Genomic DNA, 72089 nt, shown 5'->3' on the forward strand with positions numbered 1-72089 from the left:
AGACCTGTTCATGTACCCTTAAATCAGGGGTGTCCAAACTTGGGAACTTTTAAGACTTGTGGACTTCAACTCCCAGAATTCCACAGCCAGCAGAGCAGAGCTGGCTGGGGGATTCTGGGAGTTAAAGTCCCAGAATAAAGTCCCTTGTGGAATTAAAGTCCACAAGTCTTAAAGTTCCCAAGTTTGGACACCCCTGCCTTAAATCATTTTACAGGTGAACATTTTCTTTACCTATATATGAAATGGTAGACAAAGGTATCTCTGACTAACATGTAAGTTTGGGGAAAGAAATTGGCAATTATGGCCAGGGCTTTTGATCAGCTGTGGCAAACCTGTTTTAAACCTGCAATACTGGCTCAGATTGAGGCCCTCTGGTTTTAAAAGTTGAACTGACATAGGAATTTCTACAGTACCTTTTTCCTAAACAAATTGAAGCGGCCGTGTGATTAAAGGAACGGGCCAAACTCATATTGATTTAATGGATTGAACTTGGTTAAGTTGGCATATGAATTAAACTTTTCCCCCCTTGAACACAGTGTACTTTGTGTGTGTGTACACAGAGGAAATTATGTAGCTTATTATTGCAAGCATTTCCTCTGTGGTGGTGAAGAGGAAGAAGTTGTTTGATAGGGATTTTTATACAAATAATTAAGATTAAAACCAATCTTGTTACCAAAATTAATCGGGGCATTTAAAAAAATGATTAAAGTGCTGCACTCAAAGGTACTAAATGGTTCGTTAGGGGCCCACATATTTATGGGTTCAACAACACACAAACAACCAGGTGGAAGATATCATGTGTATCTAAACCTCAGACTTTTAATTTCTACTTTTACTGATTGGGCTAAAAAAAGAAGTAGTTAGTAGCTTCCCTTTCCCTCACCCAACAGCCCACCTGCTTCCTCTCCAATTATACTGTTCTCCTCACTTCCCCATTCTGGATGCATGTGTAATTATGGGGGAGAACAGAAGTGGGTTTAAAACCTGTAAAAGTTAAGTCAACATTATCGGAAAGACCCTTGTTCATTGTCTCCGTACAATTTATTCCTTGGATCCTCACCAAGGACTCATCTGCATTTCATGATTTCTCAGTGATATAGCATTTGGTGGGAAAAAGAAAAGGAAAAAATTAAGGCATTTTTTTTTTATCTAGATGATTTTTGAGACTGGAATGATGCAGGAAGGTACCATGTACAATGTTAATGAATACCAATCAACATCTGGATTTAATTATCCATAGTGTAGGAGGTTGTTTATTGGTATTTAGGCAAGAAAGGATTTGTTTGAGAGCCAATTACTCTTAACGATGAATCAATTACATTAATTTGAACATTTCTGCCTAGCTCTGGAGGAAAACATCCAATTTCTTCTCTGCTATGGATATATGTGGTAGTATTGACCAGTCATTTCCAAGATTCACATGTTGCACTAAACCATGATGTATAGACTGAACCTGTGAACTAGTTCCTGCTTATTCCTAAACCATAAACTATGTTTTCTATATCACTGTGGCTGGATTTGCACATGAGTTAAGTGGAACCTAACAGAATTAATTAGAGTTAAGTATCCGATGTCAATATAGCCTCTGAAACTTTAAGTAGCATAGTTAAAAAAAAAATCCCTAGCTGTTTAGCTTAAAACAAACAAACTTTATAAATGTCTGCTAGATTTAATGTGCTACTTTCCCTTTAAAAAAAAGCAGTGCCCTATGAATTATAGCATTTAAAATCAATACACATTTAATTTTAAAAGACCGGTCTGCTTTCAATTATCTTTTTAAAAATAAAATAAAATATTTTATTTCTGATTTTTAATGCTTTTTTAAAGGGTGGATTTGAGTGAAATATCAGTACTTGTTTCATCTGAGAAGTGGAATTTCTGAAAGCCAGACACAGTGAATGAAAATAGCCAGTGAAACATTCTTTGGCCACCACTGAGATATAAGGAGTCTCTCCTTCAGAACTTAGGAAATACAGTAGATGTGCTTGCATAGGAAGAAATAGTCCTATGCACTGCATCCTTGTAGTAAAAGGTAAAGGTTCCCTCTTGCACATATGTGCTAGTTGTTCCCAATTCTAGGGGGTGATGCTCATCTCCATTTCAAAGATGAAGAGCCAACGCTGTCCAAACATGTCTCTGGGGTCATGTGGCCAGCATGACTAAACGCCAAAGGTGCACGGAACTCTTGTTACCTTCCCACCAAAGGTGATTCCTATTTTTCTACTTGCATTTTTACATGCTTTCGAACTGCTAGGTTGGCAGAAGCTGGGACAAGTAACGGGAGCCCACTCCTTTATGTGGTGCTAGGGATTCGAACCGCTGAACCGCCTGATCAAGAAGCTCAGCGTCTTACCGAGTTCCTTATTCATATCCTTGTAGAACTTGCTGCGAACGTCAATCCATGTTGTCATCTGTGAAGCCTCTTTAATAGTAACCCCTATCAGATATACAGTTCAGTATCCAATCTACATGTCACCCAGGCATGTGTTACTGTAGTCAGGTCTGATCTCATCAGAAGTGAATGTAGTTGGCAACCTGGCCGTACTCTTTGCTGTAGTCACCACCTAAGCTGAAATCTGAGCCACCAATAGACTGTTAATGTGACTCTTCAGTGAGGTTATCATGAGACTCAGAACAAGCTTAATTCCTATTCCTGAATCTGTCTAATTTCTAACCACAGGGTCCTGGTCTTGGTTGAAAGATTATCTTTCAATTCATTCATCCTACCAGCTTGTTGTTGCCATCAGACATCAATTCTAAGCATCAATAAGTACCCTGGTACTAAATGAAAATGAGAAATATAGTGCATATCTCACACATGTTGATAAGACCCTGCAAATCTCTTGATAATATTTCCAGTAATTTCACATAAACACACAATAATGCAGAGGACAAAATAAAACATGGGGTATTTGTGCCCAAAGGGCTGTCCATGAACCATCTAACATCTATGTATAATGGTAACTCCTAAGCCCATGCTGGAAGGCCAGTAGAGATATACCCTCTGCCTTGCCTGGCATAAGATAATCTATAAAGATAACTAATGTTATGTTGCTATTTAACCCAGGCCTTTATTCAAATGGAGCTAGATGTTATTTTTCATCAACGAATGAGTAGAACCGGGATGCTACAAGGCCTTTAAACACCTCATGCAGGAATATTATGTTGGAGTTTGGAGTGAATTATCCAACTTGGTGTACCCGAGTGGACTTCTTCAGTAGAGGCTTCCCAAAGTCACCTTAAAGAGTAGCTTGTCCCAGTGAAGCATTGACCAGTCTGAGTATCTGATCAATCAAACATCTGGTTATCTTAATCAGCCAGGAAGAGTCAAGGATCAAACATGCATGTAGCTGACCTTGTACCAAGAGTTTTACCTACTTGCATTGCTATCTGGGGGAGGGGTTAAAAAAATCCCATTTCTAACATAGTGCAGGATGTGAACCCCTTTAGCTTTCAGCTTTAGTTTCTTCCATTTGTAAAATGGGCTTAATTATGAAGCTAGTGAGGCTATTAAAAGTAACTCCACAAAAAAACCCCTGGATATTCCCAAATAATTAGTTACGACCTGGCCTATCAAGTTTCAAAAGAAAAGCCCAATGAAGTATTGTTGCTTTATGGTAATTTGAGCCTTTAGACCAGGGGTCTCCAACCTTGGCAATTTTAAGACTTGTGGACTTCAGCTTTGCTGGCTGAGGAATTCTGGGAGTTGAAGTCCACAAGTCTTAAAGTTGCCAAGGTTGGAGACCCCTGCTTTAGACAATGCTTTCTGTTCTTGTACTAAATGAAATGTGAATGTACTAAGTGAGAACCTCATGCTAGATATGGAACAGGAAGGACCCCTCCTCTGTGTATGATGGAACCAGTGTTTCTGACACAATGAAGGACAGAAGGCAGGCAGGAGAGTCAGGTTTTCATAAGAGCATCCATCTGCATGTAAAGGCAACAGACCTCGTGTCATTCACTTCCACCCAGTCCTTCTGTCACCATTTACAGATGTTTCTCCTTCTGGCTCTTGTACATAACCTCCAACACATCTAGTTCCTTCTTCTCTACACCCTATTACTCTGCCCAGAGAACCTTGCTTCTCATGTCCTGACTTCTATCCCTCTCCAACCCCATGGTTGTTCTCTACCCCCCCCCCCCTTCCCCCATGATGGCGAAGCTTCAAGCCCTGGTTTCCAGATCCCTTCCCTGTTCCTCATTGCAACTTGCTAGATGCTTCCTCTCCTCCCTTCGCTTGCTTACCCAGATTGGTGTATATGTGACTGGGACTTCCTGCTTGGGTGCTGCACTTAGGCTTCATGCGATTGGATGAGCAGTGAGCTATAGCGCGCATCGCCGATTGCCTTATATGGGCAGAAACTGCAGAGAAGAACCAGGCAAGGCTTTTGCCACCATTTTATGAGACAGGATGTGGTTGGCTTGCGGTTTCTGCTAGCAGAAAGACGTTTGCTTGTGTGCTTGGTGAGGGGGAAGGGGAATTGTCACCTGCGAATTCTGTAGGCTCAGTGACCTGTTCCGAAACCTTCTTGGCAAGTTTCCTGCTGTACATTTCCATTGCCCTCCTCCCTCCTGCGGCCTAATTATCAGCACCAAAATTACTCTCAAGAAAATTTGCAACCAGAATGCATATTTTTGTGACCATAAAAAATTGTTGATCGGTCGCTCAAAAAGACATGTAGTATATGGTCATGAGTCCTGATCATGTTATATGAGAAATTGGCCCCAAGGAAACTGATGGCACGCAGCTGTGTTCTTGGAGCAGTCTCACCCAGAATATTAACTGAAGAGCTATAAAACTACAACTTGGAAGAACACCTTGAAGTTTGTACTGGTTTTCATAGAAGTGTAATCATTTGCAACTAGTTCAGTATGTCTTGTCATGGGGGATAAATAGTTGTAAGTCTTCAATACCCTTGAAGTTTGGTTTAAAATAATGATTTTTCATAGCTTGGCTTGTCGCTAATATTGCTTTGGTTTTCCTGATCAATGATCTCTTATCAGGAAAGAGGGAAGATGACCTTGTGGATCCTTGATCAGTTAAGAACCTTCAATATTGCTGACAGTGATTTCTTAATAGACTTAGCCCTGTGGGTAAGAGGCAAAATGATACAGTGGTACTGTTCCTATCTGTGCAAAGCTTTGGGTGATGTTTATTCACCCTTTGGCAGTTGTGGCCCAGCTTATCTCCCGTGCTTTTTGTATATCTATGAAGCTGCAGGGTAGAAGCCAATGGAAACTTTAAGTACTTCTGATGATCTTTGTTCTGCTTCTCCACATTATTCAAATGGATTGAAAGTGTACAAATGCCCAATTTGTATCTGGGTCTAGTGATGGCTGTGATGAGTTACATTGAATTGAGTTTGAATGAGAGATAGATGGAAGCTTTGTAGACATGGTCCCTGCATCAAGCGATTGAATACAGTTGTCTAAAGCAGCTGCGGAAAGAACATTTTAAACCTGTATTTTTCTGATAGCAAAAAGCTAAGCAGGGCTGGGCCGCATGAGAGATGACCAGGAAATAACAGGACTGTAGGTGAGACTGAAGAGATAGAAAAAAAAAATCAAAATAGACAGTGATAAACAACTTCTGTAATGTTGCTGAGAAAACTAGAGGTATCCGTGAAATCATCAGGAGTTGAGTTTTACCTTACTTCAATCTCCTTAATGGATTATTCTTAACACATTGGAGGTGAAGATGGCTCAGAAGTTTCCATTGTGGAATGGATTAGACTATGGGAGAAGGAAAAATTGCATTAATAAAAATAGTACTATAGCTATGGCACATGAAGAACAATTGCAGGAACTGTGCATACTTGGCTTATTTACCAAAGCACCTGAAGGTAAGAAACTGGAGGTTTTTAATAAGGGACTGGACAGCAATTTGTCAAAAATAGTATAGTTCTCCTGCATCAGCAGGGGGAGGGGGTTGGACTAGATGACCTCTAAGGTCCCTTCCACCTCTGTTACTACTATAGCACTGATTGTTGAGTGGTGTCATTCTATCATCCTAAAAATGTAACTGGCAGCTTCCATCAGTGAGAATGGCAGTTTACACTCAAAGATTCCCAGTGTGGTGAAACTGGAGCCACTAAAAAAAAAGTATCAATTTTTTGGGCAGGGAGCTACAACATTGTGTGATCTTGTCCTTAAAGAACTTATAAATGATCTACCCACATTCTCCAGATGCCATCATCTTCTGTTATCATTTTGCACTGAATGCTGCCCTAATGTAAAGTGAGACCTTGCGCTTATTAAAATAGATAGGACAGCTGTCAAGATAAAGGACAATCGGAATGAATGTTTGTGTCCTAAAAGGTGAGGCTATATACATTTGCTTTTCAACTCCCTTTGTTAGGCCTATGAATACATGGATATTTGTGTTATAGGATACATTGAACAAACACCCCAGTCTGTCTGGATAGCATACATTTATATTTATGAATCTATGAAAAAGCATATGCTTTTCAAGCCTTATCGGTACAGTAACCAGCATTTTATGAACCTCAACAGGTAAATAGATGATAAATAATTTCTTCTGAAATGCAGAAACACTGGAATATTTGCTCGTCCTCATTATGCTTCCTTTCTATCTCACTTCAGTGGTTAAATGAAACAATACGGTATCAAAAAAATACAACTTGAGCTGTTTACAAAGATTCTGTGTTTTTTTTTTAAACCATGTAATACTTAGCTGGACATGACCCTGTATACAATGCAGCATTGGATGTTCTCGAGTTTGTGTGCTGGTTGGCAAAACACGTCTGTATTTTTCCATGCTATATGGTAATCTGCACAAAAATACATAAATAGACAATTCTAGGCAAGGTTGTGGGGAATGGCAGATGCTAGTCGCACATGGCAGAGGATGTAATGTAACCTCATTATTTTGGGAGCTGTAATATGATGGGTGGCTACATAAATGTTTTAAACAAATAAATAAAATTAAAAAAAAAACTTCTTATAACTGATGGAAATTTTTATGGCTCAGACTTTAGATAGTATCATAACCATTACAATGGATCTTCACCATTACATAAAATGGTTTCTTAAAAAAAACAATTGCAGACTGAACTGAAAACAAAGTCAAGCTTTCCAAATACAATTCTGCCGTCAGAGAATGATCTACATTGAAGAAACTGCCTGACTCAGTTCTACACATGCTAGACTAAATGTGAGAGAATGAAGTTTTCCGCTAAGGAAATAGGCATAGGCTGAGTTCACACAGCATGCTTAAGCCACTGGTTTGCTGGTTTTGAGTTAATAGCTGGCTTTTGTACTAAGCAAATTGTGGTGCACTTAGTAAACCATGGTTTAAAGTAATGTGTGAACCGAGTCATAAGTCCTAAAAACTAATTACATAACAATTTCAATTACTATCTGAACAAAATTTTACACAAACTATGGCAACATAGCTTAGATTCTTAAGCATGGGTCTTATTACATAGACATAATTCATGGTAATAAATTTTAACTATCCAATCAGATTTAGCTTTCCTATTTTAGGGGATGCCCCCCCCCCCCCCATTGGATGGTATGCTGTAAAAGACTGTCAGCTCCAATATAGAAAATGTTGGGAGATATCAGCAGTCAACATTATAAAAATAAAATTGCAGGTAAAACTATATGAAAAATTGCCTTTATAGGTAGATATAGAATCAATTTCCCGAAGAGAAATAGAAAGTAAAACATATTTAAGGAAAAGAGTTCTGAGTCCTCTTTCGCTTTTATAGTTCTCATCACTTTTATATGCTGAATACACATAAAAGAGAGTCAAGTCTTGTAAGCTGCCCAAGAGAAAACTGTATCCCCATTATAATTCTCACAAAATATCAGATTGTCTTTGTTGCCTATGGACAACAGCAGAGTTGCTGAAATGTTCACCGTGCAGTCCTGGTTCCTGCACTGATATTGGGCTAGTTTTTTAGGTAGATCAAGGGATTCAGGAATTGTAGTCCAACATACTGGATGAATATCAGTTTGGGAAATTGGTTTATCGGTTATAAGAAATTCGAATACTCCACGCTGGAGATCACAGAGATGACACAAATAGCCTTCAGCGTAGTTTTAATTAAAATGCCATGGCAAAGATTTTATGAAGGGAGAGGAAACATGTGCTACTCTTTATAAAAATGGTAATCAGATTAAAAAAAAAAAAACCACCTAAAGGTGGCAGATTTAACAAGCGTGACTTTTTCTGAGCTATGCTTTTAATATTCCCCAATTTTGAAAGGGGCATTCCTCTTTCCTCAGGAAAAGGAAACACGAGGCCTTTACAGGGTTAAGTAGTATTTTTTTTAAAAAAAGGTACGTTTCAACCTCCATATTCCAGATTACATTTTGTCTTTTCCTATCGGTCCTTGGCCCTTAATTTAAATGTGATAAACAGCATGCCTGAGATTATCCTGCTTAATCTTTAACAAATCGGTGGAATGGTCTGAAATTAGTGGCTTTCTTGATCAGAGAGCTAGCATAAGATTACAGAGTAAGCAAGTGGGGACTTCCATTTCTCTTCCACACTTAAGCCTTCCCAACTATACAGTACCTTGTTTTAAAAAAAATATTTAGTGCCCCCTGGTGGCCAGCTGCTTACATTTATAGATTCCGTCCTCCTGCTTATGAAAATAAAGTGGACGCCTGAAATTTAAGAGAGCATAAACCAGCCCATTGTGTCTTCATCTTTTCATTTTTGGCACTGCTTTTTATGCAGGACTCCTAGTAGCACATGGTATATGGATATTTTAAGCAACAGAATTTCTTTCCTGTGTCAAATCTGATACCTATTTATTTTGCATTGTCTCATGGATGTGGATACTTTTGTTTAAAAGCTAATCAGCATTTATAATTATTTCACAAAAGCCTTTTTTTAAAAAAAACCTAGATATCACAGCCAAAGGAAACTTGGATTCCTCCAAGCAATTTTAGGTGATGGTTTCTAAGTTTAAGAATGACAAAGACATGGCCATATAAAAAGTTAAGGCTTTTGCTTTAATCATCCAGAAGAAATAGCTAGCTCCTACCTCACATCTAGGCAGTGACACTACAGGTAATTGCTGCTGTTGCCATCTTTTGGTAGAGTCATCAGCTTTGATGTCACAGACTAAGCTCTCAACTTGCAATTTAGATCCGACAATTAGTTAAAAAAAAAAGGTGGGCCAGCCAGCCAGCAATACTACAGTGATAAAGTAGGTGATAAATTGGATACCCCCTATAGGTATTTTAATGTCAACTCCATCAGCTCCAACCACCACATCTGATGGGAAGGGATTGTGAGACTTACAGCCCAAGACACGTGGAGGGCACCAGGTTGCCTATCAAGAAGCAGAGGATTAATTGCATGGGCGTTGCAGTGACATGTGATTACATATAGCAATTTCAAGGGGGCCAAGGTTACCTAAGATACGAGGAGTCTGTCTTAGCCTTGGTGGGCAATAAAAAAAATTCACATTTCCTAGTGAATTTTCTCATGGCTACAAAATTTAGATGATGGAATCCCAACACAATGGAAAGTTACAGGTCGACGAAAGCTGCCTTAGAAGACTGATTCTCAGTCATCCAGGTCATCGTTGTTCCAAAGGTGCTCCCCCCCCCCATTTTCTTTCAAGGGGCAACTAAACTTTCTTTGTTTTTCCTTGAAGATGTTTCACTTCTTGGATGAGAAGCAAAACATCTTCAAGAAAAAACAAAGGAAGTCCAGTTGCTTCTTGAAAAAGCACCTCTGGGTCTGGCTTAGAAGATGTCAATAGCGTATTTAACCACAGATTAGCTTTCTTCATCTTTAAGACAGCAGGAAAGAGAGTTTGACATAAAGAACATGAGCAGATTAATAGTTGCAGTAATGTTTATAGAATAATTGTCATGTTATCATCTCCTCTTTGTCCTAAGGCCCTCTTTCCATTTCACTGAACAGGCATACAACGCACGACAAAAAGGGGGAAAAAAACAGCTGACCTTTTTATTTCAAAAACAAAGTGAAAACAGCTCTGTCAGATGAGTGAGGTTGGACTTAGAAGGCGACACGTAGCCTTGCTTAGAGGAGGAAGGCTAAAAGGGAAACCGAAATCGGAGACAAGGGATGACGCCATATCTTTCTCCGTGTCAGATGAGGCTGGGGGAAGGAGGATACCATGGGTTGTACAGCAAACTACACAAGCCTCCATTTTCTTCACTGCACTGCTTGTTCATTAGCGCTGCTGCCAGAGTCCTGGGGCTTCATCACGTCGGGGAGCTCTGGCGGGCTGGAGAAGGGATCGATACGGAGGTTCTCAAAGGCATCTTCTGAAGGGGGAGAAAGACGTGTGACACCGTCATCTTGGAACGGTTCCGTTTTATGCTACATCATTGGCTACTATAAATCTCAAACCAAAGAGAAATCCAAAGCAGTGGCAAACTAGTTAAGCCCATAAACAGCTCAAACCTATTTCCCCCCCCAAATAGTGACTGTTTAATCCTGATTAATCCTTAACCAGCAGCAGCATATAAGCATTTTATTTCTATACCATTCACACCAATAAAGCCACATTTGGAATACTGTATCCAGTTCTGGTGACCAAGATCCTGAGGCCCTAGAAAAGGTGCAGAGAAGAGCAACAAAGGTGATAAGGGGTCTGGAGGCTAAATTCTATGAAAAATGGCTAAAGGAACTCGATATGTTAGGTGTCCTTTTTCAACTGGACTTCGTTTTTCTTTGAAGACATTTTGCTTCTCATCCAACTGACAGCTATGATCTGGGTGACTGAGAATCTCCATAGACATTTAGATATGCTAAGCTTAACACAGAGAAGTATTCCAATATTTGAAGGGCTGCTATAGGGAAGATATGCTTTCTCCACAGCACCTGAGAGTAGGAAAAGCAGCAACAATGGATAGAAGCTCATCAGAGGGAGATCGAACCTGGAAATAAGGAGGAATTTCCTGGCCGTGAGATTTGTTAAGCAGTGGGATAAGCTTGCCTCCTGTATTTGTGGCTGATCCGTCACTAGAGCTTTTCAAGAGAAGATTGGACAACTATTTGCACAAGATTGTTTGAGGACTCAAGCCTTGGGCAGTAGGTTGGACCAGAAGACCTCCAAGGTCACTACCAGCTCTGATGATTCTATAATACTTGGGTGTAATAAGGTTATTAATATATCTTTCTTTTGGTTTCCTGCAAACATAGGGAAAAGTACCATGTTTCCCCAAAAATAAGACCTCCCCTGACAATAAACCCAATCGGGCTTTTGAGCACATGCGCTACAATAAGCCCAAAATATTGCAACACAGCAGCAGCCATGAGGTGACCACACTCGCCGCCTCCTGCACCTCAAAAATAATAAGACCTCACCAAAAATAAGGCCAAGTGTTTATTTCGGAAGTCAAAAGAAAATAAGACCCTGTCTTATTTTAGGGAAAACATGGTAGTTGTTATTCCAACCCTATTTGCTTTCGTTCTCTATAACTCCATGATGTTTAAAATCTCAGACTGTTTCCCATCTGAAATAAAATTCATTCCATCATTATATTTAAGCACATCTTTCTGCCAAAATCGACAGCTACACAGCTAAAAGTATGGATAAAACCAAATAAATGATCCAGGCCTTTGGTGTGTTAAGTGGGTTTGGCTGTTCAGTTGATTCATTTCATGCTCAACAGGGGATGATCCAGCCATTCAGAAATGTTCTGTGGCCAACAATAACCAATTTTGAACTCAAAATGGTGAGTTAAATAGAGTTAATAGGCAATAAAATAGAAGGAGAATATGTTGGATCTATTCACTGCCTTGAGTTATTTGTAAAAATAATGAAAGGCAGGATATAAATAATACATTTTCAAAATGATCCCAACAATAGATTTCAAACTCTTTAGAAACTGTTGAATTCAAAACATGAGTTATTCATTCATTTTTGCCTATCAAAATGAAATTAGCAATATGGGGGGGGGGGGGCATCATGATTCGACTTACTATTGTTTTATTGGTTACAACCATTCCTTCCAATTGATTTGGGGGGTGGGGAGACACACAGAATGTTTTATAAAAATCTATCATCAATTGTGACTACAGTTAGCAGCTGGATTGTGGACCATGTTTTTTACAAGAGCACAAGGCATTTTATAATTATTCATATTATTATAGTTGAGCAGCTTATAATCCAGTGAGAGACTGAAGAAGCTTCTTGGATGAGAAATGAAAAATCTTCAAAGAAAAACCAGAAAGTCCAGATGCCTCCTGAAAAAAAGCACCTTTGGGACAACCATGACCTGGATCATTGAGAAACTTCACAGGCAGTGAGAGACACAGGTTAAAATTTATCAAGTTGTTGTTTTGATGAAATCTCACTTTTGTGCTTAAGGGATTCTGGGTGTCTGGTCTGTTTTTGAGAATTTAAGCTTCAGAAACAGGACTAAACCACTGGGAGCTGCTCTTTTTAATGAGGGGTAAAAGGGGTGCAGCTAATGAAGCAATTATGTAACAATGGGCGGGATGAATCTTCTCTCTCACCCACCCACCCCTTTCTGGAAAGTACAGAGATTTTATAGGTAGTTGTCAACTTACAGTACAATGATTCATTTAACAACTGTATGCAGTTACAACAGCACATAAAATGATTTAGGGTAGGTTTTTGCACTCATGACCATTGTAGGGTCCATGAAATCACATGATGAAAAAATCTGGGTACTTGGCAACTAGCTATGATGGGGTCATGTGACCGCCATCTGCAACCTTTGTAGAAGGGATGAGCAAAGTCAATGGAGGAAGCCAGGTTCGCTTAACTACAATTCACTTAAAGGTCATAAATTCAGGTATGACTCACTTAATGACCATATCATTTAGTGATAGAAACCCTGTCCCAACTGTGACCATAAATTGAGGACTACCTGTATTTTAAAAAGTACCTTAAGCCTGTTTCAAGGCTTTGTACTGCAGTTTGTGTATATTTCTTGCCTCAAAGCAAAATGGAAGATTTCTGTGCCGCCAATTTTCAGCATGATTACTGCGTTCCCCTGAAAATAAGCCCTAGCTTGATTTTACATGTGCGCCTAATATAAATCCTACCTCAAAAATAAGCCATAGTTAAGACCCTGCCCAGACATGGGGAAGAAGAAGTCGGGCAGCGGCATGACAGGGGCTGGGGCGTGAGAGGCTTGGCTGTGGTAGTCCTAAGGTAAGCTGGTAAGACTTCCCCTGAAAGTAAGACCTTATTTTGGGGCCCAAAAGAAAATTTAAGATCGGGCCTTATTTTTGGGGAACCATGGTAGTAGTCAGTGATCAGGAACTCCTGGACCAGATGGGCTCTAAGATGGCAGGTGCTAAAAGCTCTACATGGCTTGTGCTGCAGATACCCGATATATCTAGCTACACATTGACACCACCTCTGGAAGCCATCTCTTGGCTGCCTGCCATGTTAGGTGTGGCATTACACCATTACAAGTGTGTCTTTTCAAAAGGGAGCATGCCAGGCACAGAATATTCTTCTAAGGCAAATTTGGCCAACGCCCTTAGGTTATCAGTAAAAACCACTTCCTTAGGCTCTTAGTCTGAATCTTCAATGATAATGTTGTGTTTCTTTGGTTTCAAGAAGCATGCAACAACTTCACTCACCACTGGCTCTGAAGGCCAAACCGACTGTTGCTGGAGCCTGGGGCCGTGCTGTCTGACTGGTGAACCCGCAGTCTCCAAGAGTTTTGCTATCATCCAGCAGCTGATCATCCTGGAAAATGGGGTAATTTGCACCAGGATGCAAGAGAAGTCTCTTTAAAAAAAAGTCTGGTAATCATGAACCACTACTACTTAGATGTATAATTAAAATCAAGAAATTGGGCAACGAGAATGCAAACTCTGTTTAGGATATGGTTTAACTGTCCTCTGCACATCAAATTGCCATAGAGTTGGGGGCAAATGATAGACTACAGTTAGTCCTCGACTTACAATAGTTCATTTAGCAACCATTCAAAATTACAGCAGCACTGAGAAAAGTAACTTATGACTATTCTTCAGTTACGACTTTTGCAGCATCTCCATGGTCACATGATCAAAATTCAGATGCTTGAAAACGAGTTCATGTTTATGACCGTTGCTGTGTCCCAACATCATATGACCACCTTTTGAGACCTTCTCACAAATCAAGTCAATGGGGAAGCCAGATTCACTTAACAACCAGGTTCACTTAACAACTGCAGTGATTCACTTAACAATTGTGGTGAGATAGGTCATAAAATGGGGCAATGCTCACTTAACAAATGCCTCACTTAACAACATAAATTTTGGGGTTAATTGTAGCCTTAAGTTGTGGAATCCTTGTAGTAAGAAGTCTGTATTTTTTTTTCTTCACTAAAACTGTTCTACTTGCAAACCAGTATACACTGGAAACAATTTGCTACCTTCCTCCTTACTTCTGATCTTACTAAAAAAAAGAAGAAGTATGAGGTCAGAGTTCTAATTCTAAGGATTCCTTAATCCCCAATTATCTAGAGCACACAGAAAAATAAGTTTCTTAGATGGGCAAAGGATCTCTGCTGGCTGGGGGATTCTGAGAGTTGAAGTCCACGAATCTGCAGGTGGCCAAGGTTGAGAAACACTGTCTTAGGGGAAAAGCCAGGTGTTCATAACCCTCTGAAAGGCTAACAAGGTAGGATCTCAGAGAGAAATATCTCCTAAGAGCAGCAATTCGGTTAAATTAAAAAAAATTAATATAACCTCTGAACTGATCAAGGAGAGCACTGATATACCATCTTAGTAAACAGCAGGTCCCAGTGTAATGCCATAATTTATTAAGAGTCCCAAATGCATAGCTCTATAATAAGATCTCCATACCTTGTATAATCTCTGTTCTTCTGGAGGCCTCTTGAGAATTCCCTCCACAATTCTTTTCAGCTCATATACTGTACTGGACTCCTTGGCGTCTGTGAAGATAGTTGCCTTGTGACGTCGGATCATTAGAAAAACATCCTGTTGGACAATAGACCGGTTCGTAATATTAGGCAATCGTTAGCATTCGTAATTTTATCCAAACAAGCCATCACTATCAATAACGACGACGACATTGTTTTATACAGTGGGAAAACCTCAACTTTGTATGTAGGATAATTATTCTCCAAAATACAAAATACTTAAAACCTCGGTTTTATAGAACAATTGAGAATTATTCCCATGTGCTTGCTACATCCACATTTATGTAACATACATAAAATGCATCTATACTGTTCAGATTGATTTGCCAAGCAACAGACAAGTCCACTGTTTGAAAAAGCAGCCTAAATTCAGACTTTGTTGTTGCTTCTGAGGTCTTCAAAGGGTCAGCCAATTGAGATTTGCTATGAACAGAACAGCAGTAGTTAACAATTGTATACTAAAATTAGCACTGCTATTAACAACCAGATTAACACCTCAGAATCTCGAAGTTGTAGTAGATGTAATCCTCCTTCAGGTATTCCCAAGGATGAAGCCATCAAAGACCCTACTTTCACAATATACTACAATTCTATTTCTCGTATTTGCCAACTAATAACCATGTGACTAGTTCTTATGGCATACTTTAAGGCTCAAGTTTTTACAAGTGTAGGTAGACTCTTTATTAAACTGCATACAGAATATTGCAACTGTTTTCTCCAGAGTGAACCCAGGACCACAAATGACTTTGCCAAGGTTGCTCCTCTCTACATAGATATGCAGCTGGGCATATTAGCTAAAACCACAGAAGGCACTCCAGATAGCCAATGCTACCAGACCCTCCATAGATACCAGACAGAATATATAACATATTAGATCTTGATTGGTATGTTACCAATTAATTTTGTTAGACAAACCTTGGTTTAGTACAATTTGTGAATCTAACAAAAGACACCCTGGCAGAGGAATGACAGATGCTAGATCTTCCAGATTGAGTTAGTGAATTCGGGCTTCCTCAGTGTGGTACTCTTCAGATGTGTTGGCTGACAACACCCATCATTCACAGCCAGTAGGAATAACAACAAAATAGTAGTAGGCATTGTAGTCCAGTATATCTAGATGGTACTAATCTGGTAAAGTAATAGTTCAGTTTTCATATATAACACAAACCTGTATTAGCAACTCTTCACATTTGCAAGATTCCCCAAACTATTATTTTATGTTTTTTGTCCTATTTCAGAAGTTATCCAACATTCTTTTACTTGTGGTAAAAATCTCAGTTAGTTTAGATCAGTGCTTCTCAAATAGTGGGGCGGGCCCCCCAGGGGGGGCGCGAGGCTCCGTAAAGGGGGGCTCAGCTCAAATTATTTTATATATTTTTGTTTTGCAGGTTAAAGTTTTTTTTAATATTGTGTTCCTTTAAATCCTGTGCTCCTTTAAATCTTTTCTGCTACAGTTAATAAAGCTATTCTTTGTTGTAAATTGATCCACATTTCTTTCTTTTTTTATTCTCTTATACGTTAATAAGGATACAGTGTTATGCAGAGGTGTACTTATAACAATTTTATAGACAAATGATACTATTTACAGTCGCGCGGGGGGCGCGAAATGTTTTCTTCTTCCTAGGGGGGGCATGACAGAAAATAATTGAGAAGCACTGGTTTAGATACTTGCCTATTTATAATGGAAAATCCTGGCAACTTCACTTCGTTCCATCATAAAGGGTAACCTTTCATAGCTAATGTTTAAACCACCCTATTATAAAGTAACCAAGTCATTGATTCACTCCTAAGGTTTAGATGTTGAACTTGGACTGGAGTCAGATTCAATCCATCTTAAGCCAGGAAAGTGGTGTAGTTATTTTGGTTTGTAAATATCTCTCAATTGATCTTATTCCACAGGCTTGTTGTAGGAGGAAAAGCAGGTAGGATGTAGACATGTGATGTAGAGATACTACTAGTTAAGCACCAGGGTAGAAAGTATGAATTCTACTACCATCTTAGGCATGAAGGCCAGATGGGCGACTTTGGGTCAGTCACTTTCAATCTAACTCACAAGTTGTTGTTGGAAGAAAATAGGAAGATAAAGAAATATGAGATACATTAGCTGCCTTGAGTTATTTATAAAAAATAATAAAGGAAAAAATTAATATAGTGAGGATAGGCAGGTTACAGATTGAATCAAATCCAAGATCATGACATTAGGGTTTATGTACCAGGTAGGCCATGACAGAGTCCAAGTTCAAATTCCTCCTCAGACAGGATATTCATAGATAACTTTAGGTGGGGCTCATATATATAGGTGGGGCTCATATATATATCCAAGATCATGACATTAGGGTTTATGTACCAGGTAGGCCATGACAGGACCCAAGTTCAAATTCCTTCTCAGACAGGATATTCATAGATAACTTTAGGTGGGGCTCATATATATATATATATGAAAGTCTATTTTTATTTCTGTTCAATTGTGTCGGATTCTTAGAAACTGCTTGGAGAAATCCCTGCAATTTTCTTGGCAGTTTTCCCAGAAATGGCTTGCCATTGCCCATTTCCTAGGGCTGAGAGAGAATGATCAGTTCAAGGTCATCCAATTGGCTTAGTGACCAAGGTGGGACTGGAATACACTGCCTCCCCATTTCTAGTCTGATGCCTTAAGATCACACCACACTGGGTCTTGCATTGTTGCAAACGTAACACTCAGCTATACTCCTCTAAACTTCTTAAGAAAATACTATTTTAACCGCTTCCTCTTGAGTTGATAAGAAGTAATAGTGTTTTGACCATTTCAGGGTAGCATTAAACCCATCACTTGTCATTTTATATATGTTTATTTACATTTTACCTAATGCCAGGGGCCAGGTCACCAAGGGCTGATGGGAGTTGAAGTCCAAAGCTTCTGGAAAGCATCAAAGGAAGAATAAGGTAAAAGTCCAAAACTAAGAATTTGGCCAAGTTCAATGGTTAGAGGCGACTTCCACTTTCATGTAGCCTTTTCATACTGTACCCTAGAGAGTAAAAGTACCTAGACGTTTAGAGTTGTTATGTTTGCAACCTTTGTAAGAACCAATTTGGTGTAATAGGTAGTTTGGTATACTGGGCATTTTTACCCAGAAACAGGGAAGCTTTTTGCACAAATACATTTTTTACTTTATTACTCCCCGCCCCCCCCAACATACAAAGCAGCCTGAATGCCAAAAGCATCCAGAAGCTCCCTTAAACTTCCTTGGAGATCCAAGCCTTCCAAGATAAACTTATCGAAGTCTTTCTAACCGAGGACTTTACTGGGTGCCTTTTTAAAAAGCCATCAACCAACCAACCCTTTACCAAATAAACACTAGAGGAGTTGCGAGGGCGGCGTCTTGGAAACCCCAAGATGGGAGCGTCAGACGGCTCAGCGCCACCCACAAGAACCAGGAAAAACCTCTCCTTGGTTCGGGCTGCCTTCTCTGCCCCATAACCCTTCTCGGAGCCTACCTGGCAGGGCTGTTGGGACGATAAAGCGGGGACTGGGGGGAGGGCGGGGGCGGACCCAGAGGAAACTCGATTATAAGACCATCGGGGGGGGGGAAACCCCCACAAAGGGAGTAAACTAAACAGGAAGCCGCCTCCTTTCGGGCCGTCGGGAAAGACGATGCGCGAAAGGTAGCCGGGGAAGAGGTCGGGGAGGGGGACGGGACGACGAGGAGCATCCCACCGAAGGGCAGTGGAGACACCCCCGTCTCCCCCGGGGAAAGAAAGGGAAGGGGGCGAGGACGGTGGTTCGAGGAGGGTCGCGGACGGCCTTACGTTCCCGCGGCTACTATTTCAGGACCAGCCCCGGCTCCCGTAGGCGGCTACCCTTCCCGACTCACCATCTCTGCAGATGCAGCCTCAGCCCAGACCCCCCAGAGAGGAAAAAGCAGCAAAACCCCCGGCTTCCCAACATGCACTGCAGTCTCGGTATATAACCCAACCCGGTTTAAGGGGGGGGAAGAACACCGTGGCGCATGCGCCCCATCCCAGGCTTTCGGTCGGGAAAAAAAAAAGATCATAGACAGCGGATAGAACCCTATCCGACAGCGGAAGCAGCCGCCGGAAGAAAAGGACGGGTCGACGGAACGGAAGCGCTCGCTGCCATCTTAAAAGAGGCACCTTTGAAGCCTCGCCCAGTTTGGAAAGGTCGTGGAGGCTAAAGCGCCGCCACCTTCCCAAGGGCTTTCTTTCGGGAGTTGACTACTCTCTATGGTTGCTTCCGTTAGAGTGCGGAAGTTAAAGTTTGTCGTCGCCTGAGGTTTTTATTTTATTTTTAGAAAGAACTTTTAATTTTTTAAAAATATATACGCTTAACGAATCTTGGCGAGAATTCTCTTCCTCATAAAGTGGGGGTTGTCTTAAAGAGATGATTTCCGTTTTACGCCTCTCCGAGCTAAAAGTGGTTCAAAAGCCAAGCGCTGGGCTCCTTATATGTAACTACGTAGGAAGGCGGCTGCCATTTTGAGAAGGGCATTTGTGGCTTGTAGAGAAAGACTCCATTTTGTAACATGAAGTTTCACGAGGCTGGGCTGCATACAGAGGATTTTTCCCTTTTCAGTGCTTTGCAGCAGGCAACCTCGATTCCAGTGCGAGAAAACTAAATCTCACCCCCATCATTTCTCCAGTTGTGCTATATTACAAACCATTGAATTATTAGGAACAAATTTTTTTTAAAGGGAATTGGGAGTACCTAAAATAGGGGTTCTTAAACCTTGTTATCACACCTCCCTTGAATGTAATCTTAATGTATATTCCTCTCCCAAAAATCCAAACACCAAAATGAACCTGTGGGAAGCCCCCCCCCCCTTCCCAGAAGAATGAAATATTTTGGGTAATATTAAAAAGGCAAAATATTATATTTCCCTAAAGGAGAAATACGCTCTTAAAAGAGGGAAAGCGGTCTTTCTTAATTTCTCCCAGCAGATATTTTGCGCCCATTAAGTGTAGGAAGTTAGCGCCCACCCTTCTAGAAAAATGAAATATTTTAGGAAATATTAAAAGCAGAATATTATATTTCCCTGGATATGTTTTAAAGACAAAGCAGCTCCCTGTGGCTTCCTGCCCTCCCCTTTGTCAATGGGCCATTAAGGCCAGAGCCACTCTATTCTACATAACAAAGATCTACCTACTTCAGGCAGAGCCATAATAGGAATCCCCAAACCCTTTCATTACATCATCACTCAGCAACAGCTCAACCAAGTTTGGGACTCAAAAGACAGACAGCTTATAGACCCTACCCCCGGGAGTCTGACCACCAATCAGAGTGCATTTCTCGTACCGGAACAGGAAGTTCTGGGATGGGGCCCAAAGAGGGCATAAAACCAGGGCACACTCAGCATCTCTTCCCTTTCCCCCCCAGGACCTCAAACCATATGGTCCTGTCCACCATATTAAAAACCATATTTCCCAGCAGCCACCATGTTTCCTGTGTCTTTTTCTACCCTTGGAACTGAACCCAGATGGACATTTCTTCCAACATAAGATAGGGACAGCCTATTCAGAAACAAAAGACTTTCACCTCCAGCGATGGCCTTAACATTTTACATTCTCCACCACACAAATTCTAAGAGCAGGACATGACCATTTAGGACATAATGAGATTAACCCACTACTATTTAGCAGAAGACACAGAGTTCACCACATTGCACAATTTCCTAAGGGCATTTCAAACATTGCACAACCACCTTCTTCCAGCAGCATTTCAGGACCTGTATAAAAATCCTGACACTCATCTGGCTAATAGTTCAGCTGCCCCAGAACCACAAGCCCTGGTGGTTCACCAGTAAACATAATCTTTCTTTCCAATCAGCCTCTATATTATTTCCAGCGTCTTTTCCCCAGGTTGGAACCAAATCAGCTGGATTTCCTTTCCAACAAACCCAAAATAACAATGAAAACACTATAATTAAACTTTTTAAAAGGTGGATTTATTGCAAATATGCAGCCAAAAGATTCTTCACACCTCCTTTGGACTCATCGGCACCTTCCAAGGGAGGTATACTTTACAGTTTGACATAATGCCATCTTGGGGTAGACTGCCACATCTAAGTTATCCTAACATTTCCTTTGCTGAAGAAAAAAACTGCATTTCTATGTGTATCTAGTACATTCCCAGTCTGTAATTATAATGCACCATGGTTGTTGTTGTTTTTTACTACCAGGCCATAATGCAAATTGGACCTTGTCATTTAAGGCTGTAGAGATTCAAAACTTTGGTTTCCTCATTTTCTGAGTAGCTCAGCATGGTGAAAAAAGGACTTGAAAGTCCCCCACCCCAAATAGGTTTAAGTTTTCCAACATAAAAATACTGTCATCTTCCCATAGTCAAATGTGATACAGTTCATGCTATCCAATAGGTCTTGCTGAACTTCACTGAAATAGAACATCAATAGAGATACTTGGATATTTGTCATCATCTTCAACTCTGTAGATAGTGGTCAGTTTAGCAGTCTGTGCTAAATCATAAACATTGTGTACAAAACACAATTGTTTGGATTCACAACATGTGCTAAGAAAAGGCCCAAACTTCACCATGCACCAATAGATTATATGGCCCCAGTTGATATTGATAATGAAAAGTACCATAGACATTGTACAAAATACAGTTGTTTACATTCACATCATGTGGTAAGTAAAACTCAAGCTACCAATAGGTTGTATGGGGCCCCTAATAATGGAAAAAATACATTGGACTGCCTGGAATTTCGTGGAAGCTATGTAATTCAAATATTGTAAACAATTTTAAAACCCAGACCTAGACAGTGACGTGCGGTGAGAGTTACGGCTGGTGAGGCTGGTGATGCTGGTGACGTCATCAGGAAGGCGGGGAATGGGGCCACGTGTGCAGGAGGCTGAGGCAGCCCCCACCTTCCTGAGTGAACATTAAGGGGACATTAAGGAGTGCACTGATCCGCGTAGCCTTGCTTCCTCCACCGGCGCCAGTCCCTTCCCCCCCCACTCCTTCAAGGTCTTCCACCAACCCAAAGCCCAATCCCCAGAGGCCTCCCTCGGGCCTTCTGCATCCCCCTAACTCTTCCTGCATGGCTTCTTCAGCGTTGTCACCTCAGCGAAGCCCTGCCTTGGCAGCCAGCAAAAGACCCGTTGGCTCCCGGGAATGGCCCCACATCAAACGAGAGACTCACCTACAGGGCGGGCCTCTCCCGAGCCGCCGACTCCGAGAAAAAAATCGGGGTGAGGGAGGGAGATGCACAAAATGGGGGCAGGAGCTTCCCAGGGGTGTGGGAGAGGAGGAGGAAGAAGAAGAGCCTGTCCAAGGCTTGCAGCCGCCGGCGCCCACAAACATGGGCCCGTGGCGGTGGGTTCCTTTGCGTTTGCTTCCTAACGGCCCGAGAGGTGGTGTGCCGGCTGTGTGGTTGTCAAGCGGCTTCACGAATCGCTGCCCAGGAAAAGCAGCTCCGCGGGGCCCGGCGGCAAGGCTTGAGCGGGGTGACAGAACAGCCGCCTGAATGGGAAAGCAACAAAAGGGGCTGCATTTTCACCCCGCTGAAGCCTTGCTGCCTGAATGGGAAGCCGTCCTCGCTGCCCCTTTCATTGCTTTCCCATTCAGGCAGCTGCGTTTTCACCCCGCTGAAGCCTTGCTGCCTGAATGGGAAGCCGTCCTCGCTTCCCCTTTCATTGCTTTCCCATTCAGGCAGCTGCGTTTTCACCCTGCTGAAGCCTTGCTGCCTGAATGGGAAGCCGTCCTCGCTGTCCCTTTCGTTGCTTTCCCATTCAGGCAGCTGAATTTTCACCCTGCTGAAGCCTTGCTGCCTGAATGGGAAGCCGTCCTCGCTGTCCCTTTCGTTGCTTTCCCATTCAGGCAGCTGAATTTTCACCCCGCTGAAGCCTTGCTGCCTGAATGGGAAGCCGTCCTCGCTGTCCCTTTCGTTGCTTTCCCATTCAGGCAGCTGCGTTTTCACCCCGCTGAAGCCTCGCTGCCTGAATGGGAAGCCGTCCTCGCTGTCCCTTTCGTTGCTTTCCCATTCAGGCAGCTGCGTTTTCACCCCGCTGAAGCCTCGCTGCCTGAATGGGAAGCCGTCCTCGCTGTCCCTTTCGTTGCTTTCCCATTCAGGCAGCTGCGATTTCACCCCGCTGAAGCCTCGCTGCCTGAATGGGAAGCCGTCCTCGCTGTCCCTTTCGTTGCTTTCCCATTCAGGCAGCTGCGATTTCACCCCGCTGAAGCCTCGCTGCCTGAATGGGAAGCCGTCCTCGCTGTCCCTTTCGTTGCTTTCCCATTCAGGCAGCTGCGTTTTCACCCCGCTGAAGCCTCGCTGCCTGAATGGGAAGCCGTCCTCGCTGTCCCTTTCGTTGCTTTCCCATTCAGGCAGCTGCGTTTTCACCCCGCTGAAGCCTTGCTGCCTGAATGGGAAGCCGTCCTCGCTGTCCCTTTCGTTGCTTTCCCATTCAGGCAGCTGCGTTTTCACCCCGCTGAAGCCTTGCTGCCTGAATGGGAAGCCGTCCTCGCTGTCCCTTTCGTTGCTTTCCCATTCAAGCAGCTGCGATTTCACCCCGCTGAAGCCTTGCTGCCTGAATGGGAAGCCGTCCTCGCTGTCCCTTTCGTTGCTTTCCCATTCAGGCAACTGCGTTTTCACCTCGCTGAAGCCTTGCTGCCTGAATGGGAAAGCAACGAAAGGGGCTGCGCTTTCACCTCGCTGAAGCCTTGCTGCCTGAATGGGAAAGCAACGAAAGGGGCAGCGAGGACGGCTTCCCATTCAGGCAGCAAGGCTTCAGCGCGGTGAAAGCGCAGCCCCTTTCGTTGCTTTCCCATTCAGGCGGCTGCTCTGTCACCCCGCTCAAGCCTTGCCGCCGGGCCCCGCGGAGCTGCTTTTCCTCAAGCGCAGCCGCCTGAATGGGAAAGCAATGAAAGGGGCAGCGAGGTCGTTCTCCAGTCGCTTTCATGGCTTCGTCATCCGGGAGCGCCAACAACATTTCTGCCTCCGCAGCTCCCAGGCGCGGCTGACGGATGTATGTAATATTATAATATTATATATATATATAGTATATAATATTATATACTATTATTTCATGAAGAGAGGTGAGGCTCTGCCTCCCCTGCCTCCCCTGACCACACGTCCCTGGACCTAGATGTGCTACAATGAAAACAGCAACAAATGCTTACATTTATATATTTCACCAGCAGATGGCAGAATATATCTTAGTGTCTTTGATCTAATTTGATAAGTGAGATTTTCACCATTTCCCTCTCTTCCTTATCAAATTGGTCAGTATTTCTTAGTACTTGACTCTCACTGGCACTGATGAAACACTGCTTTTCTGCAGCCGGTAGTGAACTGAAGCAATTATTTTGTGATATATAAATCTTGTTTCCCCAAAAGAATCTGACATGATCAATCCCTTGATCAACAGCTTGCTGATAGGGTTGCCACGTCTGCTTCCAAAAAATTATTATTATTATTATTATTATTATTATTATTATTATTATTATTATTATTATTATTATTTAGACTTGTTAGCCGCTCCCTCTCCACGAAGGGACAAGCTATTTTAAAATCAAATAACAATTATTTTTTACAATTAAATAATTGTTATTTGCTTTTAATAATTATATGTTAAATATAAAGTATAATATAAAGTATATATTTTTATGTATACAAATTATCAAAATATATAAAGTACATATTATCTATTCAATATAATGAACAAATTATTTTACTGATATATTTAAATAATATTATACATTATTATATGAACAATAATTTACTTATTTAGATTTAATTCAAATTTAACAGTGAATTCACGAATTTGTAGAATTTGCTAAATTCACTGAAGCTATGTATTTGTGTTTTATACTGAGAACTGATTCAACTGATGGCTATTACTAAAGATTAACCTAATATTACTTACATGGTGATTTAATTAGAGCACAGCAAAATAGTATTTGCATAAAAACAATGATTAACTTTTATGTTTATAATGCTTCAACGAAATCTTTTTTTTGACAAATTTGCGCTCTAAATATTGAGGCTAGTACTCATTGAACCTCAAATGATGATACCTTATTGAGTGTTCGAAAACATAACTATCCAACTAAGAAAAAAGTATAATATAAAAATGATAGGTAAATGCGAGTTAAGAAAAATAGTATGTAAATAATTTTATATACTTTTATTAAATGTCTTGTGAAACAATTGAGTATGATTAATAATTTTTTCGGAGAATCGAGTTCAATGGATATTCGATCTTTGTCTCATTCTAACTTATGAAAAAAAAAAGACAAAACGCAATTCTCTTATCCTTATTCTCTTAGGCTGTACAGTTTTAGATTATGTACCATTTCATCATAAAGCTTTTGAATAAAAAAAATGTCCACTATTTTGTGAAAAAAAATAGTGAACATAATGTGAAAAAAGCGGACTGTCCGCTCAAATAGTGGACACCTGGCAACCTTACTTGCTGAAAAGGAAAGTAGATTCATAGTGTTGCTTGTACAGATTTCATGTCTGGAGTGATTGAGGGTCTGTATTTCATAGGAAGAGTGGTGCAAAAATAAGCAAAAGAAGAGTCACCCTGGGGAAGTTTGAAAGTCCGCCATTATTTGCATTTATATGGCTTTGGATCCAGTCTAGGTAGAAAGGCACTGATGTATAGACACCGATTTGGTTGGGCTGAGCACAGCCTTCCCCCCAACTCACCACCCCAGCCAATGTCCAGGCCCCCTTGGATTTGCAAACTAAGGGTCCTCCGGAATCGCCCTGTGGAGAAAAAAGAGAACAAAGGAGGTAACTACATGATAAGAAATATTCAGTGGAATAGGAATGAGGTTTTCAGGACATCTATTTCTTGTAAATCCTATTTCAATATAAGACTCATGACTTTACCCCTTGGTTTCCTCTAGACTGTGCAACAGTGCAATAAAATTTGCATGCAGAAAGACCTAGATCGAATCCCTTCAATATCTGCATCAGGTTAGGAGTTAGGCTCCCAATTTCTAAAGAAAGAAGTATATTTGCCTTTTGGTTTTGCTTCTGGATTGGCATAGAAATTTCTTCCAGTTACTGGATGTGCTGGGGGATCTCTTTAGAAATAATGCAGAGCGATGCCTCTCAATGAGATACATAGGATTGATGCTGCACCTCAATGAAGGCAATCACGTTGTTTGTGTGGTGTTAAAGCACCTTTAGGCAAAATATGGTGATGTTTCCCAGTCTTATTGTTCATATCAGGGCTCTTGTTCATATCAGAAGTGCACTGGGGCAGTAAACACATGAGGAAACCTTAGCTAAAGCCAAGCAAGTGACACACTGGGCCATGTGTAACGAAAGGGAATTAAAGTTTTTCCACTCTATCCACGTCATATGGACCTAATCAGGGGTCGGCAACCCTAAATACTCAAAGAGCCACAAAAGTCCTAACCGGAAGCCCCCCATTAAATTCTGGAGCCGACCAGAAGTCCAGTTTCCCCACCATAGAGTCTCCTCCTAGTGCGGCATCCTTTTTCCTCTACCTATTCTAACTAAAAGCCTATCAATTGTAGAGCTGACCAGAAAACCCACTCCCTGCCATAGACTCTCCTACTGGTGCGTCCTGCTTCTCTCCCCTGCCCCAGCCGAAAGCTCCTCTCAAAGGAGAGGAGCGACAGGGAGCCGCGGTAGAGGGATGAAAGAGCCACATGTGGCTCCAGAGCCGCGGGTTGCTGATCCCTGACCTAAACCATGGAAAGAGCTACTATGCAAAACACCGTGACATTTTCAAGTTTTTTTTTTTAGTTGCGGGTAGCCCTTGAAATTAAAGTGGCAATTAGGACTGGAATTACTGTCATTAATTGATATGTTTGTAAAGTGCGATGTCACAGATCATTTAGTGATAGTAATCCAAGCAGTACCAGTTACTGACGTAACCCCAAGACATGCAGTGAAAAGTGGTGGGAGACCTAGTAAAGAGCAATGGGAGGTAGTGCCATGGGTGTGTGGGTGAATAAGGCTGGGAAAGGCCCTCAGAGGGCTAGCAGTGCCCCGCAGGTGAGTTGTGGGAGAGACTTGGAGGTCTGCTGATGGTGCGGGAAAACTGGAGGATGGATGGCACTGTGGGTGCCAATGCAAGAAGTCTAAGGGGACTTAACAAAGAGACTTGCCATCTTCCCTGTAAAGGAAAGTTGCCAAGAAACTACCAAGATTTCCCCATGAAGACAGGAGGCAATGTATAGCTTAATTTGAAGAATCTGAAGAATTTTTACTCACTTGAAACAAATCATGTTCTTTCTGTCCTCTTTTTGCTGATGGTAGCTTACTAGTTTTAATTATAAAATATTTTTTAAAACAACTATTTATCAACTTTGCTGATGGGAAATACCCTGTAAGATGAGAACCTGTATATATCATTGAAAGAGAACTTCAACTTCCTTAAAACTAGCAAGTTTTCTTCATTTGAAAAAAAATATGGAAAGAATTAGAGCAAAAATTTATATTCCACTGAGAAGGAAGTCCCAATGGATTTATTGACATTTACTATTTGTGGAATATTGCAATTTATAGGCATTTATCATATCAGGTAGATTTGTTTTTGTTCTCAGTGAAATTCCTGAGAACTGATTAGTTAATGATTCCTCTTCCTGATTAGACTAGTAAACCCCATTGAAGAGGGCAGAGGGCATTGGTAAGTACATATAAAATCTTGATATCAATCAGCAATTGATCTCCATTGTGCAAGAAGTGACCACATGCATTTTCTGAATGCCAGTGGACTACACTTTTCATCTGTGTTAAACTTTAGAAGTCCACCCTCTGTTTACAGATGCTGTGAAAATATAATTGAAAAATCTCAGCTCGTTTTGTAAAAGTGCATCTCAACAAGCAGCCATAAATTCCAAAGTCTGATAATAAAAACGAATATTAAAATACTCACTTATGTAATAATTTACCCATCTTCCCTCAACCTTGTTGCCAAAGTTGACTGGGAGGTGGAGTGTGTCAGAGATAATACATATTGCTGTTCTTCATTTATGATGGGAATCTCTTGGCAAATACACATAGACAGCATGTTAAGCAGAACTGTGAATTTAAATCCTCCCAAATGCTTTGGAACATGAAGGCCGTGGATGTGGCCCATGTCTGCAATTTCTTAAAGTAGCTGCGTGAAGTGATGCAGTTGCTTTAAGAACAACTGCAGACCAAAACTACTTTCATCCTGTCATCCTTGTGCAATAGGCCAGAAAAAATGAACACCCAGAGGTGCTCGCTCCAGGGGTGGATTTGCACTGGTCCGGACTGGTTCGGGCAAACCAGTAGCTCCAACTATCAGCTGGGAGCGAACTGGTTCGCTCTAACTTTTAGCTGGGCCCTCCCCTGTGCTATACTCACTTACTTCCCCTTTTTTGAAGCCCAGCTGGTAGGCGCCTCAGCTGTTTTCCTGTGAAATGTGCATGCACGTTCTCAGTGTACATTCAGTTGTTAAACCGGTAGGATCCCACCCCTGGCTAGCTCTATTTTTATTGTATGGTTACATTAACAATCTTTCAAATCTGAAAGTACATCTCCTCTCCATGGTCCCTTCTGAGACACATCATGCCCCATTCATTCAGAGGGCTCAGCTGCCTCTTATCTGATTATTGCCTAGTTCAGGCGTGTCAAACTTGTGTCGTCACAGCGGCATCACGTGACATATCAGGACTTTTCTCCCCTTCGCTAAACTGGGCATGGGTGTGGCCAGCGCCTGATACATCTGGCCCATAGGCCATGAGTTTGACAGCACTGGCCTAATCTATGGTTGTTCTTTCTGTCTCCCACATAAAATCACACCCCCACTGTGCTCTGAAGTCACTCTTGGCCTTGAATTACAAGGTCCTAATACTCCCAATACTTAAGCTTTTATAATAGTTTCCTAATTTCTTAATAATAAAACTTTTATTCTGACCGAGTGTGGTTATGGCTTTGTATATTATGCTGACCCAGTTCCCTTGATGGTATGATTCAGTGTACTGTAAAAAAAGATGATTTCTAAACATATTTTATGATAACAGCAGGAGGGCGTACTCAGAAATTAACACAAGTCTGTTTAATAAAGCTTTTTTCTAGGTATTTGAAATTGAATGACTGACTGCCTGGAAACTTACAGGATTATTTGAGTATGATTTCCTCCTCTTTTTTTGACTGGTTGGGACCCTTTTTTCTTGCCCTTCCAGAGGGTAAAAGAGACCTGATCATTGGGGGATGGCTTCTCTAAGATAGGGAAGACAGACTCCATGGCTGATTATGTCCACACCAGGACCTCTTACTTTCCCTCAGGTTGAGAGTCACAGCAAGATTTGCATTGCATTTCAAGGACCACTCTTGAAAAGTGTTTTAGGCCAAGCCCATTTTTGTTTTGCAAGATTGAAGCAATCCATTTTGTCCCAAGGCACCCGCTCCCTATAACCCCTCCTCCCCACAACTTCCTACTCAAAAAGAAGGAGATGGATCATATTACTTAATAATCACTTTGATTGTGATCATCTCTCTCTCTTCATGTTCAGGAAGATCCACACTCAAGAATAGATCACCAGTGGTGCCAGAAGTGAGTTCCTACCAGTTTGGACCGGTTTGGCCGAGTGGATAATAACTTGGCCGCCCATGCTCCCAAACTGGTTCTATCAGCAGCGCCATATGTGCCACCATCTTTTTTTTTTTGCTTCTGTGCATGCGCGGAAGCATTTTTTCACTACTGCACATGCACACATAGGGTGCATCAAGCACAAGCGTGTCTGAAGCGCGTACCTTTCCAAAGCGCATTCCTCAGCGAACCAACAGTAAAAGAAGCTGGAACCCACCCCTGAGTGGTACAGATGTTTCTTTATGCATTTGAAAAAGTTTTATCATTGAAGAGATCCAGTGGTGAAGGTTACTTTTACTTTTAACCCCAGAGAAACTGTGGCCCATATTTTGCACCTATGGTCTCTTGAATCGGTTTAACAAATGTCTGATACATTTAATTCCTTCCTAGGACAGTGAAGATACTTTTAGAACTTTCTTTTAGTTGCTCAATATTTATCTTTGCATGTCATTTTGACTGTAAAGAATAGGTTTTAGAATATCCTACCTGGCAGGCATCCTTTCCACCTTCTTTGTACCCTGCACAGAGCATATCAGCCTTGACAAGATCAGTTTGTAACTGATATTCTTTGCTTTCATTATAGAGATCATTGCAAGTCATGCGATCTATGATTGGTACCTCCAGTTCCTGAAGGATTTGGGGTGGTGGCAAGCTTCCTGTAGAAGAGAAAAATGAAGCAATTTTCATTCCCAGAATGCAAAGGCAACAGATTTATGCACAATGTAGACCTCCAGATGTTGCTAAACCACAGCTCCTAGCAGTTCCTAACCAGGAAGATGAATGATGAAAGATTCTGGGAATTCTAATGTACTTTAGCAACATCTGGGCAGGTTTATAATGTGTACTTATGCTGTGTAATACAACTTGCCACTTTCTTATTTTTATATTGTTGGGAGTAATGAAAAATGGCACTCCCCATATTTTTAAACAGTTGTATTTAAAAAAGACTTCCATTAGTTTGCCTTCAATGATATCTCAAAATATTTTTCCTGATCTTCCCAAACTAGTACTCTAACCATTTCCAGGTCAGTGCAAGCAATTCATCTGTACTTTCCCTACCTACCTACCTACCTACCTACCTACCTACCTACCTACCTACCTACCCCCCCCCCCACACACACACTCTCTCTCACACACACACCCTACCTACCTACCTACCTACCTACCTACCTACCTACCTACCTATCATCCATCCATCCATCCATCCATCCATCCATCCATCCATCCATCCATCTATCTATCTATCTATCTATCTACACACACATATACACACACAGAGGTGAAACTTGAAAAATTAGAATATCGTGCAAAAGTTCATATATTTCAGTACTGCAACTTAAAAGGTGAAACTAATATTTGAGATAGACTCATTACATGCAAAGTAAGATAGTTCAAGCCATGATTTGTCATAATTGGGATGATTATGGTTTACAGCTCATGAAAACCCAAATCCACAATCTCAGAAAATTAGAATATTGTGAAAAGGTGCAATATTCTAGGCTCAAAGTGTCCCACTCTAATCAGCTAATTAAGCCATAACATCTGCAAAAGGTTCCTGAGCCTTTAAATGGTCTCTCAGTCTGGTTCAGTAGGAATCACAATCATGGGAAAGTCTCCTGACCTGACAGTTGTGCAGAAAACCATCATTGACACCCTCCATAAGGAGGGAAAGCCTCAAAAGGTAATTGCAAAAGAAGTTGGATGTTCCCAAAGTGCTGTATCAAAGCACATTAACAGAAAGTTGTGTGGAAGGGAAAAGTGTGGAAGAAAAAGGTGCACAAGCAGCAGGGATGACCGCAGCCTGGAGAGGATTGCCAGGAAAAGGCCATTCAAAAGTGCTGGGGATTTTCACAAGGAGTGGACTGAGGCTGGAGTCAGTGCATCAAGAGTCACCGCATACAGAAGCACCAGTGATAACCAAAGACAAGCTGATGGAAAGAACAGATGAAGGGTTTCGAATCTTTAAAAGATATGCAATGAACAACAAGTTGCTTAGAGAAGTCCATATAAGATTTACTAAGAAAACAACTAGAATACAGATTTACAAATGGCAAGAGATATTGGATGGCACTATTTCTGGAAGGATATAGGATGACAAAATGAAATATTACAAAGAAAATTAAGTTAAACGTAGTTAAATTTTGAGTATTATGTATAAGACAAAGTAATAATAGTTATAGTTGAATAAATGATTAACAATGATAATAATGTATCTATATATACTAGAGGGATAATATGGAATTTTATATAAACTGTAACTGAGAATATAAAGATGTAATACCATTGAATGATTCCAGGATGATGTAATGAAATGCCATAAATTATAATTTACTTTAAATTTAGCATGCTTCACATAAAAAGGAGGTAATAATAGTTATCCTCAATGAATGTTTTATAATCATAATAATTGTATATCTATATATTTGATTGATAATATGAACAATGGAATGTGCTGAAATGAGTAAGTTGACATATGAAATTAGAGACAAAGATGATAAATAATTTTATAGGATATGGGGTTTATTTTATCTGTAGTTAGATTAAAAAAATACACATGGAATTGAAAATTATTAGAGAATGTTGCCAAAAATGAATCAGAATAGGGTATAAAATATTTTTATATTGGATATATTGAAGATGTAATGAACTATGATAATATAAATGAACCCATATTTAGAATATTTTGTTTAAAATTAGGAAATAATAATGAAAATCAAATAAATGAAGTAGTATAATAACAATGTATATAAACATATTTGATTGACAATATGTGACTATATAACGTTTAAGTGACGACTATGGAAAGGATGCACAAAAACCTTGTAACCAACTGACACACTGTACGTAGTGGAAGATGCTTTTATGTTATATATTTTTGTCTGTCTATGTTTGTTTAAAAATAAAAAACTTTATTTTTTATATATATATAAAAGAGCCATCACACACAGATGGATCCTGGACATGGGCTTCAAATGTCGTATTCCTCTTGTCAAGCCACTCCTGAACAACAAATGATGTCAGAAGCGTCTTACCTGGGCTAAAGAAAAACCAGACATGGTCTGTTGCTAAGTGGTCCAAAGTCCTCTTTTCTGATAAGAGCAACTTTTGCATCTGATTTGAAAACCAAGGACCCAGAGTATGGAGGAAGAATGGAGAGGCACACACTGCAAGGTCCTTGAAGTCCAATGTGAAGTTTCCACAGTCTGTGTTGATTTGGGGAGCCATGTCATCTGCTGGTGTTGGTCCACTGTGTTTCATTAAGTCCAGGGTCAACGCAGCCATCTATCAGGAGATTTTGGAGCACTTCATGCTTCCTTCCACAGAGGGATGCTGACTTCATTTTCCAGCAGGACTTGGCACCTGCCCACACTGCCAAAAGCCCCAAAACCTGGTTCAATGTCCAAAGGGTTACTGTGCTTGATTGGCCAGCAAACCCGCCTGACCTGAACCCCATAGAGAATCCATGGGGCATTGCCAAGAGAAAGATGAGAGACATGAGACCGAACAATGCAGAAGAGCTGAAGGCCACTATTGAAGCATCCTGGTCTTTCATAACACCTCAGCAGTGCCACAGGCTGATAGCTTCCATGCCACGCCGCATTGAGGCAGTAATTGCTGCAAAAGGGGCCCAAAATAGGTACTGAGTACATATGCATGCTTATACTTTTCAGAGGTCCGATATTGTTCTATGTACAATCCTTGTTTTATTGATTGCATGTAATATTCTAATTTTCTGAGATGGTGGATTTGGGGTTTTCATGAGCTGTAAGCCATAATCATCACAATTATGACAAATCCCAGCTTGAACTATCTTGCTTTGCATGTAATGAGTCTATCTCATATATTAGTTTCACTTTTTAAGTTGCATTACTGAAATAAATGAACTTTTGCACTATATTTCTAATTTTTTGAGTTTCACCTGTATATATAACGAAATTTGTTTTAGCCCACTGGTGCAATTTATGACAACAAATGCAAACAACATAATTAGTATAAAGGATAAAATGCAAGTAATTAGGGGAAAAGAAGAAAGAAAAAGAAAAACTAGTCATACTTTTCTACATGGACGTGCAGTGATTGTGGTTATGTTTAAGAGTCTGACAGTCGAAGGATAGAAACTCTTCTAAACCTATTTGTTCGACTGGTTATGCTTTGATGTCTTCTGCCTGATGGTAGAAGTGTGAATAGACACTGACCAGGGTGTGAATCATCTCTGAGTATCTTCCTTACTCTGCTAACGCAGCAAGATCTGGCTATGTCATCCAGTGGTGTCAGAGGGCAACCAATGGTTTCTTGTGCCCAATTGATCACTCTCTGTAGTGCCTTCCTGTCCACAGCAGTTAAACCAGCATACCATACTGTAATGCAATATGTGAGGACACTTTCTATGGTGGACCGATAGAAAGAGGTCATCAGCCATTGTTCCACCTGATTTTTTCGCAGGACTCTAAGGAAATGAAGTCTTTGTTGGGCCTTTCTAATCACCAGGGACGTGTTGTTTTTCCACATGAGATCTTGACTAATAAGCACTCCCAAGAATTTAAAAGAGGAAATCCTTTCCACACAGCCCCCCTTGATATACAGTGGGGCAGGTTCCTCTCTGCGCTTCTGGAAATCTAGCACCATCTCCTTTGTCTTACTAGTGTTTAGATGTAAGTTGTTTTTTGAGCACCAAGCAGATACCTTCTGGACTTCTTCCCTGTATGCTGATTCATCCCCTCCAGTTATGAGACCCAGCACCGTTGTTTCATCTACAAACTGTATTATGATGTTGGATAGATCAGAGGATATGCAGTCATGTGTATACAGTGAGTACAGGTATGGGCTGAACCCACAGCCCTGAGGAGAGCCTGTGCTGAGCTTCAGGGTGGAAGATGTAAAGGACCCAACCCTTACTGTTTGTGGACGATCCATCAGGAAGTCTTTGATCCATTCACAAGTGAGGGGAGGGAAATTTAGGTCAGTCAACTTTTCAATGAGAATTCCTGGTAAGATGGTGTTAAAGGCTGAGCTATTGCCTATAAAAAGCATTCTGACATAATTCCCAGATTTCTCAAGGTGGCTCAGTGCAATATGTAGAGCATTGGTGATGGCGTCCCCTGTCAAACTGTTGCTTCTATAAGCAAACTGGTGTTGATCGAAATTTGGTGGAAGACAGGACCTGAGGTGTTGTAGGGCCAGTCTTTCAAAGCACTTCATCACTATAGACGTCAGTGCAATAGGTCTATAGTCATTCAGGCTGTTTATGGCTGCTTTCTTCGGAACTGGGATGATTGTGGCTGCTTTCAAGCATGATGGGACTCTAGTCTATTGCAGGGAGATGTTAAAAATCCTTGTCAGGACCTTTGTTAATTGGTCAGCACAGGTTTTTACCAATTTCCCCAACACCCCGTCTGGCCCTGCAGCTTTGTTGGGATTTAAAGCCTTCAGTTGAGCTCTCACTTGATGTTCATTCAGGGTGAGTGGCTGGAGGTTAGAGTGCCTTTGGGCTAGAGCCACAGAGACAGGTCTTTTGACCTCAAAGCAGGTGCAGAAGCTATTTAGCTCCCCCACCAGCAGGGCATTAGCATTGACTATTTTTTTCATATTGCCCTTATAGTTTGTTAGGTGTTGTAGCCCCTGCCACACCTGTCTTGAGTTATTATCTTCCAGATGCTTCTCTATTTTTTGTTTGTATTTCTGTTTAGCCGCCTTAATGCCTCTTCTCAGATTTGCCCTTGCTTCATTGTATTTGCCTTCTTTTCCTGGCTTGAAGGTGGAGTTTCGGACTCTCAGAAGTGGTAGTACCTCTGCTGACATCTAGTGTTTATGATTACTGTAAACTCTGATGTGCTTATTCACTGTTACATTGTCTGTGCATGTTTTAATGTAGGAGAATACAGCATCAGTGATTTCTTGCAGCTCCAAATGTTCAAATATACTTCACTAAGTAGTCTCAAAGCAGTCCTGAAACTGGCAGAGTGCTCCCTCCGGCCAGTTTTTGATAGTTTTCCTGACTGGCCTTCTCCTTTTCTCCTAAGGGAGATATACTTTGGGCACAGCAGCAGAGAGATGTGGTCAGACATACCCAGATGGGAGAGGGGGATTGCTCTATATGCCTGTCTTAAGTTTGATGGCCTAGAGAGTTCTTACCTCTGGTGGTACACTGCACATACTGCACTAACTTAGGGAGATCAGATTTTAGACAGGCTTGATTAAAATCCCCAGCTACAACAAAAGCATCTGCAGGGTAAATTTACTGCTCCTTTTTGATGGTGTCATGTAACTTAGAGAGTACTGTGCTAACAATTGCATCAGGTGGAATATAGACAGCGGTGATAACTATAACAGAAATCTCTCTAGGTAAATAAAATGGCCAACAAATGACTTTAAGAATTCCACATCTGGAGAACAGTGTGTATAAGTAACTCTGCTGTTAGTACACCAGTCATTATGTGTGTAAATACAACATCCTCCACTTTTGCTTTTACCGGAGTTCCTGTTTCTGTAGAAGTGATGTGTGGTGCACCACTGTTGCATCAAGTATAAGTGGATGAAGCCAGGTCTCTGTGATGATTATCACACAGCAGTTGCGAATGAGCTTATTCACTGCCATCCATAGCTCTAGTTCATCAGTTTTGTGCCAAAGGATCTAGAGTTAGTTAGAAAAAATGCTTGGTAATGCTGGTTTGTGAGGCTGCTTCTGTAACCAAACTAGCAAACCAGCTCTGCATCCCCATTTCTACTTTCCCTCTGTTCGCTGCCTCATAGGCCCAACAACGATCCATGGAGAGCCTGGCAGTCTTATTATGTCACTTGGTATATTATGAGATTGCTGGAAGTTGCTGGTAATATCTAGTCAACTAGAAGATCCAATCTTTTAGTAACTCCCTGCGGGTATTCTAGCTTTTGCCTACATGCTCCACTGTGACACCAGGGGCTCAAAGCCATAGCATACATTTGCTACCATCTTGGAACAAAATAGCACAGATTTACAGTATATACTGCTTCACAATGTTTTACAGCCCTCTCTAAGTGGCTTACAGAATCACCATATTTCTCCCAAAATCTCCTCACTTTACTGACCTTTGAAGGCCGGACAGCTGAGTCAACCTTGAGCCTGTGAGAATCGAACTGCTGGCAGGTGGCAGAATTAGCCTGCAATACTGCATTCTAACCACTGTGCTACCATGGATATTACTTTATTCCATGACAACTCCCATAAAGACTTTGCTGTCTGTGATGCAACCAACATACATCGTCACGTAGAGGAAGATTATGGAAAGCCTTTAAAACCCACATATGAAAAGCACACTCAGCAGCTTTCTTTTCGCAAATAAAGATGTATGTGGCTGAGCATCAGGAAAGGAAGAAACAAGCACGCAATCAAACAAGCAAACAAAAATCACACATTGTCCAACTTTCTGGGTCTCTTTGAGAACAATTAAACATGCTTCCTCCAGTTTTCCTCACCTGATCCAATATGTCCCCATCCAGTGACCCAGCATTTTGTATCCACAGGAAACTCCACAGAAGATGCTGGCAAGCAGATGGGAAGGATATAGTCATTGAAAGTCATTGTGGAATTCAGCTCCACTAAAGCAATATCCCCGCTGGAGCCTTCCTCTTTCTTGTAGTCAGGATGAGAGATGATACGTTTAACGGTCAATGTCACCATATTAGGAGAAGGGTCCTGGAGTTTATAAGCACCCAGCTGTATTTCGTAGGGTACTTCAGGGCTAAAAGTTAAGAATCAAAAGTGAAATCTAAGTTTTTACAGGAGTGGTAAATTCCTGGAATACTCTACATGACTCAGTTGTTACATCCTCAAACCCCCAAAGCTTCGACCTCAAACTGTCTACCATGGACCTTGCCCCATTCCTAAGAGGTCTGTAAGAGGACATGCATAAGTGCAACTGTTGCCTACCGTCCCCGTCCTACTGTCCCCATTTATTTGTACTCCTTAGTTCATGTCCATGTTTATACTTATACCTGTTATCTTGTACATGTCCGATAAAACCCCAAAATAAATAAATAAATAAATAAATAAATAAATAAATAAATAAATAAATAAATAAATAAATGAATAAATAAATAAATAAATAAATGTTTGTAGAATGTAGTTAAAAACCCCAAGATAGTGACTGTGACAGTGTGATCAAAATTCAGCCCACTTTTTATGCGCTTCCTGCATATGGTCCACATAAAAAATGGGAAGAGTTTTGAATACACCCTCAGAATTGCTATCTTGATTTTTTAAAACCATATTTGTGAATAGCAATAGCAGACTTATATACCACTTTAGAGTGCTTTAAGCCCTCTCTAAGCGGTTTACTGAGTACGAATATTGCCCCCCACAGTCTTGGTCCTCATTTTACCAACCTCGGAAGGAGGGAAGGCTGAGTCAACCTTGAGCCTGGTGTGATTTCAACTGCCAAATTGCAGGCAGCTGGCAGGCAGCAGAAGTAGCCTGCAGTACCGCACTCTATTGCGCCACCATGGCTCATACCCTTACAGCTGAAAATTCATCAACTCTTTAGTTAAAATTACTATTGTACAGCTGTGTAAGATAGTGGATTAAGTTTCCGGGATCCAATTGTGCCCAGGGAATCTATTTCTCCTCCACTGCAAAGATATGGATAGGTTATTGCTACTCAGGAAATAACTTTTCTTGTTCATCATTATTCTAGTAATTTAGACATCATTAGCCCTCATCAATGTCCATGATATTCCATTATTTCTTGCAAAGAGTCAATAAGTTCCTTCCCTCCTTGGATTCAGGCTCTGATGCTGAATCCTTCTACATGAGAAATTATTGAGGCCAATGTATTATTATTTTATCTTCAATGCAACGAAAGGAAAAGAGCTTTTCTGCTGAAAGAAGTGAAATACTGTATTTTAAAAGCTGCGGTAATATTTGTTAATATGTTTTATTTTATTTTTAAAAAAACAATAATACAATTGTTTGAATCTTATTTTCTCTGGGATGTTTTCACTTTATTTATCAAATTTATTGTCTGCCTATCTTACCACAGGGTAACTCTGAGAGGCTTATAATATTAAAAGCTAAAGCTGTATAAATACAACTGTACAAAAAATATACAAAATACTTTAGTTTCAACCAGTGTTTCTCAACTTTTGACAACTTTAAGATGTGTGAACTTTAACTCCCAGATTTCTCCAGTTAGTGTCAAGTTGACGCCAAGGTTGAGGAACACTGATTTAAACAGAAAAGCATTGCATTTGGCGGGACTTTGCAAAGCCTGGCATTTTGTTAGGTTTAATAGTGAAGAGAGGTTATTTTCTTCTACAACAGTTTACTTAGTGACTGTTCAAAGTTGTAACATCACTAAAAAAGTGAGTTATGACCATTTTTCACAGTTTTGACCAGGGGTGGGTTCCGGCTGCTGCTATTGCCAGTTCTCTCAGGGACATGCTATGCGCTCAGGCGCAGTACTAAAAACAAGATGGCGTTACCTATGGCACCGCCAAGAGAACCGGTTCAGGGGTGAGGCAGACCGAGTTATTACCTACTTCGCGAAACTGGTCCGAACTGGTAGGAACTCACCTCTGATTTGACCATAGCGTCCCCATGGTTATGTAATTTATATTCAGATGCTTGACAACTGACACACTTTTATGATGGTTGCAGTGTCCTGGGTTCATGTGATCACCCTTTGCAACTTTTTGAAAAGCAAAGTCCATGGGGAAGCCAGATTCACTTAATAACTGCGTTACTAATTTAACAACTGCAGTGATCCATTTAAAAAAAAATGTGGAAAGAAAAGTCATAAAATGGGGCAAAACTCACTTAACAAATTTCTTACTGAACAATGGAAATCTTGTGTTCAATTGTTGTCATAAGGTGAGGACTGCCTATATTCCTCTTTTCTAACATTCTGCCAGTTTGCTTCCACATCAGTGTTTGAGGTCCATTTACTGTATAGAACCCAGATGTCAAACTTGATGGTGTCATGTGACGTATTGCGATGTATCATGACGGTTTTTGCCTTTGCCGAGCTGGGGTGGGTGTGGCCTGCATGTGATGCATCCAGCCTTCAGGCCACCAGTTTGACAACCCTGATATGGAAGCTAAATGGACTGGAAGATCTGCCTAGTTGGCTAATTTAGGGGATTTTCAGAAGGGCTGTGTGACTGACCCAGTTTATTTTTCGGGCATTATACAGTAGCTTCAGCATCTTTTGAGCACCTTCTGCCTGAGGCAGTCTAGTTGCTCTGTCTGATGGGGAGACCATTCAGCAACCACACCCAACATTCTGCCTTTCCTCTTTTGTCTGACTGCACTTCTTGAGACCCACAACTCCGGGGGTGACATTATCATTCAGCCTAATTTCCAGCTGCTACAACAGTCGCTGTGTCGTAGTGTCTAATGTTCTAATGTCCACTCACAAATTGAAGCAGTGAGCTGCAGATAATACCCATTTGGAGCTGATGAGGGATCCTCCGCAAATCAGTTTGCTGCCTTGAAATATGCTGGCTTGCCAGGGCCATTTCCCTTCAAAAGCGTTTTGCCCTCCAACGATCCGTGATGTCACAGGCTGCCCGCAAGCTGGATGGAAAGGAGATTTACAGCAAGAAGGATACCATAATCGGAGTCACACACACATACATCCCTGCGACCAATTCGCTCTCACAGAGAGGGACTTCTCCGGGTGCCGTCCACTAAGCAATGCCAGAGGGCAGCGCCGAGGGGTAGGGCCTTCTCTGTGATGGGCCCAGCCCTCTGGAATGATCTCCCCCCCCGGACATTAGGACAGCTACCGATCTCCGCTCCTTCCGCACGAAACTCAAGACCCACCTGTTCCAACTAGCCGGCCTGGCCTGAATTATAACTATATTTTCTAATCCCCCTGGATAATTTTAAAATTTTAAATTAAGTTTGACTTTGGGTATTTTAATTGTTTTTAATTGGATTATGTTGTTCTTAACTAATTATTTATTTATTATGTATTGTACAATGTTTTTTGTATATCTCCTCCTTGTTATTTATTTGTTGTGTAATGAATTGTACGCCACCCCGAGTCCCTTCGTGGAGAGGGAGCGGCCTATAAATTGGATTAATAAATAAATAAATAAATAAATAAATAAATAAATAAATAAATAAATAAATAAATAAAAATAATCCTCTGACAACATTTCTACTGGCAATCCCCCCCCCCTTTTAATGTTAATTTGCTTTAAAATATTTCTATTAGCATTCCACATTATACATGAAAATGTTGTCTGAATGCTGTTAGAATCCAATGCCAATGCTACAGAACAGTGCTGGAAAACTTTGGAAAATGAAGAGAGTGCACGCAGAGCCGCATAAGTGGGCCATTGGTGCAAAGAAGCCAAAACCAAATCAGGCATGAAGGCATGTGAGAGTTTCTCTGTTCTTCCAGTTTTATCATTTGTTTATTAAAACAATCTCAAATCTATTTTAGGGTGTCCAGTAGTTTTCTTTTGGAATAACAAAATTGTTAATTTTCAGTATTCATCTCGGAAGGGATTCTGAAAGCTGGAAAACTGGATTTGGGCTGGATGTAGCTTGGAGCTATTGGTTGTCCACATATAGATTTGATAAATAGTCCCCTAATGTGTTACCAACTTAAGACCTATTTTCTGTGTTTGATAGTGAGTACCTTCAGTCACAGTTGGTGGTGATGAAGCTGTAGTCCAATGCTTCTAGTGGCTATCAGATTGGAGAAAATGGTTTTCTATTTGGTAATTGGGCTTATCAGTAGCCAAACTTATATTTTTAAATTATATACTTTGGGATTCACCTAGTCCAGCGATGGCGAACCTTTTTTGGCTCGCGTGCCACAAGTGGGGGGAGCGCGGGGGGGGGGTTCGTGTGCGGGCGTGCCGCACCCATAATGCAATGCGCAATCCCCAGTGCGCATGCACGCACAACACGCACCCCCATTTTTACATGCTTTTTTCGCCTTCCCCAGGCTCCAGAGGCTTTATAGGTCCTAGTCCATGGGCAGAAATCTTGCTTGTTTCCCATTAGTAATGTGTTATAGTGTCAATGTGATGTGTTGGCCCTAGTTAAGATTTAGATAGGATTGTGATGGCAAACCTATAGCATGCATGCCACAGGTGGCACGCAGAGTCCTCTCTGTGGGCACATGAGCTGTCACCTCAGCTCAGCTCCACCACGCATGCGTGCATGCCTTCCACCGTCCACCTGATTTTTGGGTTTCTGCCATGCATGAGTGGGGGGCTGGGCCACGAGGGAGACATGCGTGCATGTATGGGGTGGGGTGGTTCCATCTGTATGCACGGGGTCACACACACATGTGCAGGGATGGGGGGTGTTGCCCCTCCCCCTGCAGCCCATTTTTGGTCCCAGGGCGCTGCAGGGAGACCTACTAGTTCCAAAATGGGGCGCAGGGGAGGGCAGTGCACATGCTGGGGGGGGGGGAAGCAGGGGTTCTCACACGCATGCACAGGAGAGCAGGGTGCGAGGGCTGTTGCACACGCATTGTATTATGGGTGCAGGAGCTGTCATGCATGCATTGCAATATTGGTGCAGAGGCACACGCACGCTGTCGTGTGTGCTTTTGACATGCAACGACAAAAAAGTTAGCCATCACTGCACTAGGACATCCAATATTGTGAATTAGATTGGGAAGTTGAGAAAATGGCATGGAAGAAGTCAAAGACAAATCCCTTCCATGTTTCCATGAGAAAACCACATGGATGTATATGTGATGTCATCAGCAGTCAACCATGGGTCATGGGAGTCTTTATATTGTATGTCAGCAGAATATCTGAGAAGAATAATTACTGCCATTAACAATGGTTGTTAAGAAGAATCATATAGAAGAATTGTTGGATCTCTTAAATCTGTATAATCCTTAATTTCTTATGCAACTTAATATCAATTTCTTCCTTCACATAAAGGTTTTCTATTGAAGCATAACACTTACCTGCTTCTACCTTAGTGGCATCTGAAAAAAAAAAGACAGTTATTTCAAAGGTAGAAAAAATAAAGAACACTATATGCAAACTCAAAACAAGAGACCTTGATTGCAAACTCTTCCCAATGGCTTATAAAATTAAATATGCCTGGCAATCATATTGCAGGTTTATACTGTGTTTATAGTACAAATGCCAGAGTGCTTGCAATGCCGAATTTCAACTTGGGTGTGTCAGAACTTGATCTTTAGGTACTTGATTTTAATTTTGGAACATGACAGTAGATGAGTGTCCATCTGTAGCCTGGGATGGCAATGCATCCCATGTTGGGTTTTTTTGGGTCTAGGCACTATAGGTTCCCATGACTCTGGGAAAAGGAAATAAATGTGTTTAACTTCTGGACAGAAATAGTTTTTTCATGTTTGCATAAATGTGTATAGGTAGTTCTTGATTTATTCATTTAACCACAGTTCAAAGTTACAATGGCATTCGAAAAAGTGATGTGCAACCTGTTCAAGTTATGACTGTTGCACCACCCCAGCAGTCACATGATCACAATTTATGTGCTTGGCATGTAGGTCACATTTATGACCAGTTGCAATATTCTGTGTTCATGTGATCCCAATTTGCAAACTTTCTCAGCTGGTTTCCAACAATATCAATGGTAGAAGCTGCATTTGCTTAACAGTTGCATGATTTTCTTAATGTTCACATGATTCACTTAATGACTATGGAAAAATGGGCATAAATTTTGATTCAGTCTTGTGATGACTCACTTAAAGACTGCCCCACTTCACAACCAAAATTCAGGTCCCAATTGTGGTCCTAAATCAAAGATCACCTGTACAAAATGTGTGTAACTGTGCCCACTGTATTACTTAGGTTCTCTTTGAAAATCCACTTTCTTCTTGCAACAAAACAGCAGATGTTCATGTGTGAAATCTTGCAAGAATACTTCCCTGGAGATGCAGTCGAGCATGTTAAAAATAACTGCGTTATTTTCACACACACAAACACACCCACTCTATTCTTTGTAAAAGGGCCCCCTTTAAGACTGACCTATTGAGATCCAGTGTTGAGCTGTACTTCCTGGTTTTTTTTTTGCTTTTTTTTGCTCTTTTCATAATTAGTAAAAAGATACATCAAATTTGTAATACATTTTTTTAATGTGTGAATTTCAGGTCATAGAATTTCCCAGCCAATCTAGCTGGAGATATTTGGAGTTGAAGTCCACACATCTTAAATTGCCAAGTTGGGAAATATGACTCTACCAGATGGGACTTATACATTTGGCTTAACCCTTTCCAAACATTAAAAAAAATAAGCATCAATGAATAGGATATTCATTGTATATTGTACATTCTGTACACCTTTGTTGCTAACTACTGTGAAGGGTCCTTGATGCTCTCTGAGCTTGGTTGTTTTTTTGCAGACATTTAATTACTCAGCAGCACTGATGATGTTCCCTAGTTTAGATAATGAAACATCTGCAAGTCATTTTACTTGCAGTCAAGTTCAGAGAACAATAAGGACCCCTCATTTCAACTCTGAATTGCAAATATTCTTTTTTATTAGCTAACTATGGTGCAGCACAAGCATTCCCCTCCCCTAATGTATCCTAATGACATTGCTTTCTTTTTATCCACATAAATGAGGTGGGCTTAAATCGTCAATAACAGTTCAAGTGTTAAAATGGGCTCTCTCTCTCTCTCTCTCCCTCTCCCTCCTTGGACTGTGATATCCTTATCTGATCAGGGGATTAGGAACAAATATAGAAGCAGCATACAGCAGAGATGTTAGGATTACCAATATTGTAGAGTTTTGTTGATTTTAGCATGGGTGGAGAGCACTTCATCTCAGCAGTGGGAAAAGCCCCTGAAGTTCACTCCCTATCCACAGCTCAACTGTTTTTTTTTTCTAGTTTCCGAAGACCAAAATAAGCTAATGCCTCTCAAAAACAAATTTCCTAAAATATATTTCCTGGCTGCTAAAAGATTTCTCCCTTCACAATGATTCTCCTGGTCCGAAGATGTTCAATATTGGGTATGAGAATAGCATATTAAACAAGTCTTCAGTTCATGACTTCATAGGAAAAAGGTAGGATATGAAAACAGTAAAAGCAAATCTTCAGAATCTATGTTTCCCCTTCTCTGTTCCCTAATCTACCACAGACATGAGTCACTCCTGAATATCACTGAGGTTGCGGTTTCAATGCAAAACTTCTGCTTTTTATTTTCCATGTCAATGAACTAAGAAGAACTAAAGCAGGAACTAAGCCCAATCTACACAGTTCTCAGTCACCATTTCTAAGCACCCAGATGGGATTTTGGTCAATAATCTCTTTTTTGAAAAACAAATGTTTTACATTGCCACAAATATGCAAGAGAACTTTTTCCACCACTCTCTAGATAACTTTTTGTTAGCCTAATAATGGTTTGAGGCTTTGTTGGATTTTAATTCCCAAATCATCCCAAGCCTCATGGCCATCCTAGGTGAGGAATAATGGGTGTTATAAACCAAATTATCAAGATTTCAGTCTGGGGAAGACTGTTGTGCATAGCCCATCTCTTTTTACCCCATTGTTTCCAGAATTTCTCTTAGATTATAGAGCGTCTACATTCCTACTGTTCTAAAATTACATTGAGTCAGCTCTCAAGGAATTTAGAATTAGGGAAAGGAGCTGCTGTTTTCTTCTTCTTTGAAACATTAATCCCTGTTCTCTAGCATGGATGAAAGAGGCCTCAGCTTTACACTAATTAGACATTATAGATCTGTTTTTTTTTCTTGGAATCAAGACCAAAGACCCCTACTTTCCCTTCTCGCACCCCACCCACCATGACCCCATCCGTCACCTTGTAGCACCAACATCAGCAGCAGCCAAACAACCAGAGAAGGGGGAATATGTGCCATAGTCCTTTGTCCGCTCATGTATTTCCCTCTGGAAATAACCTATGAATTGTTTTCTTTCAGGGAAAGATGTTTTATTGCAGTTCCTGCTATCTGTGCCATAAAGTTAACTCTAAAGGTGAAAGAGTAATGGCAGAAACATTTCCTTCTCCACCTATCTTTGTCCTTTGTTCCTATACGTTTTTAATAAAGAGGAGAGAAAGAGAAAAAAAAAGAAGAAAAATGCCCATACTTACCTGACGTAAATATATTTTTAATATATAAAATAAATGTACTGGAAGGAGCTGCACACAGAAAGAGACATTTTATTTATTTAAAAATGCAAATCTAAACCGACTCAAGCTCAACCCTTCCAAGACGGAGTGGCTGTGGGTTCCGGCCCCCCGGTTCAACCAGTTAATTCCATCTCTGGCCATTGGGGGCATTCAACTCGCCCCCGTGGAGCGGGCGCGCAATTTGGGCGTCCTCCTGGATGCCAGGCTGTCCATGGATGACCATGTGACAGCCGTGGCCAGGGGGGCGTTCCACCAGATTCGCCTGGTGCGCCAATTGCGCCCCCTATTGGACCGGGACGCCCTACGCACAGTCACCCATGCGCTGGTGACGTCTCACCTGGACTACTGTAACGCTCTCTACATGGGGCTTCCCTTGAAATGCACTCGGAGACTGCAGTTGGTCCAGAATGCGGCCGCGCGGGTGATTATGGGGAGTACTAAGTACTCCCATGTGACACCTCTCCTGCGCGAGCTGCACTGGCTTCCTGTGGTCTATTGGGTGCGTTTCAAGGTCTTGATTACGATCTTTAAAGTGCTCCATGGCTCAGGACCTAGTTACCTGCGGGATCGTATTCTGCCCCATACATCCCTACGACCCATCCGCTCGCACAGAGAGGGACTTCTCCAGGTGCCGTCCACTAGACAGTGCCGAGGGGCGGCGCCTAGGAGCAGAGCCTTCTCTGTGGCGGGCCCAGCCCTGTGGAATGACCTCCCTCCGGATATCAGGACCACCACTGACCTCCGCTCCTTCCGTGTAAAGCTCAAGACCCACCTATTCCAAATAGCTGGCCTGGCTCAACCATAACTTCATAACGCTCCTGACGGGTTTTTAATTCGGTAATTTTATTCAATGGGATTTTAAATTGTGTTTTTAATTGTTTTCACTTATTAGTCTACCTCCTCCATGCACATGTATATGTCTTTGTTTCTTATATATGTATGTTCGTCTTTATCTGTATTTTACTTGCTTTGATTGTACGCCGCCCCGAGTCCTTCGGGAGAGGGTTGCGGCTAATCAAATAAAATTATTATTATTATTATTATTATTATTATTATTATTATTATTATTATTATTATTATTATTATTATCATTATTAAATTGATTTACTTAACGCAGACAGAATAGATAGATAGAATTCTTTATTGGCCAAGTGTGATTGGACACACAAGGAAGTTGTCTTTGGTGCCTATGCTCTCAGTGTACATAAGGAGAATAAAATACATTCATCAAGAATGAAAATATACAACACTTAGTGATAGTCGAGGTTAGGGTTAGTGATGGCATTCGGGAAAAAAACTGTTCTTGTTTTTAGTTGTTCTGGTGTGCAGTGCCCTATAGTGTAGTTTTGAGGATAGAAGTTGAAATGATGTACATATGTCCAGGATGTCTGTAGAATATCAAAGTTGGAAGGGACTTTGGAGGTCTTTTAGTCCAATCCCCTGCTGAAGCAGGAGACCTTATACAATTTCAAACAAATGGATGTCCAATCTCTTCTTAAAAGCCTTCAATGATGGAGCAGCTGTGTCTTTTGAAGACAAACTGTTCCACTGATTGATTGGATCACACTGATTCTCATTGTTAAGAAATGTTTCCTTAGTTCTAGGTTGCTTCTCTCCTTGGCTTCTCTCCATTGCTACTTGTCTTGCCTTCAGCTGCAAGACAATGGCCAGCTCATAAGGTAGCATGTAGCTAACCTTGGTTGATCTTTGAAAAGCTAAACCAGATCAAACCTGGGGAGTATGTCTATGGGAATCTACTTAGAATTCCCAGGACTATAGTCATGGACATACACAAAGACAAAAACACCCAACAACATTTCACAATAAGGCAAAAGCAAGCCATGTCTTTATCCCTGCCAGCAAAACAGTATGGTATTAGCAATATTATATTAGCAATATGGAATGTTGTCTATGGAATTAACAGCCATAAAACTCTACTCAGGACAAGTTTTTGTTTACTTTACAATAGAATAAAATGAACTTAAATATATGAATACATCAAGGCCATGATAAATTGGATCAGCGGGGAGTGGCTGAGGCAGCTGGCATGGATATTGACGCCAGCGGAAGATGGCTTCGGTAGGTGGAGTGGGGGTGGGGTCGTTCGTTGTGGCCCCCTCTGGTATCACCGCTGTTGCCTGGGCCACCGTACTGTGCCATTTGGCCATTTGGCCCCTCCTCCTGTGACACTATGGACTGGGTCAACGGAGTGCGGCCCTGGCGACGGATATGAGTGCGGCTGGTGTGGATGGAGCTCAGCTGTTGGAGTCATTGAAGTTGGAGCAACCGCCACTGCCGCCGCTGTCCTCGCCACCGCCATCACTGGCCGCTTCACCACCTTGCAAGTTAGCATCTGCTGCGATTTTGACAGGTGGCCGTTACTCTTATATATTGTCCTTAACACGACTATTTCTATGATAGATATAAGCTTCCCGCTACCCCCTTGAATACTGTTGGCTGTCCCCCCGGACATGTCATCTCCTCGTTCCATCTCCCCATGATGTCATGCTGTTTGGTTGATGCCACACTCTCCTCTATGTTATACTGCGACAGAACTTTACTCCCTTCAGGAACTCCCCCTTTCCCACGGAAGGCCTTCTTGACTATCAAGACAGTTCCTTAATGAGATCCCGAGAGGTGGCATGCGAAGAAGAGATTTCTTAGGGGTTTCTTACAGGGGTTTTAAAATCAAATTTTAAGGGGGGCGGGGGGATTGATTCGGATGGCTCAGACAGGTTTGGGGGAGATCTGCCAGGGCACAGGCCAGGGCTAACTAATGGGCATGGGTTGGGAGTGCTGGGAAGGGTTGGGATTCTGGGGGAGACATTAAGCCATTCCATTGGGAGGTTCACCATCTCTACTGTTTGTGGGAGAGGCAGATATGGTGGGGGCCAAGGGCCAAATTATGTTCGGGCGACGCGGGTTCGCTGTTTAAGAGCAATCGCGCGTTCCAACCCTCATCGCCCTTCTTGCACCCCTGGGTGCTTGGGATTACAGAACCCTGGTCTCTGGCTGGTGTCGCTTAATGCCAGGTCTGTGATACATAAGGCTCCCCTCATTTACGATCTCATACAAGGGGGCAGAGCAGACCTGGCGTGCATTACGGAGACCTGGTTGGGCCATGAGGGGAGTGTTCCCCTTAGTGAACTATGCCCACCAGGTTTCCAGGTGTTTCACCAGCCGAGAGCCCAGGGCAGGGGCGGGGTGGTGGTGGCGGTCATTATTAGGGAAAGTCTCGGACCTCAGGAGGTCACTGTGCCTCAGATAGGAGGGTGAGAGTCCCTTTTTGTGAAATGTGGCCTTGGAGTTCAGGTGTGCTTTTTTGTTGTCTTCCTGCTACATTTCATCAGCCCTGCTGGAGGTGCTGGATGTGTTAGCTGGATTGGCGGTTGATTTCCCCAGGCTTATGATCCTGGGGGATTTCAATCTGCCTTCCATTGGTGAGACATCTGAGTCAGCTCGGGAGTTCATGGCCTCCATGACAGCTATGGACCTAACTCAGTTAATTCAAGACCCCACCCATAATAGGGGACACACGCTCGACCTGGTTTTTGTCTTTGGGCAGTGGATGAATGATTTAGATTTAGGGATATTTCTATTCAACCCTTGTCATGGTCTGATCATTTCCTCATCAGGCTTGACTTCCATACTGCTACCCCTCACCGCAAGGAGGCGGAACCGACTAGATGGTTCCGCCCCAGGCGCCTGATGGATCCCGAAAGGTTCCTGATGGAGCTTGGGACTTTTCCTGAATCCCTTGCTCACAACTCGACCGAAGCCCTAGTGGAAGCCTGGGATAGGGCGGCCACTGGGGCCTTGGATCGCATTGTGCCTTTGTGGCCTCTGACCCGGTGTCAATCCTGGGTGGCTTCCTGGTTTACCGAGGAGCTCTGGGAGATGAAACGCCAGAAAAGACACCTAGTGAGTGGCTGGAGGGCCAGCAGTCTGCATCTGATCGAACACTAGTAAGAATTCATATTAAATCCTACTTAGTGGCGATAAAAGCAGCAAAACGGCAACATTTTCCCACTCTTATCGTGTCTGCAGATAACTGCCCAGCTGCCCTGCAGAGTAGGGCTGAAGAATTTGTTCAGTATCTGCAGAATAAAATCGCTCAGATCCGGACAGGCTTGGACTCTGACTGGGTAGATTTGGGCAAGTCGACGGGGATTTATTTATTTTATTAAATTTATAGACCGCCCCCTCTCCCCGAAGGGACTTGGGGCGGTGTACAGACACCAGATTAAAACCTAGTATAAAATAGATACACTTAAAAACCGATTAAACAGTAGAGCTGTACAGGGTAATAAAAGTTCAAAATCAGCTAAAAACAACCCCCAAAATTTAAAAGGGACTAGATCGGGATTAGGCCAGGCCCGCTAAACTAAACAGGTGGGTCTTGAGCATCTTACGGAAGGAGCGGAGATCAGTGGTTGTTCTGATGTCTCGGGGGAGGTCATTCCAGAGAGTCGGGCCCATCACGAGAAGGCCCTACTCCTGGGCGTCGCCCACTGGCACTGCCTCGTGGACAGCACCCGGAGGAGCCCCTCTCTGTGAGAGCAGATCGGTCGAAGGGATGTATGGGGCAGGATACGATCCCGCAAGTACCTTGGTCCTGTGCCATGGAGCGCTTTAAAGATGATAACCAGTACCTTGAAACCACCCGAAAAGCCACAGGAAGCCAGTGTAGCCCGCGCAGGAGAGGTGTTACGCGGGAATACCTAGGGACTCCCGCAACAACCCGCGCGGCCGCATTCTGGACCAGCTGCAGCCTTCGAGTGCATCTCAAGGGGAGCCCCATGTAGAGAGCATTACAGTAGTCCAGCCGAGACGTCACAAGTGCATGGGTGACTGTGTGGAGGGCATCCCGGTCCAATAGGGGACGCAATTGGCGCACCAGGCGAACCTGGTGAAATGCCCCCCTTGCCACGGCCGTCACATGGTTGTCCATTGACAGCCGGGCATCTAGGAGGACGCCCAAATTGCGAACCCGATCCATGGGGATGAATCTTGTGGAGACAATCTGGGATGAGTTTGACCCTGTGACCCCGAGGGCATGGACAGGATTATGGGGAGACTCAGTGCTGCCACTTGTGTGCTGGACCCGTGTCCTTCTTGGTTAGTTTTGGCTTCCCGGGAGGTGACACGAGGCTGGCTCCAGGCGATTACCAATGCTTCATTGAAAGAGGGGTTCTTTCCCACCGCCTTGAAGGAGGCAATGGTGAGGCCCCTCCTTAAGAAGCCTTCCCTGGACCCAGCTTCTTTAGCCAACTATCATCCCGTCTCCAACCTTTGCTTTGTACCGAAGGTTGTCGAGAATGGGGTAGCACGTCAGCTTCCCCAGTACCTGGATGCTGTCTACCTGGATCCGTTTCAGTCAGGTTTCAGGCCCGGGTACAGCACGGAGACGGCATTGGTCGTGTTGGTCGATGATGTCTGGCGGGCCCGGGAGAGGGGCTGCTCCTCTGTCCTGGTCCTATTAGACCTTTCGGTGGCTTTCGATACCATCTACCATGGTATTCTACTGCAACAACTCAGGGGTTGGGAGTGGGGGGCACCGTTTTACGGTGGTTCTCCTCTTACTTGTCGGATCGGTTGCAGTTTGTGTTGACTGGAGGGCAGGGATCAATCCTGAGGCACGTAACTTGTGGGGTGCCCCAGAGGTCGGTTCTCTCACCCCTCCCGTTCAACATATATATGAAACCACTGGGCGAGATCATCCGTGGTTTTGGGGTATGGTATAATCAATATGCTGATGATACCCAACTTTTCATCTCTACCCCAAACCACCCAAACGATGCCCTCGACGTGATGTCCCGATGCCTGGAGGCTGTGTGGATCTGGATGGGGAGGAACAGGCTCAAGCTCAATCCCTCCAAGACTGAGTGGCTGTGGTTTCCGTCATCCCGATTTGTGCATCTTGTTCCATCTTTGATGATGGGGGGAGAAATTTTAGCCCCCTAAGAGAATCCTCTGAGAGTCCTCCTGGACATGCAGCTTAGTTTAGAAGAACTCCTGATGGCCGTGACCAGGGGGGCCTTTTACCAGGTTTGCCTGGTACGTCAGTTGCAGCCCTTCCTGGATTGGGATGCTCTATGCACAGTCACTCATGCCCTCGTCCTTTCTCGCCTGGACTACTGCAACGCTCTCTACATGGGGCTGCCCTTGAAGAGCACCCAGAGGCTTCAGCTGGCCCAGAATGCGGCTGCACGGGTTATCATGGGGGTACCTAGGTGCTTCCATGTTACACCCCTCTTAGGCGGCCTGCATTGGTTGCCGGTTGTTTTCCGGGTGCGATTCAAGGTACTAATTATGATCTTTAAAGCGCTCCATGGCTTAGGCCCAGGGTACCTGCGAGACCATCTACTGCCACCAGTAGCCTCCCACCGTCCAGTGCGATCCCACAGAGTTGGCCTCCTCAGGGTGCCGTCGGCCAGACAGTGTCGGTTGGCGACCCCCAGGGGGAGAGCCTTCTCTGTGGGAGCGCCTTCCCTCTGGAATGAGCTGCCCCTGGAGCTTTGCATAATCCCTGACCTCCAGTCTTTCTGATGCACCCTAAAAAGTTGGCTTTTCCAGCAAGCCGGCCTGGCCTGTTAATTTTATCTAATTTTTAAAATGTTATTGTTATATTAATTGGGTTTGTTTTTTTTGGATACTTATCTAATTTCCTTTAAACTTTTGTGATATGTGTTTTTTTTAATGTTGTATGCCGGCCTGAGTCCTTTGGAAGAAGGGCGGCATATAAATCCAATAAATCCAAATCCAAATATGTCCACCAATCCTGAAAATGGGGTGCAAGTATAGAATGAAGGATGACAGACATTGCATAACTGATGCAGAAGTTGTGTCTTGTCATCCTCACACTATCATTTTAAAAGAATAGTGAAATGTGATGTATAGATGTCCAAATAATGTTTCATTGATAGCCATATATAATTCCTTATCTCTTGCCTCACATAATTCTTGAATATTTAATTATTCTAATTAATGTATATAGATGGATACTGGAATTATTAGCTTACTGCTTTGTACAGAACATCCTAAATTCTATGTATTTCTTCATTCTCAAGTTGAAAAGGAAACCAAGAAGTTCTTGTTTTTTTAATTCTTGAGTTCCTATGTTCCCACTGGAAATCTTCTGACTCTTCTTCTCTGATTCCTTTCTAATTTAATTCTTAGATCATTAAAGCAGATGTACAAAGGGCAAAAATTCAAAGCATTTAGCTTTTTCACATCCAGTAAGGAAAAGCATAGAAACCACAGCAGTCTGTCAAATAACTTTAGGTGCTGAATGCACATTTCCCCTGCTTGTTGACTTTCCCATCCTCCTATGTGAGCAGATCTTCTTTCCTTTAACTCTCCCAAATGCTTGCACATACAGATATCTTGATCCCATCTCCTTTCCCATATATTCTTTTTTAACATGTTTGTACATCCTTCTTTATCATTTTTCTCTCGTCATTGCCCTCGTGTTACAAAAGTCAACCCAAAGAAGAACAGTTCGCTTGTTCTTTATTTCTAGTTTCATTCTAGATCTGTAAAAACTTTGGGGAAGGAAGAATGGATGGTTCCTTCATAAGAACAAACTAGCACTTTTTTTCCCAATACTGTAGTTTTATTCCAAGATACTGAGTTTGCATCTTGAAGATCATGTAGAGAGGATGGAAGGAAAGGGAAGAGACAGAAAACTTTTGCAGTCCTTTGGGTATGTGGTTGGGTGGGTAATCAAAGAGACCAGCTTTACAAAGCCTGAGCCAAAACCTCTTGGAGAGATAATGAGGGTTAAATGAATTGATGAACTTCTAGTGGGGAAAAAAGATGAGGAATGTTCCTCAGCTTAATGGACCATAGTTGAATCAGTTGAAAATAAAGAAATAACAGCTGCTGACTAATGGAAAATATTGGAGGCTGGCATTCGAGGATGAAATGGACATAAAAGACAGAGAACAGTTGCTGGAGGAGAGAAGATACTGTCAGGTGCTAAAGCCAATCAGTGAGGGTCTGGAAGACAGGACTGCAAATCAACTACTCAGAAGGGCTTAAGATAGTTTAGAACAGCAGGTAGGAGTCTTGAAGTCAAGTAAACACAAAATGGGGAGGGTGGGTATATAGCGATGATGGCTAATCTTTTCCCCATCATGTGCCAAAAGTGGGGGGAGTGCAGGGGGAGTCATGCATGGGTGTGCCCACACCCATAATTCTATGTGCGTGACCCCCCCACACGCATGCATGCGTGACCTCCTACTTTTGGCTCATGATGGACTTGTTTTTTGAGGATTTCTAGGAGCCTGGGGAGGGCAAAAATGGCCTCCCCCACCCCCGGAGGCCCTCCGGAGACTTTTCTCCGGAGGGAAAAAAACGGCCCTACGAGCAACTCGGAAGTTCATCATCATGTGTATATAGTACGTATGAATAGTAGGGAATGGATGGAGGATGATGTCATCATTCCTAAATTCCAGAAGTGTGTGTGTTGTGGGTAGGCCCTACTATTAATAGGTGAGCAGAAAATGTGGATTTGCCTCATGTCTAATATTCCCAGCAAGGACAACAAAAACACAAGATTTCTATCTCCTTCCCCTGCTTAAAAATCAAAGTGACAACTCTTAAAAAAAAACCAGGAAATCTAAGCTATAATCTAATGTTGAGTAAAAATTTGGAAATTTCATATCTAGTTCCCTTTTGACTTGGTCTGCCTATTTTTCAAATTCTTGTCTTTCTTTTGAAATGATGAGTCTCATGCAAAAACAGAACAAAACAACAACCTGTAGTTAAAGGAAACAATCCTTGACTTATGCCGATGACACATCAGGGTTAAAGTTCTGTTTTATGTGACATCACCATGAGAGAAGGATTTAAATTTATGAGAATGTAGAGAACCATAGACTGAGGGGTGGGGCAGAAAGTTCAAAAAACGTCAAGAGGGCAGCTACAAGTGTGTAATCAAAGCCCATCCCTCTTTGCAAAAGGGCAAAGTTTCAGATTTACATGGTTATAGCTGAAGACTACTTCTAGCAATGTTGTGAGGTGGTGATGACAGCAGGACAAACAAAGATTGCATAATGGTTCAGCAAGGTATTTGAAAATGTTGGCCTTAGAAGTAATGGTGGTGATCTACCCTTTGTTCTCTTATCCTGTCAAGCACAATATTTTGGACCAGGTGTGCATGTTATATATCAAACACGATCCTCCAACCTTAATGAATACGTCTGAAAATTTGAGAATGTGTTTTGAGTAACTCATGAAACGGATACCATCCAGAATATTTAACCAAACATTTTATTAAAAAATCCATTTATCAGAAGGCAAAAAATAATAATAATTAAAAAATAAATCTGCAGCCCTCCAGAATATTTTTAAAGACTATTTCTGGGGTCTGTGTGAGGTCCAGAGCGCTGAAACATGCCAGGTTGCCATTCTCCTTTTAAAATCTAAAAAAATCTAAAACAACAATGATAGCAAAGGACAGGGAGCTTGTCAGACACATGTCTTTCTGGGAATCATACAGATTAAAGCCAGTCAACATACGTTACCAACAATCATTTGGATATCTTGTGGTTGCCAATTACTGCCACTTGCAACATCTACTGATCGTTCATGTCAAAACCTGAATGGGAAACAGGCACAAAATAGAAATGCTTTCCCCTCCCAGAAAAAAAGAGAAGAAAACACGAAATCTCCCTAGAGACAAAGTAAGTTAAAGGTCTTCTAAGTCAAGCTGTTCTAAGTGCTGTATATTACTTCCATCTTACAGTTAAGAAGAGTCTGTATTTCAGGTTCTATTTACTTCATATCCCCATATTTCTGTGAAATTGCCTTTTGGTCTCAGCCTTGTACAAAGAAGTTGTTCTCCATTTGATGATAAAGATTATGTTTAATCTTTATACTATGTTTATAAGAGACTTGATTAGCCTCATTGTTTATTCTTTCTCTTCATGAAATATTACTCACTTCTCTGCAACTTTGCCTGACTTTCTGTTCTCTTTTCATTGCTAGCCATTAGGCTTCCTATCTGACCTTTTCTGGATGCATATAAAGTTTGACCATCATGAAAAGAAGTTGGTCCCAGAAAGAAAGAAAAGATGAATAAAACCCACTTTCTATTTAAAATAAAAAGAAAACTACACAGCTTTATTCCTAAAGAGCCCATTGATTTTAACACTGAGGATCAACTCATTCATTTCCTGGTTTGAATGAAGGGACATTATCTTTTTCTGTTTCCCCATAAAGGAGAATGACTCACATTCCATTGTAGACCATTTTTCTTTATTCCCTCCAAAGGTAAATGCTTTGATAAAATATTAATCCTCAAATACCTTCTGGGGGAAATTTAATGTGCAGCTAATCAGGTTACTGCAGTGCTTCTCAAATAGTGGGGCGGGCCACCCAGGGGGGGCACGAGGCTCCGTAAAGGGGGGCTCAGCTCAAATTATTTTATATATTTTTGTTTTGCAGGTTAAAGTTTTTTTTAATATTGTGTTCCTTTAAATCCTGTGCTCCTTTAAATCTTTTCTGCTACAGTTAATAAAGCTATTCTTTGTTGTAAATTGATCCACATTTCTTTCTTTTTTTATTCTCTTATACGTTAATAAGGATACAGTGTTATGCAGAGGTGTACTTATAACAATTTTATAGACAAATGATACTATTTACAGTCGCGCGGGGGGCGCGAAATGTTTTCTTCTTCCTAGGGGGGGCATGACAGAAAATAATTGAGAAGCACTGGGTTACTGCAATATACTGAACTGCCTCTTTCTTGTTTCAATTCATAACATAAGTCCATCCTTACTAGTGTGGAAAAATCCTCAGATTCAATATCTGATGATACTCAATCTGGTCATATACTGCCTCCTAGTGGTCAATAGAACATCATCACCTACTGTTTCAAAGAGCCACCCCCTTTACAAGATCTATTAAAAAAAAAAAAAGAAAAGAAAAGATGGATAAGATCAACAAAAGCAAAGTCTGGATATTGTCAGCTCAGGTTGAACTCACTTCACATGTTTATCAACATGACAGGGATGCCCAAATAATCCTCGGTGCTGTATCCTTCACAATTCCGGCTAATAACCCATCAAGGTTCAGTCCTTTTGTTTTAAATAAAAATCCACCCAGCACAGAAGATGGATTTATTGAAGACTTTTGGCAGTAAGCCTTCAACTGTGTATTTAAAACTTCAGATATGGATGAAGTGAATGGAGATATCTACAGTGGGAAAATAAAACTAGAAGATCTTCCTGGAACATTTTTTAAAATGAACCTGATTGGTCACAGCTATAGCATCTATAATTCTGTCTATGCCATTGCCCATTAAAGGCTATGACTTCATCCAAATTTAGACAAAGATCAACAGCAGAGGCAGGAAGACTGAACCTTAAGAATTTAAATTCATGGCAGGTAATTGACTCAACGTCTTTTGGAAGATCATTATTTTTGAGACTAAAAGATTCATCCTATATCTGCATAATTAAGTCTCTTTACATTTCCTTCCCAGGCTTTCATTTCTTTTGACTATGTTTTTATCAGCCCATGATGTCCATTGCTTTTCCTGAAAAATACATATAATTTTTCTTTTTCTAATCTATCTCCCTGTCTCTCCCCACCCACATAGCTATATCATTTTTTAAAAGGTGTTTCATTTAACAACAGCGCTGGGGACAAAGTATCACTTGATGAAAATGGAAAATTACTAGTGGGACAGCTAGTAATTTCTCCCCCATTCCCAAACACTGACATGGATTCAGTAGTTGAAGAAATTATTCTGCAGTGCAACCAAGGCTCTGTGACTATGTTCTACAGTGTCCTAAGCTATTTGGGTTTCTTGGCTGTTATTAGTTTCTTGGTTGCCTTCATGGCCAGGAAACTACCTGATACTTTCAATGAAGCCAAGTTCATCACTTTCAGCATGTTGGTCTTCTGCAGTGTCTGGATATCCTTTGTTCCAACCCATTTGAGCACCAAGGGGAAGTACATAGTGGCAGTGGAGATATTTTCCATCTTGGCCTCTAGTGCTGGTTTGCTGGGCTGCATCTTTCTTCCCAAATGTTATATAATTGTTTTAAGGCCTGACTTGAACAATAGGGAAAATTTAATGAAGACAAAATATTATGTACTTAATTGTTAATTAAGATGCTGAAGCGATCCGGTAAAGCTTTTTAAAGTCTCAATCTATGCATAACAAGAACAGAACAGTGAACTCCGGTTTGACAGCTATTTATATAGCAGCTATCAAACCGGCAACCAATCAGAATAACGTTAGCTCCCCCTGGTGACACCTACATGAATCAGCCAATCCAGGCATCCGGTTGGTGTTGATTGACACCTTATGATTGCTTGGTTCAGACACAACACCTCTCTCCCCCAAGTTAGCGCAGGCGTAGTTGGATAAATATGCTGGACGTTTACGGATCCTTCCAGAACGACGCAAAACCTGTGCTGGCATTGGCGGCAGTGACACTGGTATGTCCGGCCCCTCTGGTACTGCACGCTCCTTAGAGGGCTGTGATGACTCCGCCCTGGGATGATGTTGGGGTTCAACAGGTAGGTGGATTGGCGCCGGATGTGTCGTTGTAGGCATGGGGGAAGTGAGGGATGTGAACGGGTTTGGCCGGCAGGCAGCGTGGAAATTGTCATCGTTAGGCAGGAACTCGTTAGGATGCTGTTCAATCGAGGTTTCGCAGCAGCGCAGATGATCGATGTGACACCGCCATTGCCTTCCGTCGTTCAGAAGGATCCTGTTCTTACAGGGTCCTGTTACTTCAAGTATGGTTGCTGGAACCCACTTTGGCTGGCCCCCAAAATTGTGCGCAAAAACCCTGTCCCCACATTCGAACTGCCTAGTCTGGTAATTTTTTTGGAATCGCTGGTATGTTGTTATATTCTGGATGTAACCTGCCAAGGGTGGTTCTGAGTTTTCGGCCCATCAGAGGTTCTGCTGGACTCTGATTAGTTACTGGGCAGGGAGTATAATGTTGATTAAGCAAATATTGGTAGATTTTGTCACGTAACGTGTCATGAGTCATTCTTGCCAAAGCTTCTTTAACTGAATGGACCGCATGTTCTGCTCGGCCATTGCTGGCCAGGTAGAATGGAGCCGTAAGCACCTGTTGGATTCCTAACATAGCTAAGAATGATTGGAAGGAGGCCGAGGTCCATTGGGGGGCCATTATCAGACACTATGACATCCGGTAGCCCATGGCAAGCAAAAATCCATTTAAGGACATTAATAGAAACCTCGGCCGTTATACTGGACATGGGTACCACCTCCACCCATTTAGAATATGAGTCTACTATAATCATAAGGTTGGAACCCTGTATTGGGCCAGTGAAGTCGAGGTGTAACCTAGACCCTTAGGGGCTTCCCATTCTCTAGGTTCAGCCGCTGCCGGAACTGGCCGTGCGGTTTGTCAATCAGGACAACGGCTTACCCATGATTTAATAGTTTCATCCAGGCCAGGCCACCACACGTAACTGTGGCCAAGGGCTTTCATGTATACTATTCCTGGGTGGCCCTCATGCAACCTCTGCAATACCTGTGTTTGAAGAGTCTTGGGAATTACAACTCGATGACCCCAAAGCAAATATCCTTGCATAATAGATAACTCTAGACGCCTCCTCCCATAGGGAACAAAACTGCTATCCAACCCTTCATCCGGCCAGCCCCTGCGAACCCAGTCTAAAACCCTAGAAAGAATGGGATCCTGGCGGGTATGCTCTGCGATATCTGTGGAAGTTAGAGGTAACTGGAGCTCCTCAACAGCTAATACGGGACAAATAGGAGCCGGGTCCTGAGCCTTTAACGGCAGCGGACAACGGCTCAGCGCGTCAGCGTGTCCTACCTGTTTTCCTGGGTGATGCTCCAACCTGTAGGAATAAGCGGCCAAAAATTTGGACCATCTCAGCATCCTTAGGGAAAGAATAGGGGGTGTGAGACGATCACCAGACAAGATTCCCAGTAAGGGTTTGTGATCTGTCACCAGGAGGAAGTGGCGGCCATACAGGTAATCATGGAAGCGTTTAACACCTGCTATGGCCGCCAAAGCCTCCTTATCCACCTGACTGTAATTGCGTTCAGTAGGTGATAAGATTCGGGAAAAAAAATGCAATAGGGGCTTCATGCCCTGATGGCAACAGATGAGCTAGAACAGCCCCAATCCCATAGGGGGAAGTGTCGCAAGTCAGGGTTAAGGGAAGTTTAGAATTGTATTGTATGAGGACGGATGAGGAAGTAAGAAGATGCTTAACATTTTGAAAAGCTTCAGCCTCCCTAGGGCCCCAGTGCTAAACCTTTGAATTATCAAGGAGTCTATGCAATGGTTCCGCTACGGAAGCTTTGTGCGGAAGAAACATAGCATAGAAATTTAGGCGCCCCCAAAAAGCTTGTAATTCAAGCTTTGACTTGGGGGTTGGAGCTTGATGGATAGCCTCAACTTTGCTGGGTGTGGGATGTATTCCCTTACTATCAATCAAAAATCCTAAAAATTCGACGGAAGGGACTCCCATGTGGCATTTAGTACGCTTGAGCTTGAGCCCAGCAGACCTAAACCTAGACAACACGTTCCGCACTTTGACGATGAGATCCGCCCTGCTGGTGGCCGCAATCAACACATCATCAAAGTATGGAACCACCCCCTCCAGTCTGTGGAGCAGTCGCTCCATAAGGCTTTGAAAAAGTCCTGGGGCGACAGAAATACCAAATTGCAGCCTGGTGCAGCGAAAAGCCCCTTTGTGAGTTACAATAGTCTGGGCATCTGCAGATGCCGGATCCACAGGAAATGCCTGCTGATATGCCTGGGCCATATCTAATTTGACAAAAATACACCCTCTCCCCAATGAGTGCAGCAGATGTTGTATGACAGGAACGGGTTATGGGTGCGAATCCAGAGCCTCATTTACCGTTGATTTATAGTCCCCACATATACGAATGGACCCATCTGGCTTAACTGGGACAACGATAGGGGTTTCCCATTTCTCATATTCAACTGGTTCAAGGATCCCCTGAGCTACCAATTTATCAAGCTCAGCCTCAACCTTGGATTTAAGGGCAAATGGAAGCCTCCTGGGTTTCAACCTTATAGGGGGAACATTAGGGTCTAAGTTAAAAGAGATAGGTTTGCCCTTGTAGTTACCTAAATTATCATCAAATACATCAGCAAATTCAGTTAATAAAGTCTCAAAGTCAGTACTGCAGGGTATAGAGTTCCTGCCAGAAATGGACAGTCCAAGGGGCTGGAACCATTCGAGACCCTGCAGCGTAGCAAGAGGCTTGGCAACCACCACGAGAGAAAGCTGTGCTTTAAATGACTTGTATTCAACATGGACGGAGGCGATTCCCAAGATGGGAATCAAGCTGCCTTGATAGTCGTGTAGGCGGCAGGAAGAGGCTTGGAGTTGATCTTTGGAGATTGAGCAAATTAATTGTTGCAGGAACGGCCAGGAAATTATTGACTTGGTGAATCCAGAGTCTATTTTCATTCGGCAAGGTTTGCCTTCGATAAGAACAGTAATAAAGAGTTTTGGTGAACCGGTGTTTTGCTCTGAAGCGGATTGAACGATCCATTCATCATTAAACTCATCAGTGTTAACAGCAGAACAGTCATTACGAAAAGAATGTGAAGGCTTGCTGAAACGTTTGCCAGGGTTCCTGTCATTCTGAACCTGATCCTGTAAATTAACGCGGCAAACTACAGTGATGTGACCTAGGTGGCCACAACGCCTACACACAGCTTGTTTAAAGTGACAGGTCGAACGGAGGTGCTTGCCCCCGCAGCTCAGGCAGCCATCATTTAGTTTTTTGGCGGGCTCGCCTCTGAGGTAAAATTTTGATTGAATACAGCCAACTTGCTCAAGATCATCAGACATATCAACGTCCTGTTCTATTTGTTGATTTACGGAAGAAGATAAAAACGGAGGAGTGGTCCCAGTGAATCTACTCTGAATCTGAGATGTAGATTTATCGGCCAACTCAGCAGCTCTAGCCTCATCTACAGCTGTTTGTAATGTTAATTCAGGTTTAGCCAAGAGCCGATGCTGTAGCCTAATATCCCTGACTCCGCATACAAATTGCTCTACAAGAGCATCATCCAGTTCTTTAAAATTACAAGGAATAGCGTCATGTCTGAGTTTGGCCACGTATTGACAGATTGATTCATCCTCCCGCTGTAGACATTGCCTGAAAGCATGTTTTTGTGCTATTTTTGATGGAGCGGGGGAATAGTGATGTTTTAAATTAGTCATTAGAACATCCCACGGAACGGTGTTAAGAGGCATTGGAGCAGATAGTGCCCTGGCCATACTAAACATCTCCAGTCCACAAGCACTGAGGGAAAAAACCCTCTTTCTATCCTCTGACACCTCAGCAAAATCATGTGCTTGCAAAAAACATTCGAATCTTTCCAGAAAAGCCTCCCATGACTCCTTTTGAGCGGAGAAGGGGGCAAAACTCGGAAGAGCTGACATTCTGTGGTATAGTTGAGCTCTGTATAATTAGAAGTACTGCGTGGACGTTAGCCAACTCCTTCATCACCAGTATTATGTACTTAATTGTTAATTAAGATGCTGAGGCGATCCGGTAAAGTAACAGCGTTATTAAGACTCAATCTATGCATAACAGTGAACTCTGGTTTGACAGCTATTTATATAGCAGCTGTCAAACCGTCAACCAACCAGAATAACGTTAGTTCCCTCTGGTGACGCCTACATGAATCAGCCAATCCAGGCATCCGGTTGGTGTTGATTGACACCTTATGATTGCTTGGTTCAGACACAACACAAAACAATTCTGATTTTGATTCATAATGTCCATAGTTTATAATTATGAAAACAATATCATCTTTCTCCAGAGTCATAATGCTGCTTTATCAACAGCTGCACTCCTGCTTTACATGAGCAGGTATTGCTGCTTCAGTTCACCATGATATATTGGAGCAAAATGGCTGTGCACATGCATAAGAGGAGAGCAGAGAAAGCCCCCACAGAGACATGCAAGGCTAAAGATAAACTTAATAGCAATAGCCATAGCAGTTAGACTTATATACTATTTCACGATACTTTACAGTTTACAAAGTCAGCATATTGCCTCCAACAATCTGGGCCTTCATTTTACCAACCTTGGAAGGATGGAAGGCTGAGTCAACCTTGAGCTGGTGAGAATCGAACTGCTGGACTGCTGGCAGTTGGCAGCAGAATTAGCCTGCAGTACTGCATTCTAACCACTGCACCACCATGGCTCTTAATAATTGGAATAATTGGAAAAAGAAGTTCAAAATATGTCACCCAAAATATTTGCATAGACATACTGTAGCTATTTGCATGTAGTGGAATATAAATTTTAAATTATTTGCTTGTTAAATTAGAGACATAAATTTTTGTACTACATACAATACTATTAAGAATGTGGTGAAACATAAAATTTGAATTGAACTGAATATTTTATTTGGAAAAGTGTGATTAGACACACAAGGAATTTGTATAGAGAAAAACAGAGAAAAATAAAACATATAGAGAAATGTGGGTATGAAAATTCCAAGGGAATAATATAAATTATAAAACAGAATTTTGGAAGAAAATTGTGTATAAAGCAATTTTATTAGAACAGAAAAATATTTTCACTTTTTAGTGATTTCAAACTCAGTAATTAGTTTTTTTAATGAGTTAATCTTGATTTTCACTAGCAAGCATAGCCTAGAGAAGTGTCTTGTAAATCCTTGTTTCTATAGATTTGTGATTTTTTTCTTTTTATATATACATATACATAAAAGTCTAAAATTGGGAAAGTCTGTTAACTGATAAGCTGAATGCAAAGAGATATCAAAGAACAGCCAGTCCAATGGACAACAAAAGGACTACTAGAGTGGGTACTACTAAGTTGGACACATTTTGAATGGGTACATTTTGAGAGGGTGCTACTGGAGTGGATACACTTTGAGTGGTTATTACTAGATTGGATACATTTTGAGAGGACATTCCTAGAGTGGATGCATTTTGAATGGGTACCACTACAGTGGAAACATTTTGAGTGGGTACTACTACAGTGGATTCATTTTGAATTGGTGCTGGTAGAGTGGGTGCATTTTGAGTGGTTACTGGTACCACTAGAGTGGAAACATTTTGAGTGGGTACTACTAGAGTGGAAACATTTTGAATGGGTACTACTAGAGTGGGTGCATTTTGAGTGGTTACTGGTACCACTAGAGTGGAGACATTTTGAGTGGGTACCACTAGAGTGGAGGCATTTAGAATGGGTACTACTAGAGTGGATGCATTTTGAGTGGGTACCACTAGAGTGGAGACATTTAGAATGGGTACTACTAGAGTGGAGACATTTTGAGTGGGTACCACTAGAGTGGAGGCATTTAGAATGGGTACTACTAGAGTGGATGCATTTTGAGTGGGTACCACTAGAGTGGAGGCATTTAGAATGGGTACTACTAGAGTGGATGCATTTTGAGTGGGTGCCACTAGAGTGGAAACATTTTGAGTGGGTACCACTAGAGTGGAAACATTTTGACTGGGTGTTGGTAGAGTGGATGCATTTTGAGTGGGTACCACTAGAGTGGAAACATTTTGACTGGGTGTTGGTAGAGTGGATGCATTTTGAGTGGGTACAACTAGAGCGGAAACATTTTGACTGGGTGCTGTTGGAGTGGGTGCATTTTGAGTGGGTACATTGCTGGAGTCGGATTTGTTTTTCATGTTCTCCTCCATTACATCTTTGATCCAGTCAGAATAGTAAGGCACCGAAGTGTAGACACCGGGGTATATTTTATTGGCACATCCAATTCCCCAGCTCACAATCCCAGCCTGAGTCCATTTTCCTTGGACTAGGCATGCCAAGGGGCCTCCTGAGTAACCCTGTGGAAGAAAGATATAACAGAGAGGGAGGGCATTAGTATGCAAGTGAATGAGCTGAAGCGGGATCCAACTTTATTCCCATCCCCATCCACTTATCTCTCTTGCTAATCACATTTTCACTAATTTTACAATTAGTCCTCATTTAGTAATTGCCTCATTTAGCAACCGTTTGCAGTTACATGGTTGAGGAAAAAATAACTTTGGGACCAATGCCCCACCTTAGCAGCATTTCTTTCTCAGTCACATGTTTGCCATTACAATTAGTTAGATTGCTTTTGTCCTGTGCAAAAATGAAAGGACAAGTGAGATCTCATGTTCTTCATTTTGTGACTGCTTTGCTTAGCAACTGAATTGTTGGCTCCAATTGCAATTACTAAGCAAGGACTACCTGTATCTGCAATAATGAGGAAAACCCTTTACGTTTGTTTTATTTAAAGATTGTAATTTTGACTGTGGAGGGCTCTTGTAAATTTGTAATAACAGTACATGGGCATAGAACCCCTGCACTAGACCAAATTGTGATGTCAAACTGAATTTGTTTGAGGGCTGAATCAGCATTGTAGTTCTCTTCCATGGGCTGGCGGGGGGGGGGGAATGCTTCCTGTAGCACCCTGCTGGTCAAAACAGGGCATGGAGGCCCCACACGCAGCCCCCTTTGCCCCATTTTCAGCCTGAATGGCTTCCTGTAGCATGTTACCAGCCAAAATGGGGCACTGGGGGGGGCACATGCGGCCCCCGCACCTTATTTTGCCCTCCTTGGTCTTCTGCAGCACTTAGCCGAAAATGGGCTGCAGCAGCACTGTGGGGCAGTGCTTTGATATTTCCAGGCTGGCCCCGCCGGCCAGATTTAAGCACCAAATCTGGCCCATGAGCCTTGAGTTTGCACCCCTGGTCTAGTGGGTTAAAAAACCAGGACAGAAACAAGGAATCTGTGAATTCTAGTTTCACCTTCGTCATGAAAAACAGACTGGGTGACCTTGGGCCAATCACTGTTTCTCAGCCTAACCCATCTCATATAGTTGTTATTATGAGGAAAATAGGAGGAGGAAGGAGAATTCGATATGTTTCCTTCTTTGAGTTATTGACAAATAAAAAGTAAAGACAAGATATAATTAAACAAACAAATAAAATAAATAGGATTCCATATATTGAATTCTACGAGGAGTGGACTATCAGAATAATTCATAAATTGTATTATAGTCTGCTCTGTTTTATCATTTGTTTTATTGTTATTTTCTCTTCTCCCCCCTCTCTCTTTCTTTTCCCCCCCCAAAAGAAAAATAAATAAATAAAAACAATTGAATGAGCAAATTCTTGGTAACAATCTTAGACTGGAATTACAAGAAAACCCTCATAGCTAAAATGATAAAATTATAGCAGTATCAGAAATAAAATAATAAGGAATCAATTTATGAAGCCTCTAAAAAATTTAAATAAGGAATTATATCAATGTAGTTGGATTTACAAGAATGCAGTTCATCCTTGTGGCAATGAAATAAAATATCTGTAACTTGAGTCAATTTTTGGATGGGCAAAACCTTTGAAAGATGGTCTACTTTCAATAAGGAAAGTAGGAACACTGAATTGAATTTTGGAAAATCTGTAACAATAATTGAGACCAGTCAGTGAGAATAGCTAAACTGCCGGAAAGAATTTGTGAAAGTCTCTGAAAAGCCAAAAAGACTATTTAGCTCCAGTGAGCTGCTTGGTGATTGCTACTACTCTTCATTATTATGGATACCTACTCAGGTGAGAAGCCATTAGAGAACAACTAACTTATGGTGCCCTTCTCTTGCTTTGACCCATTATTGTCATGTTATATGAATGATGGATAGAGAAGAAATGGAGGTAGTGACAGATATTTCCTGGGCTCCAAGATCACCGCAGATGGGGACTGCAGCCAAGAAAATTAAAAGATGCTTGCTCCTAGGGAGGAAAGCTATGGCAAATCTAGACAGCATACTAAAAAGCAGAGACATCATCCCGCCAACAAAAGTGCATGTAATCAAAGCTATGGCTTTCCCAGTTGCAATGTATGGCTGTGAGAGTTGGATCATAAGAAAGGTTGAGCGCCAAAGAATTGAGGCCTTTGAGCTATGGTGCTGGAGAAAACTCCTGCGAGTCCCTTGGACTGCAAGGTGATCTAACCGGTCAGTCCTAGAGGAGATCAACCCTGACTGCTCTTTAGAAGGCCAGATCCTGAAGATGAAACTCAAATACTTTGGCCACCTAATGAGAAGGAAGGACTCACTGGAGAAGAGCCTAATGCTGGGAACGATTGAGGGCAAAAGAAGAAGGGGACGACAGAGAATGAGGTGGCTGGATGGAGTCACTGAAGCAGTAGGCATGAGCATAAATGGACTCCAGAGGATGGTAGAGGACAGGAGGGCCATGAGGAAAATTTTCCATGGGGTTGCGATGGGTCAGACACAACTTTGCAACTAACAACAACATATGAATGACAGTAGCCTAGACAGAGCTAAGTCACCCTTTATCCAAAACGTAAAGAGACAATTAAAACCAAATATTGAACACTCAGCTGAACCTCTCTACAGATCAGAGTAATCTATTAGGAAAGATAGTGTTAATGCAGCCAATAGATGGAAAACTGATTTGAACAAGGGTGGTTTATAAAAGATGCTTTTCAGACTTTTTGAAAAGTGGGCGAAGATGTTAGGACCTTCATTTCAACCACATAGAACTTGGGTGCTACCAGCGATCTCAGTCCCAATTTGCTAAAATAGAAACCTACAACAGTGATAAGTGAACCTTCTCAAATATCTCAATCAGAAAAGAGCAGAAAGTATGATCTCTCAGTAGTATCTATCATTCATTGTGTTAATTACTAGTCTTAAGCCATCATAAAAAGTACAACTGTTATGCCATGATAATGTGTTTTCCATACATCCTCATGTTACAGAACAAAAGAGGTACCATATTTTTGGGGGTTTAAGATGCACTCCCCCCCTAAAAGAGGGTGAAAATTTGGGTGTGTCTTATACACCAAATGTTGCCATGCTCACCCACCAGCCCCCCCACCCTTTGGCCTCTACCTCCCAGCAATTTGCCTCCTTGAAGCAAACAGCAAAAAGCCAGTTTCAGCTTCAGCACAGCCTGATTAGCACCAGTAACTGATTATCAGTTGGATTGGCCTCCCGACCACCAGCTGTTTCAGGCTGCAATCCCTGCAGCCTGAAACAGCTGATCATCAGGAGGCCCATGCTGAAATTGAAAATGTTTGCTGTTTGCTGCAAGGGAGCAAAATTGCTGGAAGGCAGAGGAAGATTTTTTTTTCTTGTGCTAATCAGGCGAAACTGAAACTGAAACAAGCTGTTTGCTGCTTGCTGCAAGGAGGTAAATCAATAATTATAAATGCCTATAGAATGTTCAAATTATTAGTTTTAATTTTTAAAGACTGCTTTATTATTGTTCTAGACAAGTTAACCAAATGAAGAAGCTTTTTAAAATAAATGCTTGATCTGAAGAGGCCCAATGTTAATGTATCTTCTTTTAAATAGCAGAGAATAACTATACTTCCAGAAAGCCACATCAATTTTAACAGCATCTGTACAAGTATAGTCTGAAATGTAACAGTGTCCTGTTGTAGAATTAAGATAAGGCAGCTGAGTTAGACCCTGACTTAGTCATGTTTGGAGTAGATCTATTTAAATAATTGGGAGGAGTTAGTGTGATTACATTTAAGAAAACTTTCTGGCATTAATATACTGCCGTAATGTAACATTTCTCCAATTCTTTGCTATTTCTATGGTTCAGGCACATATGCACAGATATGCACCACAAACAGTGTATATCGTCTGTGCTGTTTGTTGCAAGGAGGCAAATTGCTGGCAGGCAGAGGCAGATTTGCCCCCTCCCACCACTTGTTTTCCTCTCCAAAAGCTAGGTGCACTTATACTTAGGAGCATCTTATACTCCAAAAAATACGGTAATTGAATTTAACCCCCTGGATGTAAGAAATTAAAAAAAAATCCCATATGGAATATCATACATAGCAGGAATGCTTTCCACTGTTTGGATAACTTGCGCAAATCATATCATCCTTGATAACATCCTTGACAAGGCCAATAACTTTAAAGTTGTTGTAGATCCAGTTGCAGTTGCTCTGGTTTATGAGAGACAGTTTCACTTCCTGGAGGGTTAGTGGAGGTTTCGAGGGTGCTGTGGGAGAGAGGAAGGGGTTACAGCAATGAACAAAAAAACAGCTTGAAATCATCCTAATTAGATATGCCTCATTTTATCAATTGATGTACCATGTAACTAGATATAGCAGGATATAGCAAGATTTGTGATCTGTACAAAATTTTCCTTAGGAAAGACAGTGGTAACTTTTCTCAGCACATTATGGTAAAGAAATAAGCATTGCATTTTTTGAGAGGCCAAGCATGTAGTGATTGGGTTCCAATTGTTTTACTCCATCTCGATCTTTATTATGTTCTGGTTTAATGCCATGCGCAAACCTATTCAATGCAGTTTATAGATCATGAATTGTGACTTACTTTTGTGGTTATTGAACCTGGGAAAAGACAAAACATCATAACATGAAGAGATAATACCCATAAATTACTTATGTAACAAATTGGGATGCAAATATGTAATGTTGGCATATGAGCTATGATGTCACCATACAGAAGCTATAACTTTGATCTGGATATCTGTGGTTGTACTATAAAAATGTGGCCACAAGGTGCCATTTTTCACAAAATATTTCATATTTGAAAACCAACAAAAGTGCATAAAGTATCCAGCATGCTTAACATTCTTATTCTAGCAACTTGCTCCAACCCCAGCCTATATGAAATATTTTGTCTTGAGTTTCTTCTTACGACATCTATGAACTACCAATTCACACTTGGGAGATTCACAGACAGCAATGATGGTCTAACTCTAAAGAGATTAAACCATGATCAAAATGAAAAAGAATTAGAAAGAAAACCAAAAGTATATTTCTGTTTCATATTTACTTTTTACTTTTCCTTACTTTTCACATTTTTAATGACTTACTCCAGGGGTGTCCAATCTTGGGAACTTTAAGACTTGTGGACTTCAACTCCCAGAATTCTGGGAGTTGAAGTCCACAAGTCTTAAAGTTCCCAAGTTTGGACACCCCTGACTTACTCCAAGCAATTCTAATCAGACTAGATTCATTTTATGTGCCTCACCTTTAATTGCTTCCCATCTAGTGACCCAACAATTTGTTTCCGTGGATAAATTTTCAGAGGATGTTGGCAGGTCGATGGGCATAATGGAGCTGGTGAAGTCCACTGGCGTTTCCAGCTGAATTAAAGCAATATCTCCAAGGGAGGCGATCTTTCCATTAAAGTCTGGGTGGAGGATAATTTTTTTCAGCCTCGCAAATACTGCCCCATGTGAGAGACTGAAGAGCTGATGGGTGCCCAGCAGTGCCATATATGTATAATAAGGTGAACTGCTATAAACACAAAAGCAAAACAAATAATTATATTTGTGTAATGGCTTGGCTAAAATTGACTAAATTTAAGTTGGCTTGGTTTATATAACATGATGCATCATAAATCATGGATTGGAAATTACTATTTCTGTGTTCTCACATCATGCTAAGTCTAACCAAGCCATGGTTTAATATCAAATCCAAATTTCAACTTTGTGGAGGTAGGGCATAATGGTGTACTTGTTAAGCTGTAGGTATATATGTTACAGTGAAAGACAGAAATCTGTAGAATGTAGACATTCACCGGTGAATGTCAACATTCACATAGTCGCTTGGTGTATGTCCGAAATATTTGCTAAATACCCTTATTTGTGACTTACACTAAATACCTAACCCTAACCCTAACCCTAACCCTAACCCTAACCCTAACCCTATGTATTTGGTATGTGTTGACATTCACCGGTGAAAGTCGACATTCACCAATTTCTGTCTTTCACGGTAACATATACGGTTGTCATGTAAAAAGAGAAAAACTCAGCTACCGTTATTTGAGTCTTGATTCAAGATATATGTATTCCTTAGACCAAATAAAGGTTTGGCTATTTCAGAAGTTGAAAGCATATGAAGAACATATGAACATAAACATATGAAGAACATATGAAGAACGGTTCCAGGAACTGGGTATGTCTAGCTTAAGAGAAAGAAGGACTAGGGGAGACATGATAGCAGTGTTCCAATATCTCAGGGGTTGCCACAAAGAAGAGGGAGTCAAACTATTCTCCAAGGCACCTGAGGGTAGAACAAGAAGCAATGGGTGGAAACTAATCAAGGAGAGAAGCAACTTAGAACTGAGGAGAAATTTCCTGACAGTTAGAACAATTAATCAGTGGAACATCTTGCCTCCAGAAGTTGTGAATGCCCCAACACTGGAAGTCTTTAAGAAGATGTTGGATAGCCATCTGTCTGAAACGGTATAGGGTTTCCTGCCTAGGCAGGGGGTTGGACTAGAAGACCTCCAAGGTCCCTTCCAACTCTACTATTGTATTGTATTGTATAAGTTATCCTAGTCTTTTCCTCCTGTTCTGTTCTGTATTCTCCAAAATGTCCTTGCTTATCTCAGATGAGATTCCTGATATACCATGGATGACCAAGAAAGCAAAGCCATAGATCGTCAGATAAATCAACCCAGAGTTTTTCACTCAATACCCAGGCACAAAGGATCATACTTTGGACACTGTTTCATGTGATATTGTTATTTTTGGTTTATTGTTTGTTTACTACTGCATGCCCAGGGTCCATTTGTTTTGAGTTGGGCATTCCTATATATTGATGGGATAAGAGAAAATACTCCCCAAATGGCTGCCACAAAGGAGCTCCCTTCTTCATAACTGGCCACCCACGGTCTGACAGTACACAAAATCGTCTGTTACAATGTCCTACCTGTCAATGACGACTTCAGCTTCAACCTCAATAATACACGGGAAAACAATAGATACAAACTCAAGGTTAACTGCTCCAAACTCGATTGCAGAAAATACAACATAGTAGTCAATGCCTGAAATGCTCTACTTGACTCCGGTTGTTACATCCTCTAACCCCTACAGCTTCAACCTTAAACTGTCTACCGTGGACCTCACCCCATTCCTAAGAGGTCTGTAAAGGGGGCGTGCATAAGCTCACCACTGTGCCTACCATCCCTGTCCTACTGTCCCCATTTATTTGTACTCGTTTCCTGTGTTAATGTCCATGTTTATATTTACAAACATGTAAAAGTTATATTTTACATGTTTGACAAACTAAAATAAAATAAATAAACAGAATAACAGAGTTGGAAGAGAACCTGGAGGTCTTCTAGTCCAAGCCTCTGTTGAAGCAGGAGACCCTATCATCAGACAAATAGTTATCCAGCATCTTCTTAAAAACATCCAGTGTTGGAGCACTCACAACTTCTGGAAGCAAGTCATTTCACTAGTTAATCGTTCTCACTGTCAGGAAATTTATCCTTAGTTCTAGGTTGGTTCTCTCCTTAATTAGTTTCCATCCATTACTTCTTCTCCTGCTCTCAAATGCTATGAAGAATAGGTTGACCTCCTCTTCATTATGGCAGCCGCACAAATATTGGAACATTGCTATCATATCACCCCTGGTCCTTCTTTTCATTAAACTTGACTTACCCAATTGCTGAAAACACTCCTCATATGTTTTAGCTTTCAGTCCCCTAAATCACTCGGATGCTGAGAGAGAACAGTCACAAAGCATACAAGTTGGGAAGGAGATTCCTTATTGCTCCACTAATTAAT

The 72089-nt window shown here is 41.8% G+C and overlaps 2 protein-coding genes across 3 annotated transcripts; both read right to left on the reverse strand.

Annotated features, from left to right (window-relative positions):
- Nucleotides 1–9929: 9929 nt before the first annotated feature.
- Nucleotides 9930–18937, reverse strand: ELOB (elongin B). 2 transcript variants are annotated; one of them, XM_081932447.1, is made up of 4 exons: nucleotides 18720–18937; nucleotides 14792–14926; nucleotides 13580–13688; nucleotides 9930–10275 (listed from the first exon to the last, which is right to left on the reverse strand). In XM_081932447.1, exons 1-4 carry the CDS (start codon nucleotides 18897–18899, stop codon nucleotides 10166–10168), a joined length of 534 nt encoding a protein of 177 aa, XP_081788573.1. In that variant the 5' UTR covers nucleotides 18900–18937; the 3' UTR covers nucleotides 9930–10165. The 2 variants fall into 2 exon arrangements, with proteins under 2 accessions (XP_081788573.1, XP_081788572.1); XM_081932446.1 differs by having other exon boundaries at nucleotides 9930–10278.
- Nucleotides 18938–25258: 6321 nt separating this feature from the next.
- Nucleotides 25259–60308, reverse strand: LOC309401356 (serine protease 33-like; the record flags this gene model as incomplete). The annotated part of the gene is made up of 6 exons (XM_081970426.1): nucleotides 25259–25592; nucleotides 29911–30080; nucleotides 36877–37142; nucleotides 39814–39973; nucleotides 42342–42362; nucleotides 59969–60308. The coding sequence occupies 6 exons, from the start codon at nucleotides 60306–60308 to the stop codon at nucleotides 25365–25367; spliced, it is 1185 nt and encodes a 394-aa protein (XP_081826552.1). The 3' UTR covers nucleotides 25259–25364.
- Nucleotides 60309–72089: the final 11781 nt, after the last annotated feature.

Source organism: Natrix helvetica (assembly GCF_964273705.1).
Source record: "Natrix helvetica genome assembly, chromosome: Z".
NCBI classification, from domain to species: Eukaryota; Metazoa; Chordata; class Lepidosauria; order Squamata; family Natricidae; genus Natrix; species Natrix helvetica.

What these genes read in the sequence shown, in the direction of transcription:
- ELOB (XM_081932446.1), bottom strand. Translation starts at nt 18,899, where the DNA reads ATGATCTTTTTTTTTTCCCGACCGAAAGCCTGGGATGGGGCGCATGCG. An exon ending in AGGCTGCATCTGCAGAGATG is followed by an intron (nt 14,927 to 18,719) that starts GTGAGTCGGGAA and finishes ATTGTCCAACAG; the next exon opens with GATGTTTTTCTAATGATCCG. An exon ending in AAGAACAGAGATTATACAAG is followed by an intron (nt 13,689 to 14,791) that starts GTATGGAGATCT and finishes CCCATTTTCCAG; the next exon opens with GATGATCAGCTGCTGGATGA.